The sequence below is a fragment of the Nicotiana tomentosiformis genome, chromosome 5 (genome assembly GCF_000390325.3).
Source record: "Nicotiana tomentosiformis chromosome 5, ASM39032v3, whole genome shotgun sequence".
Taxonomy (NCBI): domain Eukaryota; kingdom Viridiplantae; phylum Streptophyta; class Magnoliopsida; order Solanales; family Solanaceae; genus Nicotiana; species Nicotiana tomentosiformis.
In genome coordinates, this window is record NC_090816.1 from 12,350,205 (window position 1) to 12,411,152 (window position 60,948).

General features: G+C 36.6%; 4 protein-coding genes, 1 long non-coding RNA gene and 1 other non-coding gene across 10 annotated transcripts; 4 read left to right on the forward strand and 2 right to left on the reverse strand.

The window, feature by feature from the left end:
• Positions 1-22,253: 22,253 nt before the first annotated feature.
• On the reverse strand, positions 22,254-24,814 carry LOC104117823 (chalcone isomerase-like protein 2). Its single transcript, XM_009628946.4, has 5 exons — positions 24,609-24,814; positions 24,405-24,491; positions 23,647-23,802; positions 23,139-23,365; positions 22,254-22,546 (listed from the first exon to the last, which is right to left on the reverse strand). Coding segments are annotated over exons 1-5 (633 nt in total). The 5' UTR covers positions 24,610-24,814; the 3' UTR covers positions 22,254-22,384.
• A 3,391-nt stretch (positions 24,815-28,205) lies between these two features.
• On the forward strand, positions 28,206-30,133 carry LOC138891757 (uncharacterized). Its single transcript, XR_011408079.1, has 3 exons — positions 28,206-28,341; positions 28,684-28,752; positions 29,906-30,133. It is a non-coding gene; the product is annotated as an uncharacterized lncRNA (long non-coding RNA).
• A 262-nt stretch (positions 30,134-30,395) lies between these two features.
• On the forward strand, positions 30,396-31,970 carry LOC104117821 (uncharacterized). The gene is made up of 2 exons (XM_033661692.2): positions 30,396-31,137; positions 31,172-31,970. The coding sequence occupies exons 1-2, from the start codon at positions 30,854-30,856 to the stop codon at positions 31,521-31,523; spliced, it is 636 nt and encodes a 211-aa protein (XP_033517583.1). The 5' UTR covers positions 30,396-30,853; the 3' UTR covers positions 31,524-31,970.
• LOC117281842 (U6 spliceosomal RNA) lies at positions 30,787-30,889 on the forward strand. The gene has a single exon (XR_004512471.1). It is a non-coding gene; the product is annotated as a U6 spliceosomal RNA (small nuclear RNA).
• On the reverse strand, positions 31,840-40,652 carry LOC104117822 (U-box domain-containing protein 62). 5 transcript variants are annotated; one of them, XM_070201998.1, is made up of 9 exons: positions 40,117-40,652; positions 39,665-39,899; positions 37,817-37,898; positions 36,901-36,958; positions 34,807-34,914; positions 33,803-33,891; positions 33,525-33,620; positions 33,370-33,440; positions 31,840-32,299 (listed from the first exon to the last, which is right to left on the reverse strand). In XM_070201998.1, the coding sequence occupies exons 1-9, from the start codon at positions 40,490-40,492 to the stop codon at positions 32,176-32,178; spliced, it is 1,239 nt and encodes a 412-aa protein (XP_070058099.1). In that variant the 5' UTR covers positions 40,493-40,652; the 3' UTR covers positions 31,840-32,175. The 5 variants fall into 5 exon arrangements, with proteins under 5 accessions (XP_070058099.1, XP_070058098.1, XP_070058097.1 ...); XM_070201997.1 differs by having other exon boundaries at positions 39,665-39,902; XM_070201996.1 differs by having other exon boundaries at positions 40,009-40,651.
• A 4,753-nt stretch (positions 40,653-45,405) lies between these two features.
• LOC104117820 (uncharacterized) lies at positions 45,406-49,314 on the forward strand. Its single transcript, XM_009628941.4, has 4 exons — positions 45,406-45,660; positions 46,211-46,382; positions 47,921-48,045; positions 48,672-49,314. The coding sequence occupies exons 1-4, from the start codon at positions 45,472-45,474 to the stop codon at positions 49,101-49,103; spliced, it is 918 nt and encodes a 305-aa protein (XP_009627236.1). The 5' UTR covers positions 45,406-45,471; the 3' UTR covers positions 49,104-49,314.
• The last annotated feature ends 11,634 nt before the right edge of the window (positions 49,315-60,948 follow it).

Sequence of the window (60,948 nt, forward strand, 5' to 3'; positions counted from 1 at the left end):
GAATATGAAGAAAGGTAGTTTCCTAACACCATATAGCCTCTAGTAGATAAGTACAGACGTCTCCATACCGATCCGCAAGACTCTATTAGGTCTGCTCATAACTTGTGAGACCTACGTGAACCTAGAGCTCTGATACCATGTTGTCACGACCCAATTTCACCTATAGGTCGTGATGGCGCCCAACACTATAGCTAGGCAAGCCAACTAATAAGTCATACGTATATTGGTTAAACTTTTATTCCAAGAAAATAATAAAATACCAACTTCTACTAATGTGTGTGTGCCAAGACCCGGTGTCACAAGTGCATGAACATCTAGTAGATTATACAAAACTCCAAATACTATCTGAAATGAAATAGACAGAATATAAATATAAGAAGAGACACTGGTAGCTGCAGAACGGCTCAGAAAGGCAGCTCACCACTATGGCTCGGGATGACGTGGGTATGTGATGATAGGTCCTCCACTAGTACCTGTCTCGGATCCTGCACAAAAAGTGCAGCAAGTGTAGTATGAGTACGTAAACAACGTGTACCCAGTAAGTATCAAGCCTAATCTCGGAGTGGTAGAGACGAGATGGCCGACTTTGACACTCACTATGGGTCAATAATAATAATTGAAAAAAATTAGGATATTTAAATCAGAATGATTTACAGAATTCACAATAATTTATTTAATCAGCAGAAATAATCAAATTCTTTCAAATGTAACAATTCTCAATATATTAATTAAATTCCTTCAATTCAAATAGTTTCCAATTTATCAATTAAATTAGCTTCACAAGCTGAAATAAATTATTAAAGTATCGTGTAATTATTATTATTAAGCACGATTTCTGCCGAGGACGTACGGCCCGATCCAGAGTGTCGTGTACACTGCCGAGGGACGTGCGGCGCGATCCATAGATGCATCTATCCTGCCGAGGCATTCGGCCCGCTCCACAAGAAAGGAAGACATTTTCTTATGTGCCTCTGGAAGGAGAGTATATTTATTATAAGATGAATTTGGGAGGAGAACAATTTCTTTTAACAATTAATTAATTTAAAAAGACAATCAAGCCTATGAGATTTCCATCCTTTAATATCTTTATCTAACAATTCACAATATATTCATATAGATATCAATTAATATAAATAAATCAAAGAATACAATTTACACAAGTAAGGCATGCTTTGAGTTCTAAACTACCCGGACTTTAGCATTAATAGTAGCTACGCACGGACTCTCGTCACCACGTGCGTACGTAGCCCCCCACAATTAGCAATAATTATTTAATTTTAATCACCTATGAGGTAATTTCCCTCTCACAAGATTAGACAAGAGACTTACCTCGTCTTGCTCCAATTTAATCCACAATTTTGCCTTTTCCACGATTGTCCAACTCTGTCTGGCTCGAATCTAGCCAAAATAATTCGATACAATCACTAAAAATTATAGGAAATAAATTCTATAAGGAAATACTACATTTTTAATAAAAATTCCAAAATTAATTAAAAATTTGCCCGCGGGCCCACATCTCGGAATCCGGCCAAAGTTATAAAATCCGATAACCCATTCAATTATGAGTCCAACCATACCAGTTTCACTCGATTCCGACTCCGAATCGATACCGAAATCTCAAAATTACGTTTCTATGAGATTTCTAAACTTTTCCAAATCTCAAATCTCAAAACACTAATTAAATTGTGAAAACCAATGATACACTTGTATATGTAGACCAAATCCGAGTTAGAATCACTTACCCCAATGTTTTCCCTTGAAAATCTGCCAAAAGTCGTCTCTGCTCAAGCTCAAGTTCGTCAAAAATAGCAAATGGGACGAATGCCCTCTTTTTATAAAACTGCCCAGCAGCCTTCGGAAATGGTCCTCGAACTGGGCCTCGATCGCGGCATCGAACATGTGCCTTCGATCAGGGTATCGAGGTTGGGCCTTCGATCAGGGCATCGAGCTTGGGTCTCGATCCTAACCCTCGAGCCATACCTTCGATCATGCCCTCGAGCCTTGCCTTCGATCGCGGCTTCGATCACAGGCTCGAGCCTGGACCTCGGTCATGGACTTGATCAGAGTATCGAGGTTGGGCCTTCGATCATAGCCTCAATCATGGCATCGAGCTTGAGCCTTCGATTGTGACCCCTCGATCTTGGGTCTCGATCCTAGCCCTCGAGCTGGACCTTCAATCATGGCCCTCGATATACTAGCTCGAGCATGTACCTCGTCAACCCTGGGCTCGATATCTGGGCTCGATCACAGCCCAGAATGTCCAACAGAAGAGGAAAAATTGCAGCAGCCTTTTAACTCCAATTATTTTTGATCCGTTAACCATCCGAAACTCACCTGAGGCCCTCGGTACCTCAACCAAATATACCAACAAGTCCTAAAACATCATACAAACTTAGTCGAACCTCTAAATCACATCAAACAACACTAAAACCATGAATCATACCCCAATTCAAGCTTAATGAAACTAAGAGTTTTCAACTTCTATATTCAATGCCGGAACCTATCAAATCAACTCCGATTGACCTCAAATTTTACACACAAGTCATAAATTACATAACAGAGCTATAAAAATTTTCGGAACTGGATTCCGACTCCGGTATCAAAAAGTCAACTCCCCGGTCAAACTTTCAAACTTTAAATTCCTATTTTAACCATTTCAAGCCTAATTTCACTACAGACTTTCAAATAAAATTTTGATCACGCTCCTAAGTCCAAAATCACCATACGGAGCTGTTGGAATCATCAAAATGCTATTCCGGGATTGTTTTCTCAAAATGTTGACCGAAGTCAAACTTAACACTTTAAGGCCAACTTAAGGAACCAAGTGTTCTGGTTTCACCTCAAACACTTCCAAATCCCGAACCAACCATCCCCGCAAGTCATAAATCATTACAAGCACCTACGAAAAGTTTTATTTTAGGGAACGGGGTTCTAAAAGTTAAAATGACCGGTTGGGTCATTACAACCTAAACCCTAGATTTTAATAAAATTCAAAGTTAAACAATCAATTTAGACAATAGTTAACTAATTCATAACTAATTAATAAAAAATTAAAATTATACAAATAATGTAAGTTTAAATTGAAACCTGCAATTTTTAGGAGGTGGAGGAGGAGGGACAGTGGCGGCAGTGGCAACGGCGGCAGGAATAGTGGTGACGTGGGGTGGGGAATGAGATTTGTGTAAGGAAAATAGAGAAGGAGCGGGGGAAGGGTGTTGTGTGTATGAGGGAGAAGAGAGTGGGGAGTTAGAAAATTTTGAGAAAAGAAATGATGGAGAAACTCCGTATTTCAGATATGGAATTAAAGGTACCAACCTACGTCGGTCGGTACACTTAAGTGACCATTGACTGTGTTTGACCACAGTTAAATGACCGATTTCAGTCGGTTATTATTTTTAAAAAAGCTAAATTAATTATTTTGTGTTATTATTTCTTAAAATATTATAAACTTTTAAAAACATTATAAACTATAAGCATATATTTTATTCACATATATATTTATAAATAAATAATTATAAACTATAAGCATAATCTTTATAAATAATTATATTAACTAATTACTTTTAATAAATTATAAGCATATATTTTATTCAAACACATATATAATTAATCAATCATAATAAAAATAAATAAAGGTATATATATGAGACGTTTATTTTATTCGAATTTCACATTTCGTCTTTTATATTCATTCGTTTTATAACTAATTACAAATCATATAGATTAATAAATATCGATCAAGACGTTTTACCTTTTGTATTCATCTATCTACGTTAATTTTTTAAGTTATAATTAAGTATATGGGTCATTTCACACACACATACACACACATACACACACACACATATACATTATATTGTAATTAATGATCAATCACATACATTACAACGTACGAAAACTTGATCAATTGATGAATTGATTAACCAATATTATTCTATTTTAAATATGTTTAATCGATGGTTATATTAACTCGTTTATTTAATGCTAATAGCTTCTTTCGTTTATTTAATTTGTTATACATATATACATGTCAAAAAAGTTTAGTATTCTTCTGTATTTCTTTCATTCATTACTAATAATGCATTACATAGATAAATCGATATAGGTCGAGACGTCTTATTCTTAATATTTATCGATATAGGTCGAGACGTCTTATTCTTAATATTTATCGATATAGGTCGAGACGTTTTGTTTTTAATATTCATCGATACATCTAAGTAAGTTATAAGTCGATGAATCAATTTACAAATAGATATATTTGATGATGATTAATTATATATACTAATTAGATTATTGCTTTTTCACAAGTTTATCCCCAAAAGAACCCAACCCTGTGGCCCTAGCGTTTCACGTTCTTAGATGCGGCTATACCTATATATATATATATATATAGAGAGAGAGAGTTTGTTATAGTATATGTTAATGCATTCATTATTACAAAATAAAGTATTAATGGATTAAATTTATATTATTTAGATAGTAAATTTTAATGTAATTCAAAAGTTTGACCATGTTTGACCTATGAACCGATCAAAGTTGGTCGGTTATATTCCAGAAATTACAGCTACCGACCAAAGTTGGTCGGTAAAATCTTCTCCTGTAATAGCCGACCGACTTTGGTCGGTTAATTCAACTATAAATTTTATAAAATATTTTAAATAATAATATAATTATTAAATTTAAAAATATGGGTCCACATTATCGACAAATGTTGGTCGGTAATCAAAAAAGTGATTTGACTAAGCAACTCTGACCATTTCGGTCAAATGTTTGACCAATATACCGACCGATTTCGGTCGGTATGTAATTTTAAAAAAATATAAAATATTTTTTTGATAATTTCCGTCTGCTTTGGACGGTTTTTTGGTCGCTTTTGTTGAGCGACCAACGTTGGTCGGTATGCCTCGATCGGATTCTCCCGGATTTCTAGTAATGATTGTTTCTCGTTTGTCCTTTAAATAATGTCCTTGTGTTCTGAAATCATTAGTATTACTATATTAATCAAACTGGTTTAGGTGCAGCTAGGGAAGAAGGTTTAGGAGTTAAGGACTTAAGGGCATAAAATGTTATTAAATGGCACGTTCAAGAAGCAGATTTAATTTGCAGCATCCGCCATGTGCTCAACTTTGTCATTTTTTATATATCTCAAGAAATAACTGAGATTTAATTATGTGCACAACTTCTAAGGTTTTTTTATTTGATTTATTTTATAAGTTAGCATGTTATATGTTATCTCTCAAATTAAATGTTCTGTACACATGCAAGATCTTGATTTTGAGATCATATTATTTAATTTAGTTGGCATATGATATACATATATCTGAAAGTATCCCTTACACATGATATTGATTTGTAAGATCACATAACCTCTAAATCTCAATATTCATGTGTATGCTCATACCTAATATGTGATTTGTTTGGCTTCACAAATCTTTTGTCAAGATTTATGATTGTGAAATTACGCCACATGTACTGTCAAACAATTCCTTTTCTTCTTCTTCTTGAAAGAATAGATACTGTGAAAATGAAAAGATTGATAAATCTAATATATTTGTTTTCATTCTATTACATGCTCCTACTAGGACAGAAGGTACAGGATTAGGATAGAACGCTAGTAGGTCGTTGGGCATGGGATATCGTATCCATCATATCATTCTCGTATTATCTTACTTTTGATTTTTATTACTACCTGTTGTTACCCTTACTTCGGTTGTCTTATATATTGCTTTGTTATTTTGATGTTGTTACTGTTCTTGTTTTTATTAATCTCAACATGGCTTCTTTACTACTGCTCAAAACTATTAAGAAATGTTTTTCTCAAGTCGAGGGTCTTCCGGAAACAACCTCTCTACCTTGACAAGATAAGGGTAAGGTATGCCTACACATTACACTCCTCAGACGTCACACTGTATGTATATGCTAGATTTTTTGTTGTTGTTACTGTAGCAAGTACATGCTATATATGCAATCCTTTTTCTTTTTCATATTCAACATGTAATTTTGGCGTATCATTACGTACCAACAAGTGTTTTTCGACAATTTAAACAATATACATATACAAAAAGTGAATCAAAACAAAATTGTGTTATTGGCTGTTCCTATGGACCAGTGGCAGAGCCACATTTAATTTTATGTATATTTATTATGCATTGACTCCTCTTGACTTTTTGATATATCTAATTATTTATATTTTGTCATCCCACCTGGAAAAAAATTCTGAATCCGCCACTGCTATGGACATCATTCAATTCTTTCATAGAAACAGGAAATGAATCATAAGTTATGACCCTAGAGTCTTGATCAATCTCTCCTTGTATAGAACAAGCTTAAATAACGGACGATGGTTCAAATTTGCATTATGATAATTTCATAACCACACAAAGGACATGTGGATTCAAACTTACGTTTGATTCTCTCCTCCTAATATGTTGGAAATAATTGAGCGATGAGATCAAGAGAAGAGAACATATTATTCATAATTTAGACGTTCTGAGTTTGGAAAAGTGAGTTTTAAAAAAAATATAGAGAGAGAGATGTACTTCTATTTATACTTTCTTTTGCACATATAAGTACGGTTCAACTCAACTCTGAAGCACTGGGTCAGCCGAACTACCAACCTATAATTGAATTATCCACTATTGGTAAATGCTAGCTAGTATCTAATACATCTGTACATGGACACATAGACCTGCAGCCACAAGGGAGGAGCTCATTTCAAATCACTAGCTTCTCCTATAGGCCATGTTGTGCATTTCTGTAGTCTGCTTAGGAATTTGGCTATGTTGGAGTTGAGTTAGTCTTTCAAAGTTTCTTTTTTTTTTCTCTAAAATATGTAGTGCTGCTCTCACTTGCCAAAATAGAAAGGGCTTCACCTTTGTGTCACGATCCGAAATGCCCTCACTCGTACCGTGATAATGCCTAATATTTCACTTGTTAGGTAAGTCAACGTTAGAATAATATTAACCAATTTTTAAATAATTTTTAAATTATTAATAAACAAGAAAACAAAAGCCGAAGCAAAGTTTGAAATATAGTGAATAATCCGTAAAAACAAAGGTGTCTAAATACCATCCCATAGCTAAAGTAAAATAGACGGGGACTTCAGAACTGCGGACGCCATGCAGTTATACCTCAAGTCTCCTTTGGTAGCTGAAATCCAAGCAAGTCTATGGTACGCCGCTGGGACCAACTCCAAAATCTGCACAAGAAGTGCAGAGTATGGTATCAGTACAACCGACCCCATATACTGGTAAGTGCTGAGCCTAACCTTGACGAAGTAGTGACGAGGCTAAAGCGATTCACTTACATTAACCTGTACGCAATATTAGTAACAACAACAATAATAGAAATAAATCAGGTAATTCATTTATAATAATTGAAAGCAACTCAGCAGTCATAACCACTTATCATTTCCATTAATTCTGTTGCAGCGTGCAACCCGCTCTCACAATATATTCACATTCAATTCTGTTGCAGCGTGCAACCCACTCTCACAATATATTCATATTCAGTTCTGTTGCGGCGTGCAACCCGCTCCTCAAATATATTCATATTCAGTTCTGTTGCGGCGTGCAACCCGCTCCTCCAATATATTCATTTTAATCAAGTCGGTTGCGGTGTGCAACCCGATCCCCTAATATATATATATATATATATATATATATATATATAGTATATCGACTTTTAAATAAGTTTATTGCGGCGTACAACCCGATCCTCCAATATGGACTTTTCATAAGTCTGTTGCGGCATGCAACCCGATCCTCCAATATATTTATTATAATTAATTCTGTTGCGGCATGCAACCCGCTCCTCCAGTATATTCATTTACTAATTCTTATAGAAGAAATTTTCTCAATAAATGCAACAATTAATATGAAATTATAAGACAACAAGCATACAATAATTATGATTTAATCATGAAACAGACAAGATCATATAGCAAATTATTATAGAAATCAGGGAGAAAATAGGCAGTTTAATATTTAATATGCTAAATGTCAAATAATAATTAAGACACATAATTCAAGTAGCATGTAACAATTAATGCAGAAATTCAAGAATTAATATTTGGCAAAGTATAGGAAAGAAATAATTATTATAATAATTAATTCATGATTTAAAACAATTTATAATTTTTCAAGTAAGCAGGCAAACAATTAATTTTGACGACGTATAGACACTCGTCACCTCGCCTATACGTCGTTTACATGCAATTCACATAACAATTAAATTAAGGGTTCTATTCCCTCAAATCAAGGTTAACCACGACACTTACCTCGCTTTGCAAATTCCAATCAATTATTCAACCACAACTTTTACTTTTAAATTTGACTCTGAAAGGTTCAAATCTATTCACAAACAATTTGATATATTCAATACGAATAATATGAACTAATTCCACATGAATTTACTAATTTTTCGGATAAAAATCCAAAATTCATTAAAATATTCGGCAGTGAAACCCACGTCTCAAATCTCGGGAAAACTCACGAAATTCGAACACCCATTCCGAGACAAGTCCAACCATATAAAAATTATCCAATTCCGATGTCAAATGAACCTTCAAATCTTAAATTTTTATTTTTGGAATATTTTATAAAAATCTGATATTTCTTTCATATATTTACGGATTCATGATATAAATGAGTATGAAATCGTGAAATATAATCAATATAGGATAAGGAACACTTACCCCAATATTTTTTTCGTAAAAATCGCCCAAAAATCGCTTTACCCGAGCTAAAAAATGGGAAAGAATTAAAAATGGGTCGAAACCCCATTTTCAGAACATAAGTTCTGTTTCTGGGATTTTTACCCTTCGCGTTCGCGAAGGTACTCTCGCGAACGCGAAGCACAATTTGTGCTGTCCAATTTTTACTCTTCGCGAACGCGAGGGCTACCTCGCGAACGCGATGCTTGTCTGGCTTCGCGAAGGCTAATTTTTCCTGGCCAGTCTCTTTCCCATCGCGAACGCGAGGCTTATATCGCGAAGGCGAAGCTTTGAACCTCAAGCCTTCGCGAACATGAAGCACAAAACGTACCAGCCCCAATTTGCTCTTCGCGTTCGCGAGAGTACCTTCGCGAACACGAAGAAGAACACACCAGAAGCCTGAAGTCTGTTGAAAACCAGATTTCCTAAGTCCGAAATTATTCCGTAGCCTATCTGAAACTTATCCGAACCCTCGGGACGCCAAACCAAACATGCACACAAATTCTAAAATATCATACGAATTTGCTCGCGCGATCAAATCACCAAAATAATACCTATAACTACGAATCGAACGTCAAATCAAAGAAAACTTTAAAAAAAAATTAAAACTTATATTTTTACAACCGGGCGTCCGAATCACGTCAAATCAACTCTGATTCTCACTAAATTTGGCTGACAAGTCATAAATATTATAGTGCACCTATACCGGGCTCCAGAACCAAAATACGAATACGAGGTCAATAAATCCAACATTAGTAATATCTTAGAAATCATTAAGCATTCAAGCTTTTAATTTTTCATCAAAATTCCATATCTCGAGCTAGGGACCTCGGAATTCGATTACGGGCATACGCCCAAGTCCCAAATCACGATACGGACCTACCGAAATTGTCAAAATATTGATCTGGGCCTGTTTACTCAAAATGTTGACTAAAGTCAACTTAATTGAGTTTTTAAGCTCTATTTCACATTTTAATCCATTTTTCACATAAAAACTTTTCGAAAAATTGTACGGGCTATGCACGCAAGTCGAGAATGATAAATAGTGCTTTTTGAGGTCTTAGAACATAGAATTAATTATTAAATTTAGAGATGACATTTTGGGTCATCACATTCTCCACCTTTAAAACAAACGTTCGTCCTCGAACGGAGTTAGAAAAAAGTACCTGAGCTGGTGAATAAGTGCGGATATTTACTCCGCATGTCCGACTCAGACTCCCAGGTAGATGCCTCTACCGGCTGCCCTCTCCATTGCACTCAAACTGAAGGATAACTCTTGGACCTCAACTGTCGTACCTGCCGGGCAAGAATAGCCACCGGCTCCTCCTCGTAAGTCAAATCTTTGTCCAATTGGACTGAGCTGAAATCTAACACATGAGAAGGATCACCATGATATTTTCGGAGCATAAACACGTGGAACACCGGATGAACCGCTGATAAACTAGGTGGTAATACAAGCGTCTAGGCTACTTCACCCACCCTTTCAAGAATTTCAAAGAGTTCGATATACCTAGGGCTCAACTTGCCCTTCTTTCCGAACCTCATTATACCTTTCATAGGTGAAACTCAGAGCAATATTCTTTCTCCAACCATGAATGCAATATCACGAACTTTACGGTCGGCATAACTCTTTTACCTAGACTGAGTTGTGTGAAGTCGATCCTGAATAATCTTGACCTTATCCAAGGCATCCTGTACCAAATCGGTACCCAACAACCGAGCCTCTCCCGGTTCAAACCAACCAATTGGCGATCGACATCGCCTTCCACACAATGACTCATATGGAGCCATCTGAATGCTCGACTGGTAGCTATTATTATAAGCAAACTCTGTAAGTGGCAAGAAATGATCCCAAGAACCTCCAAATTCTATAACACAAGCGCGAAGCATATCTTCCAATATCTGAATAGTGCGCTCTGACTGTCCGTCTGTCTGTGGATGAAATTTTGTACTCAACTCCACCCGCGTGCCTAAATCACGTTGTACAACCCTCCAAAAATGTGAGGTAAATTGCGTACCTCGATCTGAAATAATAGATACGGGCATACCGTGAAGGCGGACAATCTCACGAATCTAAATTTCAGCTAACCTCTCTAAAGAATAGGTAACTACCACTGGAATGAAATGTGCTGACTTGGTCAACCTGTCCACAATGACCCAAACTGCATCAAATTTTCTCTGAGTCCGTGGGAGCCCAACAACAAAATCCATAGTGATACACTCCCACTTCCACTCAGGAATTTCTAACTTCTGAAGTAAACCACCAGGTCTCTGATGCTCATACTTAACTTGCTGACAATTCAGACACCGAGCTAAATATGCAACTATATCCTTTTTCATTCTCCTCCACCAATAATGTTGCCGCAAATCTTGATACATTTTAGCGGTACCTGGATGAATAGAATACCTGGAACTGTGTGCCTCTTAAAGAATTAATTCACGAAGCCCATCCACATTAGGCACACAAATACGGCCCTGCATTCGCAGAACACCATATTCCCCTACAGTAACCTATTTGGCATCACCTTGCCGCACCGTGTCCTTAAGGACAAGTAAATGAGGATCATCATACTGCCTCTCTCTGATGCGCTCATATAAAGAAGACCGAGCAGCTGTGCAAGCTAGAACCCGACTGGGTTCTGAAACATCTAACCTCACGAACTGATTAGCCAAAGTATGAACATCTGCAGCTATTGGCCTCTCACCAACCGGATATACGCAAGACTGCCCATACTCACAGCCTTTCTACTCAAAGCATCGGCCACCACATTGGCCTTTCCGGGGTGATACAAAATGGTAATATCATAGTCTTTCAACAATTCCAACCATCTTCTCTGCCTCAAATTAAGATCTTTTTGTTTGAACAGATACTGAAGGCTACGATGATCAGTAAATACCTCACACGAGACACCGTAGAGGTAATGCCTCCAAATCTTCAGCGCATGAACAATGGCTGCCAATTCTAAGTCATGAACAGGATAATTCTTCTCGTGAACTTTCAACTGCCGCGACACATATGCAATTACCTTGCCATCTTGCATTAATACTGCACCAAGACCAATGTGATATGCGTCACAATATACCGTATACGATCCTGAACATGTGGGTAATATCAATACTGGCGTCGTAGTCAAAGAGGCCTTGAGCTTCTGAAAGCTCAACTCACACTCATCTGACCATCTGAATGGGACACCTTTCTGGGTCAATCTGGTCAATGGGCTTGCTATAGATGAAAATCCTTCCACGAACCCGATAATAACCTGCTAAACCCAGAAAACTCTGGATCTCTGTAATTGAAGTAGGTCTAGGGCCAATTCTGAACAGCCTCAATCTTCTTAGAATCCACCTTTATACCTTCTGCCGATACAACATGCCCCAAAAAGGCAACTGAGTCTAACCAAAACTCACATTTTGAAAACTTGGCATATAACTGATTATTCTTCAAGGTGTGAAGTGCACTTCGAAGATGTTGCTCATGGTACTCTCGACTGCTGGAATAAATCAAGATATCATCAATGAATACAACCACAAAAGAATCCAAATAAGGCTTGGACACCCGATTCATCAAATCCATAAATGATGCTGGGGTATTTGTCAACCCAAATGACATCACTAGGAATTCGTAATGCCCATACCGAGTTCGAAAAGTTGTTTATGGACATCAGATGCCCTAATCTTCAACTGATGGTAGCCAGACCTTAAATCGATCTTCGAAAATACCTTGGCACCCTGAAGCTGATCAAATAAGTCATCAATTCTTGGCAGCGGATATTTGTTTTTGATAGTGTCCTTGTTCAACTACCGATAATTTATACACATCCGCATAGAACCATCTTTCTTCTTCACAAATAATACTGGTGCACCCCAGGGCGAGACACTGGGTCTAATGAATCCTTGATCAAGCAAGTTTTGTAACTGCTCTTTTAATTCTTTCAACTCTGGTGGGGCCATACGGTATGGTGGAATAGAAATGGGCTGAGTGCCCGGAGCCAAATCAATACAGAAGTCAGTATCTCTGTTGGGTGGCATCCCCGACAGATCTGCAGGAAATACTTCTGGAAATTCACGAACAACTAGTACTGAGTCCATAGAAGGAACATCCGCACTGGGATCGCGAATATAAGCCAAATAGGCTAGACACCATTTCTCTACCATACGCCGAGCTTTCGTATAAGAAATAACCCTGCTGGCAGAATGACCAGGAGTTCCTTTCCACTCTAACCGAGGTAACCCCGGCATAGCTAGGGTCACTGTCTTGGCATGAAAATCCAATATAGCATGATAAGGGGACAGCCAATCCATACCCAAGATGAGATCAAAATCTACCATATCAAGAAGTAGAAGATCCACACTAGTCTCAAGATTACCAATAGTAACCACACACGAACGATAGACATGATCTACTACAACAGAGTCTCCCACCGGTGTAGATACACACACAGAAGCACTTAGAGAATCACAAGGCACAACCAAATATGAAGCAACATAGGAGGAAACATAGGAATAAGTAGATCCTGGATCAAATAGAACTGAAGCATCTCTATGGCAAACTGGAATAATACCTGTGATCACAACATCAGATGACTCGGCCTCAGGCATAGCTGGAAAAGCATAAAATCGGGGCTGGGCCCCACCACTCTAAACTGCATCCCTGGGACAGCCTCTGACTGGCTGGCCTCCACCTCTAACGGTCTGACCTCCACCTCTAATGGCCTGACCTCCACCTCTAATAGCCTGACCTCCACCTCTAGCTGCCTGACCTCTACCTCTAGCTGGATGAGCAGGCGATGAAGCAACTGGTGTCGGTATGATGGCACGAGAATCTTGCCAAGATTTATTACTCGTCAATCTAGGGAAATACCTCTTGATATGACCAATGTTCCCATACTCATAACACCCATCCTGATGCCGTGGCTGCTGAAGCTGAAGCTGACCCAGATGGGCCGGATAACCATTATAGTAACTCTGGAGTGGTGGTGCACTGATAGGAGCTGAATGTGCACCGAATACTGGCTGCCCAGAGTAAGGCATAATAGGACCGTGACTCCCTGAAGCACCGGGAGATACATGAAGTGCTGAATGAAATGGTCTGGGAGGATGACCCCTACCAAAATTACCCCTGCCTCCAGACGAGGCACCACTGAAACCACCGAACTGACGAGGCCTCTTATCGGACCTCTGCCCTCTTTCCTGTGCAAGAACCATCTCGATCCTCCTTGCGACATTAGCAGCCGCCTAAAAAGAAATCTCACTTCTGGTCTCCTTGGCCATTTGCAGTCTGATAGGGTGAGTGAGTCCCTCAATAAACCTCCTCACTCACTCTCCCTCCGTAGGTAGTAAAAGGAGAGCATGACGGGCCAAATCCACAAAACGGGACTCATACTGAGTAACAGTCATACTGCCCTGTTGTAGACGCTCAAATTACTTGCGGAATTCCTCCCTCAGTGTGATAGGAAGGAACTTCTCCAGAAATAGCTAAGAGAACTGCTCCCAGGTAAGTGCAGGCGATCCGACTGGTCGGGTCAATGTATAATCTCTCCACCACCTCTTGGCGGAACCTGTCATCTGAAATACAGCAAAATCAACCCCATTGGTCTCAACAATACCCATGTTCCACAATACCTCATGGCAGCGTTCAAGATAATCTTGTGGGTCCTCAGAAGGTGTACCACTGAAGTGAACTGGAAAGAGCTTAGTAAACTTATCTAGTCTCAATAAAGACTCAAAAGACATGGCGGGCCTATCACCGGTTTGTGCCGTAACAACTGGCTGAACTATCCCAACTGGCGGAGCTGTTGGAGCCTGATTCTGGGGAGCCATCTGCTCCGGAGCAGGAGTAGTGGGAGTTTGTGCTCCTCCCCCAGCCTGTGAAATGGCTGGTGCCACTGGAAATGTACCATTCTGGGCCACGCCTTCCATAAGACTCACCAATCGGACTAGAGCGTCTTGAATCACTGGAGTGGCTATGAATTCTTTCGGGACCTGAACTGGTCCAACTGGTACATTCTGAACTGGGACCTCCTCCTGAAGGTCTACCTGAGGTTCTACAACAGGTGCAGCTGCTCGAGCTCTAGACTGAGCTCTACCTAGGCCTCGACCTCTACCCCTGGCCATAGTTGCCACCGGGGGTTCTGGTCCATGTCCATCGGTAGAGATGTTATGTGTTCTCACCATCTGCAAGAGAATAAGAGTAGAATGCTTCAATCATCGATGATAGAATAAAATCGCATGACAGAATAAGAAAGAAGTGACATTGTTCCTAAACTTCATAGCCTCTGAAAGATAAGTATACACGTCTCTGTACCGATCCTTCAGACTCTACTAAGCTTGCTCATGACTCGGGAGACCTATGTATTCTAGTGCTTTGATACCCTTTGTGTCACGAACCAAAATTCCCTCCTTCGGACCGTGATGGCGCCTAACGTTTTACTTGCTAGGCAAGCCAACGTTAGAATAATATTAACCAATTTTTTAAATAATTTTTAAAATATTAATAATCAAGGAAACAAAAGCGGAAGCAAAGCTTGAAATATAGTGAATAATCCATAAAAACAATGGTGTCTAAATACCATCCCAGAATTGGTGTCACAAGTGCACGAGCTTCTAGAATAAATACAAATAAGGTCTGAATAAAATAAAGCTGTCTGGGAATAAACACACAGCTAAAGTAAAATAGACGGGGACTTCAGAACTGCGGATGCCACGCAGTTACACCTCAAGTCTCCTCTGGTAGCTAAAATCCGAGCAAGTCTATGGTACGCCGCTGGGACCAACTCTAAAATCTGCACAAGAAGTGCAGAGTGTAGTATCAGTACAACCGACCCAATGTACTGGTAAATGCTGAGCCTAACCTCGGCGAAGTAGTGACAAGGCTAAGGCAGTTCACTTACATTAACATGTACGCAATATTAGTAACAACAACAATAATAGAAATAAATCAGGTAATTCATTTATAATAATTGAAGGCAACTCAGCAGTCATAACCAATTATCATTTTCATTAATTCTGTTGCAGCGTGCAACCCGCTCTCACAATATATTCACATTCAATTCTGTTGCAGCGTGCAACCCGCTCTCACAATATATTCACATTAAGTTCTGTTGCGATGTGCAACCCGCTCCTCCAATATATTCATTTTAATCAAGTCTGTTGCGGTGTGCAACCCGATCCTCCAATATGGACTTTTCGTAAGTCTGTTGCGGCGTGCAACCCGATCCTTCAATATGGACTTTTCATAAGTCTGTTGCGGCATGTAACCCGATCCTCCAATATATTTATTATAATTAATTCTGTTGCGGCATGCAACCCGCTCCTCCAGTATATTCATTTATCAATTCTTATAGAAGGAATTTTCCCAATAAATGCAACAATTAATATGAAATTATAAGACAACAAGCATACAATAATTATGATTTAATCATAAAACAGACAAGATCAAATAGCAAATTATTATAGAATCAGGGAGAAAATAGGCAGTTTAATATTTAATATGCTAAATATCAAATAATAATTAAGACACATAATTCAAGTAGCATGTAACAATTAATGCAGGAATTCAAGTATTAATATTTGGCAAAGAATAGGAAAGAAACAATTATTATAATAATTAATTCATGATTTAAAATAATTTATAATTTTTCAAGTAAGTAGGCAAACAATTAATTTGACGACGTATAGACACTCGTCACCTCGCCTATACGTCGTTCACATGAAATTCACATAACAATTAAATGAAGAGTTCTATTCCCTCAAATTAAGGTTAACCACGATACTAGGGGTGGCTAGTGGGTCGGTTAGGACCGGGACCGGCCCAGGACTGCAAGCCCACATGGGCGGTGGGCCTAAATGGTCCTAACCGGATAGGACCGGGACCGTGGGGTGGTGGGCCGGGTAGTGGGCCGGTCTCATAGGGGAGGCCCGCGAGACCGGGACCGGCTCAGAAGTGGGCCGGTTCAAGCGGTCCTAAACGGGCCCAACGGATAATTATTTTTTTAAAAAAAAAATTGACCGTTTGTCCATTTAAAAACTAGCTGTTTGGTCTGCCAAAATAGTCGTTGGCTATTTGCAAAATAGCCATTTAACCTCCCAAATTTTGTTTTAACCCCAAACTTTTTATAATTACACTTTTCCCCTATTTTCAACTATAAATACCCCCTTATTCTTTCATTTTTCTCACAAAATCATCAATCTCTCTCAAATATTCTTCTATAATTGCTTACTTAATTGTTACAATTTGTGCAAAATTGTGAAGTTGGTGAATTGAAGTCTTCAACGATAATTATTTTTCAACAAGTAATTCGTCAATTCGGTAAACTCGTTCCAACTCTTAAGTTTTAATATTATAGTTTTGTTTGTTTTATTTACTTTGCTTGATTAATCAAGATGGCTTATTCCCTAAAAAAAATATTTAGTAAAAATAAGGGAAAATTCAAGAGTGGTGAATCTAGTGGCCAATCTGTTCCTCCTCCACTTCCCCCGGCTCCCCGGCCGAAACCTGTTACCCGTCCTACACCTGCTATTATTGATAGCGATAATAGTTTATTATAATTTACCGAGAGTCAATTTTGCAATAATATTGCACCCGGTGAATAATTAAACCATGAATATATGAATGCTCTTTATGGTAATCCAACTATTGATGAAAATGATGATGAAGAAATAGATTTTGATGAAACGCACCCGGATGACGATACACCCACTAGTCCTGCTCCTGAAGTTAACCCAACTAATAATAATCCAAATGATCCCCCGTCTGACCCTCCTATTACTGCCCCTACTTTTTCTAGACAACCTTCTAAACGGGCAGAAACATCTCTTGTTTGGCCATTTTTTACTCAACTAAGAGAAAAAAATAGGGTTAAGTGTAAAACTTGTGGCAAAAGTTAGTTTTTAAATATGTTGGAAGTCGGGAGGGGGACGGGGGTTGACGAAAAGTTTGACTAGACACATATTGCTACACCCTCTAGATAAAGCTAGATATTTTCGTATGAAAGCTTTGGCCAAGGGGACAAGTGTACCTAGTCAGGCTGACCTTAGTACCGGGTCAAATTAATTTCAACCGGGAATTAACACTATTACCGGTGGTATTTTATATTATGATCCAAATAAAGATCGGGAAGAATTGGCAAAAATGGTTATTGTTATGTGCTTACCCTATAGTTTTCCTTCTAACCCTCACTTTATGTATTATATTAGAAAAGTTTATAATCCTACTTATAAAGGTTTTCCTCGCACAATCGTAAAGAGTGATATTTATAAATATAAACATGAATATGAATAATATTTGCGCTATTTATTTACTCATATAAATTGTCGTGTTGCTATTACAACTGATATTGGTAGAAGTGGTAATGATTGTGATTACCTTACTGTTACCAGTCATTGGATTGATGAGGATCGGATAATGCAAAGGCGCATTATTGCTTATAGAATAATTAATTCACGTCACACAGGGCAGTTTATTTCTAGCACGATTACGGATATTTGTAGATATTTTTGCATTAGTGATAAAATAATGTTAGTTTTAATAGATAATGCTACTAGTAACACAAATGTTGTATCCTTGCTTACCACTACACTAAGTCCTGCATTTAGTAATATTTTTCATGTTAGATGTATTTGTCATATTTATCATTTAATTGTGGGTGATGGTATGCGAATTTTAAATGTTAAAATTGAAAAGGTTAAAATGGCTCTTAATTGGCTTTTTGATTCAAACCGTAGAAGTAGACTTAGAGAATATTTTAAAAGATGCGATGAATTTGGCCTAAGAGAAAGAAAGGTTCCTAAACCTTGTCCAACTAGATGGAATTACATGTATGAAAGTTTAGTTGTTGCATATGAATATAGAAACCCCATAAACTCAACGTTTAATGCTAATGTAAGTGATGATGACGAGCACCTTATAAATGCGGATTGGGCTAATGTTAAAATGTTTGTAGATTTTTTTAAAAATTTTTATATTGCTACAAATAAATTTTCTGGGCAATATTATCCTACTATTTCTAACTGTTTAGTTTATATTGCAGAACTTGCTAATTTGTTTGATCATTTTTCAGAGGGTGGGAAAATTTATCAACTTGCTATTGATTCCATGAGAAAAAAATTTAAAAAATATTTTTTCCCTATTTCCCCCTATTTATGGTGTTGCTGCATTGTTAAATCCTACTATGAAATTAGGAGGTCCTCAATTTTGGTATGAAACTGTTTATAATGGTTTAGCACTTGAAGATGAGGAGTTGTCTACACTTGCGGACGCAATAGCCTCAATTAAAATAAATATTCAAACTATTTATAATGCTTATAAAGTTGCATTAGATCATGCTAGCCTCAATTAAACTATTTTCTTCCTTAGTAGACCAGTTGCATTATATCTCTCTCTCTCTCTATATATATATATATAGAGAGAGAGAAAGTATAGTGTGTGTATATATATATAAATGTATCTTAAGATGTATATATAGTATATAAATCGAATATTAATGTATAAATCTTAAGATGTATATAAAGTAAATCGAATATAGCTTATATATATTAAGTTGTATATATAGTATAGTATAGTATATATATTATAACGCATTGCTTTGAATATCTCGTTAAAATATTTTTGTCTTTAAATCTTAAGATGTATATAAAGTTAATCGAATATAGCTTATATATATTAAGATGTATATATAGTATAGTATAGTATATATATTATAATGCATTGCTTTGAATATCTCTTTACAATATTTTTGTCTTTAAATTTGAATTAAAAAATTTAGGTGACAATTCTATAATATAATTTACTAGGAATTGCCTTAGATATTTTTATTACCATTTTTTTCTCTAACTTGTATAAAAATAATTTAAAAAATAGAAAGTTTTCGTTGGGCCCACTTGGGCCCGCTTAGGACCGTTTGGGCCCGCTTAGGACCGGGACCGCTTAGGCCCGGGACCGGTTCCAACGAGAAGCCCGCGAAGCCCGGGACCGCTTAGGACCGGCTCGTCTAGGATCGGGCCCCCGAAGCCCACTTAGGACCGGGCTCGGCCCACATGCCACCCCTACACGACACTTACCTCGCATTGCAAATTCCAATCAATTATTCAACCACAATTTTTCCTTTTAAATTTGACTCTGAAAGCTTCAAATCTATTCACAAACAATTCGATATATTCAATACGAATAATAGGAATTAATTCCATATGAATTTACTAATTTTTCGGATAAAAATCCAAAATTCATTAACATATTCGGCAGTGAAACCCACATCTCAAATCTCGGAAAAACTCACGAAATTCGAACACCCATTCCGAGACGAGTCCAACCATATAAAAATTATCCAATTCCGATGTCAAATGGATCTTCAAATCTTAAATTTTTATTTTTGAAATATTTTATAAAAATCTTATTTTTCTTCCATAAATTCACGGATTCATGATATAAATGAGTATGAAATCGTGAAATATAATCAATAAAGGATAAGGAACACTTACCCCAATGTTTTCCCGTAAAAATCGCCCAAAAATCGCCTTACCCGAGCTCAAAAATGGGAAAGAATTGAAAATGGGTCGAAACCCTATTTTCAGAACTTAAGTTCTGTTTTTAGGATTTTTACCCTTCGCGTTCGCGAAGGTACTCTCGCGAACGCGAAGCACAAATTTGTGATGTCCAATTTTTACTCTTCGCGAATGCGAGGGCTACCTCGCGAACGTGATGTTTGCCTGGCTTGGCCTTCGCGAACGCGAGATGCCCTTCGCGAACGCGAAGGCTAATTTTTTCTGGCCACTCTCTTTCCCTTCGCAAATGCGAGGCTTCTATCGCGAAGGCGAAGCTTTGAACCTCAAGCCTTCGCAAACGCGATCGCTATGTCGTGAACGCGAAGCACAAAACGTGCCAGCCCCAATTTGCTCTTCGCGTTCGCGAGAGTACCTTCGCGAATGCGAATAAGAACACACCAGAAGCCTGAAGTCTGTAGAAAACCAGATTTCCTAAGTCCGAAATCATCCCGTAGCCTATCCGAAACTCACTCGAGCCCTCGGGGCTCCAAACCAAACATGCACACAAGTTCTAAAACATCATACGAATTTGCTCACATGATCAAATCGCCAAAATAATACCTAGAACTACGAATCGGACGCCAAATCAAAGAAAACTTTCAAGAAAACTTTAAAACTTATATTTTTACATCCGGGCATCCGAATCACGTCAAATCAACTCCGATTCTCACCAAATTTGGCAGACAAGTCATAAATATTATAGTGGACCTATACCGGGCTCCGGAACCAAAATACGAACCCAAGGTCAATAAATCCAACATCAGTAATATCTTAGAAATCATTAAGCTTTCAAGCTTTTAATTTTTCATCAAAATTCCATATCTCGAGTTAGGGACCTCGGAATTCGATTCCGGGCATACGCCCAAGTCCCAAATCACGATACGGATCTACCGAAATTGTTAAAATACTGATTCGGATCCGTTTGCTTAAAATGTTGATTAAAGTCAACTTAGTTGAGTTTTAAAGCTCTATTTCACATTTTAATCCATTTTTCACATAAAAACTTTCCGGAAAATTGTACGGACTACACACGCAAGTCGAGGAATGATAAATGGTGCTTTTCGAGGTTTTAGAATACAAAGTTACTTATTAAATTTAAAGATGATATTATGGGTCATCACACTTTGACATGATGAGAAGCCATGCAGCTCATATCAAGACCGCGAAAACGGCTGAGGAGATCAGCCCTGTTTGCATTATGTCTCGGAAAGCAACATTTCTACTTCACACAAGGTAGGAGTAAGATCTGCGGTATACTCTATCCTTCCCAGACCCAACTTATGGGATCACACTGGTTCTGTTATTGTTGTTGTTATGGCATGTTTGCTTTGTGCTCGGGATTTAATTCATTAATCTTATCTACCTTTAGAAGTTGCAGTGCTTTAAGTATCATATCTGTAGGAAACAATATGTAAATGAATCTTTCAAATCTATCAAATTGAATTTTTTTAGCCTTCCCTGTTCAAACACCCTTATATAAAATTAGCACTACTTGGTGAAATAGGTTCTTTTGTAATTAATTTTAAATCATCTGCTAGAGAATCTCAAACCACATGAAGTGTGATGCTCCGCGCACTGGGAAAAAACTGATGTGATCCGAAAAAGGTGAAGTAATCCTTCAGATGCTCTCTCCGCCCATGCCGAATACCCCACTCTAGGGACTACGCCAGGAGCAACATGCACCGATCGTGGAGGCAATCTTCCTTGGTGCCCGACAAAACTATCCCCCTCCTTTCCGGTCCGGCCGCAGTACGACACCTGAACTCGAAGCTACGATCAGGTAACAACAAACCTAATGTAGTTTCACAAGTGAGGTCTGAGGAGGGTAGAGTATATCCAAACCTTACCCCCTACCTTGTGAAGATAGAAAGATTATTTCCGATAGACCGTCGGCTCAAGAAAAGCAAAGTCACAACAGTGTTGAAAGAAAATACAATAATTGAGAAGCCACTAAACACCCTTAAACAATTTCTTGAGACTAAAAAGGAAAACAGGACAATAATGCAAACAAGCAAAATGAACTTTTTTATTAATTTCAAACACAAATCATGAAAGACAAGTCTCCATTAGGTTATACAAAAGCCAACAAGACCAAATAACAAATGAGGACAGCATAAACATAACATCTTTTCTTTAGTTAGACAATTCAGCAGAGAGGTTATCGGCCAAGGAAGAAATAGTTGTAGGAGACACTCCTCTATTTCCACCTAAGTACCATTTCTTCATCATCTCTACAACATTTGCATTCTTCACTTCAATTTCTGAGTCTTCTTTACCTTCTGTTGCGAAAGAAATCTGTGAAAGTCATAAACAAACATCAATCAGCCAAATCAGAAACTGCCTTAAAGGGCAGCCTGGCGCACGACGTATTCCACGTTCACGCAGGGTTCGAGGAAGGGCCGCACTTGGGGTGTGATGTAGAAAGTCCACCCTAACGCAAGTATTAGTAGTTGTTTCTACGGCTCGAATCCCTGACCTATAAGTCATACGGAGACAACTTTACCGTTGCTCCAAGGGGTGTGATGTAGACATCCTACCTTAATGCAAGCATTAACACCTGTTTTCAAAGCTCGAACCTCTGACCTATAGGTCACAGTGAGACAACTTTACCATTGCTCCAAGGATGCAATGTAGACAGCATACCCTAATGCAAGCATTAGTAGCAATTTTGACGGCTCGAACCCCTGACTTGTAGGTCACACGGAGACAACTTTACGTTTGCTCCAAGGGGTGTAATGTAAACAGCTTACCCTAATGCAAGCATTAATAGCTGTTTTCACGGCTCGAACCCCTGACTTATACTTCACACGAAGACAACTTTACTGTTACTCCAAGGCTCGCCTTTCAGAATTAGAAAATGACTTGATGACATTAATTCATATCTTACCTTTGCAATGCCAGAAGTAGATGGGAAAGAATATGTTATAACTGAACTTTTCTTGAAATACTTAGACTGGAAAAATTCAACAATTTTCTCAAGTGCTTCTTCTTCCTCTTCTTCATATTTATCAACTTCTGCTAAACGGTCGCGTACAGCACTCTCTAGCTGCACTCCATATTGCGAGCCTTTGATTTCTTTAATCACAACTACTCTCAAGAATTTATCAACTGGAGCTGCAAATATATGACATTTGAATTATTTTATTTGTACTCATTTATCTCTTTTTAGATTTTTTATCTTAAAATCGATAACCAGGGCGGAGCTAGTAGCCCGGATACGGGTTCAGCCTAACTTTTGTTCTAGCAGTATAATTGAATTAAGAAATTCATTGAATATAAAAAATTAGTAAGTTTAGAACTCAGTTATTCAAAACTCATAAAATTAAAATTCTGGCTCCGCCTATTTCGACAACTTATGGAAAACAAGAATATAAAGTCATTAGTGAAGATTTTACCATTAACAATAGCCTCAAAGAAGTCATCATTTTCAGTTAATTCAGCTCCTGTCTTGCCCTTCCACTGCTGCAAATGAGTTACAATTTCTGGATCCAAGTAAACTCCAATTGCAGTGAATTTAATTTGGAGGAAGTGTATCTCAATGTCAGTTATTCCTGACAAAACATTTAGAATAAGCGAGATTAGTAACCCGAAAAATAAATGTACCTTACTACAACAGGTTAAAACTCACCCTAATAATGTCAAATATTCTTTACACTCAGTGTAAATAGGTTAAATCCAAACCAAAAAGATATATTCATCAACCATGTTAAACTACTGATGTAGCATTTTCATAGGCTTCTTTGTAACAGATGATCAAAATGTATAAAAGCTAATTAGTTCTAAAGAATTATCTTTAACTAATCATCACAAAGGGAAAATATATGTTTACTAAATATAAAAACAAAAACTTTACAATTTACCTTACAAACAAAAAATTTACAACATGGATATTCACATGCAACTCCAAAATAAAATAAAAAAGCAGTTCGGTGCACAAAGCATCTGACGTTCACGCAGGGTCCGGGGAAGGACCGCACCCAAAGAGTGTGACGTAAGCAGTCTACCCTAACGCAAGCATTAATGGTTGATTCCACTGCTCGAACCCGACTTACACGTCACACGAAAACAACTTTAATGTTGCTCTAGGGCTCCCCTTCGCAGTTCTAAAATAATGCAATAAAAATTAAAGAAGTTGTGGTAAAAGCTTTTTTACCATGACCCATCAAAGATAAAGGCTTAGTGTTGATCATAAACTGAGAAGGAAAAGGGAATTCATCAACCATCACTTCATTCTTTCCCACTACATAGAAATTAAACATTTATTAGAACAAATAAATCAACACTCTTTTACTCAACAAATACAAAAAGTAATAAAATAAAATTAGAAAAAATGAGAGAAACTTTTAAAATGGCTTACTCTTTATGTTGACTGAGAAAACTTAGAAGAAGACTAGGTTGAGTTTGAGATTAAAAATATGAAAGTAAGTTTGTTCTTGTTTTTGTGGAATATTTAAAAAGGGAATAATTTTTGGAGAACTTTTAGCTACCACTCAATCTACCTTCCAGCAATGAACGTGTTAGGTACGTAGACATTTTTATGGTTAAAAAAAAGGCAAGGTTGGCAAGGGTAATTAGAAAGGAAGGTGTGAATTTGTAAAATTTAGAACCTTTAGTTTTAGTTCTTAGTCACATCAATCATTAAATTTAGGATAATTAGTATGTGTTTGTTTCTCTTAACCAAATTGGCTTGATATCAACTTTTTATAAAATAACAAAAAAGTTTCACTACGACAGGAGCTATAGAGCAACGATAAAGTTGATTTTCGTGTGACCTATAGGTCAGAGGTTCGAGTCGTAGAATCAGTCAGTAATACTTGCATCACCCTTCTTCGATCCCTACGTAAACGCGGGATGTTTCGTAAGAGATGAGCAGTTCATTAATATTTTTTCTATTTAATACTTGCAAAAGAATAAGCTTAATCTTACACGTAAATTATCGTACCCTATATAAACGCGAGATATTTCGTAAGAAATGAACAATTCATTAATATTTTTTCTATTTAATACTTGCAAAAGAATAAGCTCAATCTTACACGTAAATTATCAAGATTATGTCCTTATTTATATCCCATTTGCGTCATGAACTTACTACTAATTTTTTCGTATTAATTTAGCTCAAAGAAAAAAAGGACAAAATTTGCCTTCGTCTCTTGTTGCATAACCACCACTCCTTTCACCAACCACGTTTAAGCCATGTTGTCTTGTTGAACACCTGACATTATTTATTAAACTTCTGTAGAAATATTTACTGATTGATCAAAATAGTCAACATTTCATCACATTTTCTCAAGAATTTTGGTGACTCGCTAAATATGTCCAAATTCCATGCTAGCCAAATTCCATACTTTTAATGAATAAGCTCCGGAGGTGAGCACCCTCCACTTCCAACCAAGAGGTTGTGAGTTCGAGTCACCCCAAGAGCAAGGTGGGGAGTTCTTGGAGGGAGGGAGCCGAGAGTCTATCGGAAACAGCCTCTCTACCCCAGAGTAGAGGGTAAGATCTGCGTACACACTACCTTCTCCATACCCCACTAGTGGAATTATACTGGATTGTTATTATTGTATTGTTGTTTGCATATGTGTATATTATATATATTAAATATACATATTTTAAATATTTTTTGACTAGCAAATGAAATTAGTTTCGGGTGACCGACCAATTTGATATTTTGCCACCTTTTTTGTACTAGGGATAACTTTTTCTTCTATAAGGTAACAATTACACTTTTGTTCCCGTAGTTATTGGTAAGTTTAATTTTGATTCTTGTGAAATCGATAACATATCAAACATTTTTAAATAATAGAAATATCATACTTGGTACTTCCACGGACAAATTTTCATAAATTTAATTTGTGTTAAGCAATTAAACCATGAGTATAATACTTCTTTTATGTGTAAGAGAGTTATTTTGGTATTTTCGCTTCTTATTTAAATCTTAAATTTATTAAAATCTATTAGTCTAGGGAACACACTACCAGAAAAAACTATAACTCAGAAACAACAATATGGTTAGGGATCATTAAGGTACGGCCCTTAACCTATTATTTCTGCATTTTCAGTTCAAATTCAATAAGGAGCTTTATAAAACTCCAATCTAGTATTCATATATTTAATTCATATTTGAGGGGAGAATTGTATTTTTATTTGTAATAAAAAAAATAGTTAACTGAATAATACATTATCATTATGCTTAATTATAAAATTAAATATTTGTTTAGTCAAATTTTATTATTATAAATTATGAATAATGAAAAGTCGCTTTTTGAAACACCAAATATTCCTATACTCTATTAGTTAGTTGAAATAATGAACCCTACACCAAATATTCCTATACTCTACTTCTTGAAACACCTTTATTTTTGTCAAAACCATAGGTTGGGTCACTTGGATAGTTGGATTGGTGGCTTGACACTACCATCTATAGCTGCGGGTCGGATCCAGTGGTTCGCATCAGGTTTATTTGAACCCAATATTTTCGACGTGTTACGTGTGAAAACTTATTAAAATTTTAACAAATATTATATTTGAACTTATAATTTTAAGGTACATAGAATTGAGTACTAAAAACCTTAACGATCGACCCATCAAATTAAAATTCTCGATTTGCCATTGAAAATGAATAATCACACAATCATTTATTTTTTATGGGAAAGGTTGTTTATTCATATAAAAAGAAATGGAGAATGAAATGCACGTTGAGAGGGCTTTTTATTCTTGCCATGTGGCATTCATACAAATACAAGTACTGTGTTTCATTCCTATTCGAAATTGAGCAGTGCTGCCCTCTGTTAGTACTTTTAATCTAATATCACCTCAGTTGTTTGACAAATTACGCTTCATCCCTAACAGAGCTCCTACCTTCGGGTAATTCTTAAAACAGTCAAAAGTTGAGGGGTAAATTTGGATATATCATTCTTGAATAATTTGGACACATACGGTCCACTCATTTCACGTTGGAGCTCCATCAATGATAAGCAAATATTAGATGATTTGCTAACGCCAATAGTACGAAGGAACCAACATTGTAACGGATGGCAAATGTAACGATTTGGCCGGTCGTTTTGAGAGTATTAGTCCCGAACCCCTATCTACTGCTCTCTTTATTTCATTTTGTGGTTACGTAACTTGCAGGGAGGATTTGTTTTTGATTTCGGAGTGAAATGGAACACATAGTCCCTAAAATGGAAGTTTTAAGTTCTAAGTATTAGCCGTAGTTTGAAGTATATGAAAACGACCTCGGAATGGAGTTTTGACGATTCCAATAGCTCCGTAGGGTGATTTTGGTCACAAGAGCGTGTTCGGATGTTGAATTGGAGGTCCGTAGGTCATTTTAGCGTCAATTGACGAAAGTTGGAAATTTGATGAATTTTTGAAAAGTTTGACCGGGAGTGGACTTTTTGATATTGGGGTCGGATTCCGATTCCGGAGATTGGAGTAGGTCTGTAATGTCAATTATAACTTGTGTGCAAAATTTGAGGTCAATCGAACTTGATTTGATAGGTTTCGGCATCGGATGTAAAAGTTTGAAGTTTAAGGTTCATTAGGCTCGAATCGATGCACAATTTGTGTTTTTAGCGTTGTTTGATGTGATTTAAGGGCTCGACTAAGTTAGTATGATGTTTTAGGACTTGTTGGTGTATTTGGTTGAGGTCCTGGGGGCCTCGGGTATGTTTCGGGTGAGTTTTGAACGAGTTTGGGCATTTCGGCACTTTGATAATGTCCTGGAGCAGTTGAAGTGCGGAGGGCACATTTTTGGAGTACGGATGTGTGGCCACAAACTCTCAAAGTGCGAAGGCAGTGGAAAATGTGTGGGGACTACATTTGAAGATGTGCGGACCACAGTTGAAAATGTATGGACCGCGAAAATCCTCCTACATTTTTGGATTGCAGATGTTGCTGAACTGTGACCACACAATTTGGATTGCGGCCGCAGAAACCTTAAATGTGCGGACCACACAAAAAAAATGTGCGGTCAGCACATTGGGAGATCAGATTGGTACCATATAAACGAGGCTTTCATCTCATTTTTTTGGACTTTGGGAGCTCGGTTTGTGGCAATTTTTCGTGGGATTTTCAAGAAATTCATCGGGGTAAGTGATTCTAACTCGGATTTGGTCAATATACACGAATATATCATTATTTTCATCATTTACTTAGTATTTTGAGATGAAAATTTAGGAAAAATTATAGAAATTTCATAAAATGATTTTTTGAGATTTGGATGTCGATTCGGGGTCGGATTTGAGTGAAATTAATATGGTTGGACTCGTGGTCGAATAGGTGTTCGTAATTTGTGACTTTTACCCGATTTTGAGATGTGGGCTCGGATTGACTTTTTGGGCCGAATTTTCGATTCTTTGCTAAAGTCGTAATTTCATTATTTAAATTAGTTCTTTATAGTTATATTTATAGTATGAAATTATTTTGGCTAGATTCAAGCTGATCGGAGTTGAAAAATCGAGGAAAAGGCAAACTACTTGACTGATTGAGCGAGATTTGAGGTAAGTGACTTGTCTAACCTTGTGTGGGGGAAATTTTCCTTAGGATTGGTATTGATATAATAATTGTGATATGTTGAAAGTCGTGTACGCGAGGTGACGAGTGTGTACACGGGCTAAATGTGAAAAAGTTTGGTTTTAAATTGTACAGATATCTATTACATATTAATTAAATTATTTTATTCGGTTATATTTATCATCATTGGTCTAAATTTACATTTTATATTTGCCTTACCTTTTCTTGCTAATTTCTTTACATGTTTAATTGAAACTTTGTTTCTTTTATTCTGTGCTCAATATTTGAAGGTTGAATTTCTTAATTGAATTATTATTAAAATGAAGTATTTGACATTAAAATTTTGATATTGAGGCAAAGTGTTAAATTTGTGAAATATTATTTTTTATTGAGTTATTCACTCCCGAATATTTTATGAGATTTTGTGTTCATTGTGATTGAGTCGTGAGCTCCTTATTGTAGAAAGTAATGTTGTTGATTTATTTTGGCAAGTTGAAATATTTGGGCGTTTGAGGTGCAAATTGTGATATATTGTGATATTGATATGCATGCGGTGGTATAAGGTCTGGGTGTTGAAACGCATGCGGTGAGATAAGGGTGGCTTGATATGCGTGGCTAGTAGGGGAACTACTAGAAGTCATGCGGTGTGATAAGGGTGGCTAAAATGCGGAATGCTATTTCGGGAAAAATGATTTCTTTAAAATTAAATGTGAAGGCTCCCGCGGTGATATAAAGAAAAGAGATATTGTACATTTATTTATGATTTGGGACTACGAGGCGGTACCTCGGGAGTGCCCTTGTTGATATTTTTCTATTGGTGTACTTGCCTTGATTGTTTTGTTTTTCCCTGAATATGTAAATTTTTTCTGTTTTTCTTCTGTGATGTATTATTTTCCCTTATTTTGTGCAGTTAAATTGTGACATACTCCTACCTTGATTCACTTCCATTATTTTTTATTATTATTGTTATTGTTATTGTTATTGTTATTGTTATATTGTTAAACTTTTTCGCCCTGTCTTTTATTATTTCCAGTAGGGCCTGACCTAACCTCGTCACTACTCTACCGAGGTTAGGCGTGGCACTTATTGGGTACCGCTGTGGTGTACTCATACTGCACTTCTGCACATCTTTTTGTGCAGATCCAGGTACTTCCTATCATACTAGATATCAGTGAGCTAGCCGTACGCGGAGATTTCAAGGTATATTTGCCAGCGTCCGCAGACCTCGGAGTCCCCCTCTATCCTTATTATGTTGTTTGATGCATAAAGACACTTAGTATTTCTCTTCGAAACTTATGACTTATTTCTACCGGGTTTTGGGAGTTATAACTATTTTAAATTGCAATTTTTATTTATTTCATATGTTGAGATTTGAGTTTCAATTTTAGATTCCGTTATTTCGCATAATTGATAGGCTTACCTAGTCTTAAAGTGTCATCACGACGTCCTACGGAGAGAATTTGGGGGCGTGACCGCAAAGTTGACAAATTTCGAATAATACAACTTTGGACCGTTACATTTTTTTATGAAAGTTTAAATCTTACATAATTAAGTCTACTAAATTTGAATATCATAAAAAAACAAAAATGCCAACATTTTGAGAGATGGAAGTAGATATTACAAATAGCCAAAGAACCAAACTCTCACCTCAGAGAATTGTAATATGTGGTGTTTCATCTTTTCATAAACGTGGAAAAATATCATTGGTTCCACCTCAGCACTAAACAAATGAATTTGATTGGTCTCAAGCAATGCATGTCAAAGGCAAGGCGTGTGCCTTTTTCACCCAACCTATTCCTTGCTTGTGCCTTTGCTATAACTGCGCATTCTATGCTCGTGTCACCTTTTCAATGGCACCCATAAGGCCATAACATAATAATATTTTTGTTCATATACACCAGTCTTCAAAATCCTTAAACAAAAACCATTCCGGGGAAATAAAACCCCGGTAAGAGAGACAATTTTAGCAGTAATTTGATATATATACTCTCAAAATGACGTCGTTACGGATTCATCCTATTGTTCCCGTAGGAACATTGGATAAAATTGGAACGATACAGAGAAGATTAACATGGCCTGTGCACAAGAATGATACGCACAAAATGTGTTAGTACTCATTCATTTGCCTCAAAGTCATCTCTCCCAATCTCTAATCAAATGATGCAAAGGAGGCCTCTTAGTGTTTCTGCTTCTCTTTCTCTATCAAATCCACAGCCCCGGGACAGAGTTGTGAAAGAAGATGATCAAAGAAAGGAAGCCATAGTATTTGAAAATCTGGACGAGTGGATGAAGGAATCGATGGTGGACGTTGTAAAGAACTTGAAGCAAGCGCCACTACTGGTCCACATTTACGCGCAAGAAGATGATAGAGGGCAAGAGAGAAGACCCCCAGATCAAAACTGAGAGAGCCTTAGTGGAGAAATGGCAGATAATGAAAAATGAATGGGAAAATGGAGAAAAAAGAACCCCTGATGGACTAATATTTGTTGAAGAACTTAGAGATGAAGAAGATAGAGAATTAAATGAAAATGGAAAAGGGGGTTCATTAGAAGAAGATTTAGAGGAAGGATTGACAAAATTTTGGGGGTTAATTGTACAAGGGAAAGGAGTTGAATTTGGACCTGCTTGTTATCTGTTGAAGACAAGCAGAGTTGGAGCTGGTAGAGGAATGGGATTGTTTTGCACTCATTTTTGTATAGTAAGAGTTAAGAATTTTAGGGAGAATGCTTTGACACAGTTTAAAAGTTGTTGGTTGTAAAGAGACAGAAAAAATTGAGCAGTGAAAAATCATTCTTGTGACCTCGATATCTACAATAGCTGAACAGTTCCGTGGTCAAGAGATTACAATTTGAATTGCAATATGGTTATGAGAGAAAAACAAAGTGGAAACATTGATGTTCGCACTAGTAAGATTATTTAATGTATTGCTACCTGGCTAGCTTGCCCCAGCATCACTTAAGATTGTTGATAAGAACCATGTTCCAAATTCAACCAAATCATGTTTGGCTTCTATTATCATATGCACAGAACCGATATTATGAGCTTCAGAAGGTAATGCAGATAGGAGAATATGATTTACTTCAGAGCATATGGCTTACTTTTAATCTTCATATTTCTGAAATGTCCAGTCAGTACAAAGTCCTGTGGAAATGACTCCGTATAATTCATTTATTTTATACAAGTGTCGCTCTATAATTCATATCTCTGATTACATCTCAAGGTTGTAGTGCTACGAGACAACCTTTATAATATACAACACCTATGCCTGAGAATCGCGTGGAACAGATACAAGATCAAGATTACAGCTGAAAGAACTCATGCTTGTCGCTAGTTAGACTATATGTATCAAAAGTGGCATATGTGCAGTAGGTTAGAACGAGAGAGTTATGGTCATTCTACTGAATATAACTCTACAGCCAATTGGCTGCCGTCTTACTTGATATTGGCTGGATTGATAAGTTACCTGAAACCTTCGCTAGGGAGCGATATTGCAACTTTACACTCTCAGCATTGTCTAGTGTCTTTACCACATACCTGCACAAGTTGTACATTCAAATAAGGAGTCAGTCCTCATAGGTAAAGTGAGGCATTAGAAGTTGGAATCTTTAAGAACATCTTGAGCAGTGCTTATTAAGCGTGGCATAAGGAATACGACACATTCACAATAAGAGGTAATAATTTCTCGGTGTTAAGAAAGGTTGAACCTAGGACTCCGTCTTCCTCATAATACAGAACACCATTAGACATGTACTTGAAGAATTTTATCAGATACTGCAAGATGACGAGAAGTCAAATCGCGATGTCAATTATATAGATGTAAAATCCAGATATACTCCACAAAGAAAAAAAAAGGAAAAACGAAAAAGTTGAATAAGTTGGATTCAGCAGTGCACTTAAAATGAATACCATATCATTAGGTCGAAAGGCAAAACTCAGAAGCCTCTCTGACAAAGTTCAATGAAGACCATTTGAGACAAAAAGTTCGAAGGGATTAGCAAAGTGCAACAAACTTAAGATTAACATTTCTTCTTTTTCTTTATATAATAAGGCCGAAAAACCTAAGTGACTGAGGAATTCTTTTAATAAACTACTTACACAAAGTAAGCATTTCAAAGGTCAGAGATCTGGATGCAATATAATGAAATATGTTAACCCTCGCATGTCTGACTGGCACTAAAGCATTTTAAAATTCAAAGGGCATACCACTTACTGAGCTATGTGCTAGAAAAGTGTAGAGTTTTTTTTAATAACTGAGAATTTCTCGAGGATCAGGTGGCGCAAGATCCGAACTCGATGAATAATGGGCCCAATCGTCCACCTTCTCCGCTTAAATACTAGAGTTTTTTCTGTGGCAAAGTTCGAACTCGACCCACACATTATGCTACGTCTTACCAGTGAACTAAAGCCCCAAGGGCGAGAGAAGTCCAGATTTATGAAGATTATAACCTTTTAGGCTTAACAGATATATAGAACTCAAATGTTGAGAGCCTAAGCACAAAGGATATTTTAGTGGACTTTTTACAAATTATGGTGAATCGCTTTGAGAGGTAAAAAAGGATGTAATGAAATTTGAAAAACTAAATGATGCAAAGAATGAGATGTACCATCCATTCAAGCACTGAGTGGTAACAACAGCCTCACGACCCACAAAACGCTGAGGCGTCCTTTTGTTACCCTATTTGATCAACAATTTCAATTAGATACTCCATTCACAACCAATCTGGAAATGTAATTGAAATTCAGATATTACTGGAAGAACCTTTATAATAACCCTGTCTGTGACAGCAAATGGAAACTGAACGCCTCTTCCTCTTAGATGATCCGAGAGCGGTGAATCACCAAAGGTCCCTCTATCCTGCATCAGGATATGATATTAAGGCCTTAAGGTAAAGTCAGGCTTCTGAGCACAAGGACAATCAAATGTAACTCTCCCTGATTTTTCTTTTTATCTTAAGTCCAAATTAAACAACTTCTAACATTATTTCCACCTAATTTCAGGTCGTGGTATAGGTTAAAAAAAAATTGAAAGTGGCAAACCTGGTCATATCTCTCCTTTCTTCTTTTGAAAGAACGATTAAGCTGTGATTCCTCTTCTCGGCGGAACGCTTGAACTGCAGCTCGAAGAGCTATAGAAATATGGAAATGCAAATAGAAATCATCAGAAAGAACAGAGAAAAATAGGACTATATGACCTAACTCTTAGCCTCATTTCACACCTTTAAAATGCATAAAGGACCAGTGAAGCACATAAAGACCCTTCAATCTATGTTCTTCCAAGTGCGGACAGGTTTGACTAGAAGTTCAAATATAGTGTAAAACTGGGGTCACACATTTATGAATATGATAGAGCCAATACTTTCTGATGTTAGAGAAGATTTCTTTTATAATCAAGAGATCCTCGAGGGCCAGTGGCATGTGGTACGAGACTCGATGGATAATGGGGTTGTTCCTCTACCTTTTCAGTTTAAATATCAAGCTTTTGCTTGCAAGGTTCAAACTAGTGACATGCGCCTAACTCACACGTCATGAGTTGTGCTCTTACCGCCAGACCAAAGCCCCAGGGCATTAGCAAAGAAATTTATCCAGTTGATTTAATGCAGACTTACTTTTTGACAAGTTAATGCAACAAGTTTCGAAGCCCTTCTAACTCTAAATAAGGACTCTTCACTTTCGGTGCCACACCCATGTCGATACGACGTAGGTGTGGGATCCGTACCGAATCTGGTCAACCGATTTTGGGTATTTTGACCAAAATCGATGGAGAAAATCGGACAGATACAATAGTGCTAGGATGAAATTGAAGAAAATGGAATACCTTGTATATAGAAATTTCTATGTCAGTCCTTTTCCTTTTATCTCCTTCTCGAATTCTCCTCTTATCAATATTTTGTCCTTCTCGGAATACCTTGTAAGTTCTCCACATAATGTCTCATAATTTAGACATATTTTTTTTTTAGCTGAATAATTTAGATATATTTTTATAACTCTATTTTTAGATATTTGAATTATTTTTAGCCAAATCCCCACACCCGTATTCGTACCTGGATCCGTACTACCAAATCTCAAAATATAGATCATGAAGAATCTGACTTCTAGATCCGCACCCGTATCGACACCCGCACCCAAGTCCGAGCAACTTAGATTTGAAGCTACAGCCAAAACATGTGGGTTGTTAATTAGATATCCTCAGTCTGCTATGAGAAATTAAGTTAGCTGCCTCTAGTTTGGAAATCAACTGCAAGAATAGAGTTGCCTTTGCCAAAAGAAGTGAAAATGATAGAGATGACATAGAATGGACACTGGAGCAATGGTGGTTCAGAAATAGACTAAGCAGTTTAATATGCGAAAGTAGTGAGATAGAAAGCATGACGAAGGAATGATTTTCTTTTCTATACTGTGATCGAGAAAGAAGACTTAGTTTTTGTCTTTTTTATAAAGGTAGAAGTGCGCATTCCAAATGTGGAAACATTAGGTGTGCACACTAAGAAGCATGTGAGGTGATTCACTGATTCTAAAGGATGTCTGAGGACAAGTCAATTTATCGGAAGCTAGGGTGAGATGTCTACAGATGAACGGTCAAAGTGGTTATTGAAGGTCAGTGGAATTAACTTAAAATAATAGGCTAAAATAGGAAATGAGTATTCTAAATTAGAGGAAAAAGCAATGTCTTAAAGAGGGTCACAAAATGTGTCATCGCTCTGAACCTTCAAGCCATGTACTCATAGGGTCATGCAGTGGTGGATAGTTCCACAAACTTGCTCTCAAGAAACTTGCATGAAGGCTTGTGAGGATGCTTTGGGTTTCAAGGTACATAATAGCGAAAAGTTCAATCACATGGGTTTTTAACGATCCATCTATCCACCAAAACCCATTGGTTGTATTTTGAAAATGGTCCATACATGTGCTTGAAGATCCTCAATGATCCTGGCGACAAAGCTATAAGAATATATGAGTACTTTTCAGCACAAGAAATGCTTATAACTCATTGTAACTGGTAGGTCTAGTAAATGGTTTCCTGCAATGCTTGCAGCCTATGTTATGTTCCAATCCTTGCAACCTATGTTATGAAAAATGAACTTAAAAGAATGGCAATATCTAGGAGTGGTTCATTGGTCAGTTCAGTTCAGTTTTTTGGACTTTGCGTCTATTAAAATTGAAAACGGAAATAAATTCGGTTTTGTTCAAAAAAAATCATTTTGGATTGGTTTTGGCTTTTGATTGAGCCTCTAAAATAACATAACTTTGAAATAAATAATTATATAAATCAATATATATATATATATATATAAATTCAAAATAATTTTTTTTTGATAAGGTAAAAAAGAACAGTAAAGGGGCGTTCCGAGAATCGAACTCGGGACCTCTCGCACCCAAAGCGAGAATCTATAAATTCAAAATAATTATAAAACTTCAATGATAAATTCAAATAATTATAAAATTTTAAAATAATAAATTATATCATTAAAGCAATTCATATATACATTTAAAACTTAAATACATAAAAGTTTGGTATTTCAGTATATTCAATAATTTATGGAGAAAACTGAAAACCAAACTGAATTGCTGAACTTTTAGAGACCAAACCAAACACCGAACCGAATTACCAAAACCAAAAGACCGAGATTTTTGGTTCGGTAAGGTATTTTGGTTAAACATAACAACAACTACGCCTCAGTCTCAAATAAGTTGGGCCGGCTATATGAATCCTCACCGACAATGTTTCTTCATCATATCAAATAAATAAAAGCGAAAAATAAGAAAAATACACATAAAGATGGTAATAATAATAAAAATATTAAAAGTTTCTATATTTTCATTTGCATATCAATCTATGATAAGGTCAAACTACTCCTAGAAAAGCGTACTAATAGGACTAAAACCTATATTCCAACTAGTAGGTATCACCTACATGGATCTTTTTCTTCCATTATGCACTATCTTTAGTTAAGTCTGCGCTGATTCAAATATCCCCTAGCAATATCCCTAACCGAATTATGAACACCTCTAGCAATATCCCTTATACGGCAGCAGACATTTGAATATGTATTGGCATTCACCAGACAGATCATCAAATATTAGAGAAACCAGAGGAAATGGTATACTAAATCTACCATAAGTACAGAACATATACTTACATAAATTTGGCGCCACTGAATCTTCAGACACCACGTGTGAACAGATATAGCAAGCTTTCTGCAATTACACCATAAAGGCTAATTAGAAACTTATTTTAGCACTAGTCCAGTGGCACACGTGAATTTTTAGTCCCACATATTCATATTCTCTTTCTAGGACCTTGTAGCCAACTTAAATGCGAGAAGACAACTTCCTACTGCAAATGTGAAAGGAAAAACTAACTTTTAACGAAAGGAGAAAAAACCAATAAAAATTTCGTCTCTTGCATTTATGTGAATACATACATTCATTAGATATCAACAAATGTCATAACTAGACCTGCTACGGTAAAAAGATAAACACTTAGATTCATAAATATTTTGTGCAGCAACATCAGATGATAGTGCAAACAGAGGATTACTGTAACTATTTTTGTTTGACAGGAGGGACGAGAGATTTAATTGAATAAGCATGCAATGTCCATATACAGCTTTTGGAGGTGATATGGTTTCAGAACAGTTGGTCCTATAAATTTCAAATCTTAAATTAAAGGCATTTGCATCTGATTTTGCCATTTGCATCTCTCTCCAACCAATAAGAATATTAGTATTTTCTTGGTTATCACACTATGTAATCAAATGCAGTGCAGTTCCCCTAAACTGAAAGCGGAGAGAAGTTTTTCAAAAGATGCTTACTTAAATCAAAAAAGCATAAAAACCACAGCCAAACCCCAAATTCAGGAACATACTTTCTCCTATTATGCCAATAAGGCTGTCAGTCTCTCTATCTAATGCATCTTGAAACAGAATTTGTTGATTAAGCAGCATTGAATATCAAAATCCTCAAAGGAAAGAGATATAAAGAAGTTTAGATGCAAATGCAATTAATATCGAGTATAAATGAAAGTTGGTAATAAATTGTTCCCAGAGGACATACCATTCTAATCACATGCTGCACTCCACCACTACCAAAGGAATGCCCACAAGGCAATATCATTGCATCATCCATGAGCGCTCCCCTGAAATTGACAGCGCGATGTCAAGTGTGGATGCAAGTAACCAGATGGATAAAATAATATCTGGAACAGCAAATAACATATAGAAAGAGACTACAAGAGCATGTGTTGTTAAGTTAGGACAAATAAAATAATGCATGAACCAACAACGGTAAATACAAATATGGAAAGAAACCACCTAACTACATAAGCAAATAATCATAATATTATTTCAACCTCTACTACAAGCATCATCATTGGATAACTCAGAACAGATAAGATCCCTTAAATATTAGAAGAATGAAAAAGTAAAAGCACGCCTCAGCCATTTTCCAAAAAGAGCACATTTTGTTGACCAATGGGGATTCGGAAGACTTTTTAAATGAAAATCAGGGGGGAACTTGCATAAGCTAACAACATACTCCTTTTTTTTCCATTTTATGTGACACTTTTTTCTTTTTGCTTTTTAGTTTGTTTAAAAAACATCCTTTTATATTTAGAAACAATTTAACTAGAAGTTTTCATTTTACCCTTAATGTCATGATTATATAGCCACAGAAACGTCATGGCTACAAGTTCCAAAAGTCTTTCTTTCTTAAACTCTGTGCTCAATCAAACAGGTTCACAAAAAAATGAAATGGAGGGAGTAACATTCAATCTACCGTTAAATTTCCGCACCTGGACTATTTCACTGGGTACCTACTACTTCCCACCAACATAGGTATCGGATAACTCTATTCACTAGTACTTAGGCAAAATCACCTAGTGTTTTTTGTCCCTACTAGAATTTGACCCTGGTCTCCAAGGTTTGCATCCGATTCATTGACCACTAGGCCACACCCTTGGGTGCAATTTATGTTTCTTTTTTGTTGGTTTGGCAAAATGACAACCATCCCAGATTCGGAAAAAAAACTTACAAGAGTCATCTAGGTAAAATTCAAGAAGTCATTTCATCCCACCAAATGCCCTTTTCTTTTCTTCCTATAACTAGAAAGGAAGTAGCAGAGCACACCTACAGTATAACTGAGAAACTAGAGCTAGCATTAGAGATAGCATTTATACTCTTTTATTCTCAAGCAAGATCACGCTTGATTAAAGCTAAAACAATATGCTCTCCTACAGGATTTACTTTTACTTGCATTCACATAGCTGCAGCTTAATGCATTCGCCTAAATGCAACCTCTAGCATATAACTGCTAGTTGCTCGTTTACACCAGTTGTCACTTGACCTTGCAAATATATTAACATGTCAGATCATCCTAATTGTCTTTGTCCGATGTCTAAACTAAGAGCTCCAAGAAAGCAAACAACATTTAATGATATTATTAACATCAAATTTATCAATATCAATCATCTGCATCACAATCCAAAATTGATTGAGGCCATCTATAAGGATCCTCTATATTCAATTCCTCCATTTGGCCCATTTCATTCCAATACTAACTAACTTGCCTTTTCAAGAAAAACTAGGGTCAAAACACAATTTATGCTTTACTTAAGATATAGAAAGCCAAGCAGCTAAACCAGAAAAACAAGCGAACAGGCAAAGCAGATTACTCTCTCTGACCCAATTTATGTGGTACTCGTTCCTTTTTAGGTTGTCCCAAAAGAGTGATACATTCTATATTTAGAAACAATTTAACTTTAAACTTTTCATTTTATACTCACACCAATGTCTATAACTTATTTTTGCCACAAGTTTCAAAACTCTTTCTTTCTTTCTTAAACTCCGTGCCAGTCAAACATTATCATATAAATTGGATGAAGGGGGTACAGGACAAGAAACTTACATAATTGGATCGGAGAGAATAGCTCTCAAAGACTCTCCTGATTCACTTGAATAACAGCCTTCCTTTCTCCCACTAAACCCACACCCATTCTCAAACCCCATTTCCTTCGGCCCTGCATTTGACCCTTCCCCTCCCTGCAAATACTGACTATTATAATACACCTCCCCATCAACACTAGCAATTGTCACTGCATTTCTCGCGTGTATGTTGCCCTCATTTCCTGATTCCTTAGCGCCTTCTTCAACATATCAATAAATCAATAGTCAACTACGCATCAAACCGAAACAAGTCCGAGTCTAGAAAAACAAACTAGGAAATATAAGAAATTGTCAAAAAACACTTACCAAATGCAGAAAGGGTTTTTGGTTTTTCACTGCCAATTTTACTACTACAGTTATTATTAACTTTATCACTGTTATTATTATTAGTAGTAGTAGTAGTAGTAGTATTACTATTTTCAACTATAACGATGCCTTCAGCTTCATTTTCATCATCATTATCGCCATCATCCTCGTCATCATCCAGGTCATCATCCTCTGATCCATCGCCACCGCGGTCGTCGGCGAACATTTGACGGCGAAAATCAGCAGCTTGCTGTTGATGAGTGAAGTAATGGTGGTGGTGGTGGTTATTATCGTACTTGTCGATGAATCCGGTAAGTTCTCGGGTCGTTTTGGGGCCCGGATCACCGCTAACGGCGGCGGCGCAGCGACGAGGAGGTGGTGGTGGGCCGCAGCTGAAGGTTTCATGGAAAACGAGCTGTGAGTTTGAATTGAGTCCATTTTCCACTCGTCGGGTCGAAACCAGGCCCATTTCTTCAGAAGCCATAGGCACTGTCAATTAAAAAACCCTAATTCAAGTTAATTTCTGGAACGTAAGTAGAATTGCAGGTTTGGATTGAAGAGAAACTCCATTTTTGGTGACGAAGGAAGTGGAATTTTTTCGTTTTAGCGAAAAAGATGGCAAGAGTTGGGGGTTTAGGAATTTGGGGGTGGGGAAGATAAAACGACGCCGTAGTAAGTGTTTAAATGTATCTGCCGGGGGTGTACATGGACCGGTTGGTTCGGATTTTATCAAAACCAAACCAAACTAATTATATCGATTTAGATTGGTTCGAATTTGTCTCGGGTTTTTCAGGTTTTTTGTTACATGAATATAATTTCAATCTTGCATTATTAAAGTTATAGATAAAATTTTGATATGTGAATATATGTTTACTAAAAACTTTTAAAAAAATAACAAATATATGACTATTAAAGTGATCTTATGGGAGAATTTTTTTTAGTAACACATAATAGTTTATTTTCTTAGTCGTCTACCAATAATTTTTTATTGATGTACACTTTCAAAGTTAACCAAATTTAATAATTAAACATAAAAATCAATATGATACCTAAATAATGATATGAGTAATTTTAAATTATCGAAACAACACTTCAAATTCGAAAAACACATAATAAATCTTGACATATGAATATAAAAGAACAATGAGATAATTGACGTATTTCAATAACACATAATAAGAAATTGATACAATCTATTATTTAAAGTAAATAAAAATAAATAAACTTTATAGTTCAATTAAATATTATATCACATGAGAGGATCTCAAATATTTCTAGACATCTTTTAAATAAAATTCTATATAAAGTCTTAAAATTAAATATAAAAAATTATATATTTATATGTCCGTTTGCTTCAAATTTTTTTACTCAATACCAAATCAAATCAAACCAAATCTAGTTAAGTTTTTTAATCGGTTCGGTTTAACTTTTCGATTTGATGCGATTTCGATTAGGTTTGTATTAAGGATAGTGAAAATTAAGAACATTGGTCAATTTGATGGTCGTTGAAAACACAAGGTGGGTATCATTGTCTGAGTCAATGATTAGACAAATGAAAAAAAGCTCATATAATGTTTTGTTTGTCTATACTGAAATTTAAATTTATATTACTATAATACTCAAATTATTCATTTTGTTCTGCCAACTTGCTTTAGGTATCAAATTTTCTTATTATCCCTTTCCCTGCGTCATCTCACTACCTTACTAATTATACCAATTCTAATCAAGTGACTTTCCAAACAAACCCTTAAGTTATAAATTTTACCTTTATAAACCCCTATATGTAGTTATCTTTTCAAATAATGTAAAAGAAGTATTCTTTCGATTCCATTTTGTTTGTCACTATTTACTTGTTAGTTCGTTCCAAAACAAGTCTCTCACGTTTCCGTGTTGAAAGCTTTTATAGTCACACAAATAGTATAACTTATTTAAAATCACAAGTTTTAAAAGTTTTATAGTCAAATATTTTGAAATATTTAAGATCACAAGTTCTAAAAAAAACTTTCTCATTTTATTAAACTTAGTATCAACCGTGGCTGAGCCAGAATTTCATTAAGGGGCATCAAAGTATATAAAAGTAAATATACGAAAAAATCAAGCGGAGTCAACATATATTATATATGTCTATAAAAATAGTTTTCACCTATCTACATAGTGCATTTTTCCGCAAGGGGGTATCAGTTGGCTCCGCCACTGTGTATCAAGTCAAATAAGGGGCGGCTCAACAGATATCGGGACCTAAGGCGAAACCATATTCGGAGGCCCTTAATCCCAGTATAATTCCGAAAAAATGACGTGGGATAACCACTTTTTAACATGGTATTTAGTTTTTATCTAGTATTTTTAATGCTGAGCACAAATAGCCACTACTCTATTAAAATTAATACGAAAAGATGTTGTTACCCTTTCTTCATGAGTGCTGTGTAAATATTAAGGACATAGTGTCTTTAACATCTACACTGCACACATGAAGTTAAGGACGCCGTGTCCTTGATATTTACACTACACATATGAAGTTAAGGACATCATGCCCTTAATATTTACACAACACTCATAAAGTTAAGGACACTATATCCTTAACATTTATACTATATATATGAAGTTAAGGACATGGGATCCTAAAGTTTAATAACAGAAGGTGCAAATATAAGTTAAGGACATTATGTCCTTAACATTTACACTGCACACATGAAGTTAAGGACGTCGTGTCCTTAATATTTACACTGAACATATAAAGTTAAGGACATGATGTCCTAAAATTTAACAACGGAATGTGCAAATACAAGACACTTTGTCCTTAATATTTACACAGTATTTATGAAGTTAAAGACATCATGTCCTTAATATTTACGCAATACTCATAAAGTTAAGGACACTATGTCCTTAACATTTACACTGCACACATGAAGTTAAGGACACCATGTCCTTAACATTTACACTACACATATGAAATTAAGGACATGAGGTCCTAAAGTTTAACAACGGAAGGTGCAAATACAAGTTAAGGACATTATATCTTTAACATTTACAGTGCACACATGAAGTTAAGGACGTCGTATCCTTAACATTTATACTGAACATTTGAAGTTAAGGACATGATGTCCTAAAGTTTAATAACAGAATGTGCAAATACAAGACACTTTGTCCTTAATATTTACACAGTATTTATGAAGTTAAGGACATTATATCCTTAATATTTACACGGCACTCATAAAGTTAAGGACATTATGTCCTTAACATTTACACTGCACACATGAAGTTAAGGACACCATGTCCTTAACATTTACACTACACATATGAAGTTAAGGACATGAGGTCCTAAAGTTTTACAATAGAAGGTGCAAATACAAGTTAAGGACACTATGTCCTTAACATTTACGCTACACACATAAAGTTAAGGACGTCGTGTCCTTAACATTTACACTGAACATATGAAGTTAAGGACACGATGTCCTAAAGTTTAACAATGGAAGGTGCAAATACAAGACACTTTGTCTTTAATATTTACACAGTATTTATGAAGTTAAGGACATTATGTCCTTAACATTTACACTGCACACATGAAGTTAAGGACACCATGTCCTTAACATTTACACTACACATATGAAGTTAAGGACATGAGATCCTAAAGTTTAACAACAGAAGGTGCAAATACAAGTTAAGGACATTATGTCCTTAACATTTACACTGCACACATGAAGTTAAGGACGTCGTGTCCTTAACATTTACACTGAACATATGAAATTAAGGACATGATATCCTAAAGTTTAACAACGGAATGTGCAAATACAAGACACTTTGTCCTTAATATTTACACAGTATTTATGAAGTTAAGGACATCATGTCCTTAATATTTACACAACACTCATAAAGTTAAGGACACTATGTCCTTAACATTTACACTGCACACATGAAGTTAAGGATACCATGTCATTAATATTTACACTACACATATGAAGTTAAGAACATGAGGTCCTAAAGTTTAACAATATAAGGTGCAAATACAAGTTAAGGACATTATGTCCTTAACATTTACACTACACACATGAAGTTAAGGACGTCGTGTCCTTAACATTTACACTGAACATATGAAATTAAGGACATGATGTCCTTAATATTAGCACAGGGGTATATTTGTCCGGGCGGGTAAAAAATTATTAAGCACTGGCTAAAAAGTAAATACATTTTAAACGGTGGCTAAAAAGTAAAGACATCTCTAATTAGTGGCTAACCGTGCACTTCCCCCTATAATTCCACTAGTGGGATCTGGGAAGAGTAGTTTGTACGCAAACTTTACCCCTATCCTGGAGTAGAGAGACTGTTTTCGATAGACCCTCGACTCCCTCCCTCCAAGAACTCCCCAACTTGCTCTTGGGGTGACTCTAACTCATAACCTTTTAGTTGGAAGTGAAGGGTGCTCACCACTAGAGTAACACACTTTTGTCAAATATACTAATTAATGAGGGAAAAAAATTATCATAATTTATAAATTTATTGTATAAAATAACCTCAATCAAGTAACAAAAAATATACTGTAACACTTTTTTTATTCTAATTATTTATATAAATTATATAATATATAATAGTAACAATAATAATAAGAATTTAAAATAAATTTGGGGCCTTCAAAATTTAGGGGCCTAAGGCAATTGCCTTACTACCCAAAGCCTTGGAGCCGCCGTGAGTCAAACCATAACAAAAAAGCAGCCCGCTACACAAATTATTCCGCATTCACGCAGGGTTCGGGAAAGAATCACATAAGATACATTAGTAGCTGCATTCATGACTCGAACCCGTGATAAAGTTCTGTTGCAAGGCTCCCCTCCCAAGTCAAACTACAATAACAAATTGAAATAGAGGGAGTATTTTTACAGAGCTAAGTCAGAGCTAACTTGAAAAGAATGGCGGAGACTTGAAAGGAGAAGAAGCCGAAAGGAAGGTCATGGCGTAGGGGAAGGGGCAAGGCGGGTATAGGTGTAGCCAATATTTAAAGCTTATAGGTTCGGGATTTTAATTATTTTTAAGTAATTGAGTTCTAAATTAATAATTTATACTTTTTTAATGAATTTCATCAAATAAATACATGGTTTAGCCACCGGGTTCGACAAACCGGTAGCTCGCTATCTAGCTCCGCCGCTGAAGGCGTGGGCTTTTAGACTGGTGACTTTCCACGGAATGAATGTGACGTTGAAGCACGCCATATTGACTACGTAACGCTAAGAAAAAGTAAACGAATGAAATGTGAGAGACGAAGACGAAGAAATTAATAGAGACTGAAGAATTTTCATAAGAATTTATTATAACTCATTGACGCGGTCATTAATTAATTGTCTTCCTCTTTTAGTCCGTCAACTCTTTTGCTTGTCTTTGTCTCCTTCCTCTTTGAAACTCTTTAATACTTGATCATCTTTTCCCCTTTTGATTTCTCTAAATTTATGAGCCTTTTCTGCTCTTTTCCATATCATGAACTCTGGAGTTCTTGAATACAATACAATTGTGCTACAGTGTGGAGTAAAAATGGTGTTTTGGAGATTGGTTATGTTACTGATTACGCTTACTTCAATTTCCTTTCAGCCATCCAATGCACGTTATGTACACTCTTTCGAACATTTAGCTCAGACTCCAGAATCCCGATCAAAATTAGATAATCAGGTGGCTTACTTTTCTTTTTAGTCTGTTTCCAAAAGAATAACGTGCTTCCTTATTTAGAAATATTTTAACTTTAACTTTCTCATTTTATGATGATTTATAGCCGCATAAATGAAGGGGAGCCGCTAACTGGTAAAGTTGATGTCATGTGACCAGGAGGTCACGTGTTCGAGCCGTGGAAACAGCCTCTTGCAGAAATGTAGGGTAAGGCTGCGTACAATAGACCCTTGTGGTCCGGCCCTTCCCCGGATTCCGTGCATAACGGGAGCTTAGTGCACCAGGCTGCCATTATTTTTATAGCCACGTTAATGCCTGTTGTTTGTTTTAGATCGCAAATTTTAAAAGCTTTTTTTTTTTTTATTAAACATCGTAGCTAGTCAAACGTCGTCACATAAATTGTGGCAAATGGACTTTATTTTTTTTCTTAAAAAAATTGTTTAGTTCAAGCTGAGGCCAGCTGCGATTATAGGCTTATACTGACATTGTCCATATTTATGTTTCTATATACTTTATTTGTTCACCGTGGAATTTTAAAGAACATATTTTTATTCAGGTAGCCCCATCACCAAGCTTTATTGCTGCAGCTAACGCGAATTCAGGTACTAATCAAGCCCCTGTAGGCCAACCAACGGCGGCTTTTGTTAGTGGTAGCTGCGCCGGAGCGTCTAATAAGTGTCAGGATGATCATATCAGTATGACTGCCTGCTTTTTTCCTGCCAAGAAAGGTAATTCTCCATTTCTTTTTTTTTTACTAGATACAGTAATTCCTTGTGGTTGTGTAATTTTTAGATTGCTAAACTGATTACAAATATAGTATATTTGGTGCTTGAATTAGAACGTAGCACTTCATTATTGCATTTATTCTCACTTTTCTTTCATCTGTTATGAATGAATTATTATGATCTGTAGTGATATGAACAACATGCTGTAAATTTTCTGGCAAGTTCATGTCGATATGGCTCAAAAAGCATATTAAAACTGAAGAGCAGGGTTGGATTCTACGGAGCAGCTTGGATATTTGACAGGGTTGCAATGCGCTTTTAGTAACAGCTTATTTTAGATGAATGTGACAACGTGGATTTTTCGAATATTATGCTATTATGTCATCTTGGATGCCTTGTTTGTAGTACAAGCTAATTGTGGACGCCTTTGAAAAGCAAGTTGTTTGACATTGCAAGTGTCAAACAAGCGAAGAATTACGTCCAACATAATCAGCATATCACATTGTGTATTTAGGTTGCATATGAGGAACTTGCAAAGTGACTTAGCTCACATCACCTTCTGAAACATTGAAGAAAACAAAAGAGAAGTACATAAGAGTTTCCAGACACACATGCACCTTGACTTTTGTAGCCCTCAAAAGAAAATGTGCACTTCAGTTTGTCCTTACAATTAGCATATGGTCTGGAGGATAAGTATTAACATAGCTAAAAATGAGCAGATGAGGTGGTGAACATATTCTTTTGAACTACTATAGTTTAGAGTAAGTGAACTACAATACCGAGACTCAAATCTGGTGAAAAAATTGAAGTGGTATATCTGAAAGATAACCTGGATTTTTGTCAAAAGTTGCTTTGCTATGGACAAGGTTTAGCCGTCCACATATCCGTGCAAGATTTGATTAGTTTTCTCATGAATTCAAGTTTCTGCAGTTCGTTTCTCCTTCATTATCGAAGTTAGTGTCTCTTTGTCATTGAGCAGTATTTTTTTGTTGTAATCTTCCAGACGCGCTCTAAAACTGTGGGGGGAAGGGGGGGTTCCTTCTTTCTACTTTCTAGTCCTTGATAGTAGCTGAAAATGAGTCCTTGCTAAGAAAAGATATATGATTTTGATATCACCATCTATTAAGTGTAGTTGTTTAGGAAATAACTTCAAATGGATTTGGTTCTTCTTTCAGCAACATCAACTGAAGCTATTTTGGCTTTTTGAACCATCTTTTTGGTGGTTTCTTTTGTTTTCCTCTTCTTCTCGTAATATTTTTCTGTCGATTGAAATGCTGTTTATCTTTTATTACTTGCTTGCTTTTTAAATTTGCCACAAGGAGCGCATTGGATTATAGCGACATTTCTAATTCTTAGTACTGCCTTCTTACCTGTGATACCCTGGAATCAGCTGGGAAACATCTTTCTATATTGCATGCATATGATTTGGTTTACATTTCAATTATATTATATTATATTATGCTATATTTGAATGATCATTTTCTTGTGTTATATTTGAATGATCAACTTTCTTGTCATAACACAACTTTGCTTTATTGTAGGACATGAGGAATCATTTTTGTTCGTCCACAACAACGGTGAGAACCCTTTGATGGTGAAGGTCAATGTTTCACCTGCAAACAAAACTTATGATAATATTCAGATACAAAGACATGATGTCAAGCAGGTAAAGAACTCTTCCTTTCTGAATTACTGGCTTTTGTCCTGACAATTTCCAAGACTACGAAATAACATCAATAAACTTTATTTCTTCATTTTTTGTATCAATCGACGAATTCTGGATTATCAAAGGCTGAAATGAAGAAATAAAGCTTATTATTGTTCAGTTCTGATCAAAAATGAACTTGACATGAGTTTAATCATTCCTAGATCTTTGTTATTCCATGTTGTGTCTTTCTTACCAGTATTATTAGTACTATTCTTCTGTTTTTTTTTTTTTCTAGATCTTTGTTATTACACGTTATGTCTTTATCTTTTCTTATTGTTATTGTTAGTTGCTTCCTGTTTACTGTTTCTTAAGCCGAGGGTCTATCGCAAACAACCTCTCTACCTTCACAAGGTAGAGGTAAGGTCTGCGTACACACTACCCTTCCCAGACCCTACTTGTGGGATTACTTAGGGTTTGTTGTTGTACATTAGTTTACTCATGTTTCTTTTTCGTTTAGTGATATGGTGAGAATGTATTAATGTGTTGTTTCTATGACCGTGTTTTTCAATCTTCCAAATCATGAAAGTGAACTTAATGTGCTGCTCCTGATTCCATGTTTTTCAATTTCTCATTTTGTGAATCAGATCAATATCTCGTCTAGTATTATTGGAGCGAATTCATCAATTATACTAGACACTGGAACTGGAAAATGTACGATTGATATGGGACGTTCAGTATGGCAAGGCTACTTTAACTTGCCATATTCTTATACTAAGTATGTTACCCCCACAAATGGGGCATATTTGCTAGGTGTAACAGCTCTTCTAATCGGAGGAATATTATTCATCTGCTGCAAGTTAAGAAAACAAGATCGACATCTTGATGGTGTTGCATATCAAGAACTTGAAATGGGAAAACCAGAACTTCAATCTTCGATCAAGTTGGAAACTAACGCTGAAGGGTGGAATGAGAGTTGGGACGACGATTGGGATGAAGAGGAAGCAGTGAATCCACCTGGTGGAAAAAACATAAGCAGAAAACTAGCAAATGGTTTTGATGATTTGGATAAGAGTTAACATAAAGACACAGATTTTGTTCCATTTTCTTGAAGATAGTTCATAGGAAAAAATAGAAGGGTGAGAAGTGGATGCAGTAGATGTTAAAGAGGAATAGGAAACTGCTAAAGAATTACAATTTTAAACATTTTGAGTTGTGGTGTGACCACTTAAGTTCTAACGTCCCAGTTTTCGTTGGAACCAATTTTATATGTTATGTTATGTTATGTTATGATTCTCTATAACAATACTTTACTGCAGCAACCAAAAAATATCGGAACAAACGAAACTGTTATAAAGAGATTTAAATGTATTTTACTTTTTCTTTTTTCATTCTGAATATGCCTATAGTTTTCTAACTTTCCTATGTTTTGTTTTATGCTTAAATTTTCATAAATACTGCTTTTGTACATTTGATGTTTAATGCAAAATGATTCGGTGATTTGTGATTTCTTCTATGATAAACTTGCCTTCTTCCTATGATTTCTTCTCTGCTTTTGGACTTTTTATTTAGCTACCTCTTTCTTTTTTAACTTTGTTCTCGTTGGTTTTTGGTTCCCTTGGATTAGTTTAATTTAATGGGTGCATGTGATTCCTACACTTCACCTGTGTGTACTTTTTGTGAGAAATTCAAAAATATGCAAAATGCAAAATATGATTTATGTGTTGTAAGTTAATTAAAGTAACAGAGATGACATTAACTTAAAATGCGACTTATAAATCATGTTAGGAAAGACACTTGTTATTACTATATAATGCAATAAATTTATATATCGCATTTCAACAATACTACTTATAAATCGCATTTCAGGAATGCGAGTTATAAGTCGCATTTACTTGCCGATGGTATTTCTGAAATTCCGACACTTATTTAGCCTTTGAAACACTCGGATGTCAACGGACTAAGTTGTCAATTAATGCAATGCCGAGGATATATAGACTGATTCTTCTTATCTAAAGAGAATATTTATGCCTACAAGAAATTATGGGAATGTATAGAGACTGATAATTTGAAAAATACGTACATAGCAAAATCTATTGCTAGACATTTCGAAATGCAATTTCACAAACAAATCTTTTTTTGAGTTTTTTTAAATTAATCTTCTCGTATCCGAAATACACTAATTCAACTATTTAGCCATATGTTCAATCTATAATTATTTAAATGTCTGCCCAAATAAAGCAGAAATCTTATTCATTCATCTCAACAACCTCAACCAAATCATGAATAAACAGCTTAAAATATGGACCCTTCTTAATTCAAAATCTGTCACCACAATTGGTTGAAAAGATTCAAGAGAAATTTACACAGAATACAACTTAGTTAAAACTTATTTAAATAAGTTACAGCTACTTTTAGAAAATTCCATAAAATATAATTTATTTTAAAATCTACAACTTTTTGTATCCCTAATATCTCTCTCTTGAGATTCTCTCACTAAAGTGTATCCTAATATACCTCTCTTAAGATTCTCTATCATCTAAACATATCTATCCATATTAATTTTTTCCTGATTTATTCTTTCTGACATTCTTCTCCCACTAGTCATCTCCTCCATCTATCTATATATATATTAAAGGAATAAAGTTACCATATATAATTGGCATTATGGTTAAGCCAAGTGACAAGCTAATAAATGTCAAGAGTATATGGTAATTTTATTCTATATTAGACTATGTTAGTCAAATACAAATATTTTATAGATATATATTCGAATTAAAAGATAATTTTGAATTTATAGATTAAGTTTTAAAATTTGAATTTAAATTAAAAATAAAAATTTATCTTTTTTTAATTATGTTATCATACTTAATCCGGTTAATGATCATATGCAATTATGTTAGGAACTTTTGTTATCTTTTCTAATTATTTAAATACTACTTCGCCTCTGGCAAAAAAAAAATACTCCTTATAATTATAAAACTCTTTCACATTTAAAACCCTATAATTATAGTTCTTTAAAATATTGTAGCTAGATTTGAATAAAGCGAATTTCTTTTAAAATAAATGTAATATATAGGGTACACGTCTATGTTTATCTAAATAACAAAAAAGAGTTTAAAAATAGAATAAAAGTTTACTTACATATATAATGAAGTAAACATACATGCTAGAGAAAGAAACATCACAAAAATCAGTCAATATTAAAAAAAAAAAAGTTGTTTTTTCTTTTCTTTTTGAAGAATATTTGTTTGAAGAGTCAATTTGTATAAATGGACATCAAACAAATAACAAAACTTTGGCTATACAATTGCTATCATTAATTTCAATTTAGCACATTCTAGGAATTGAAGGGTATAAACTGAAACCCCTTCATTTAGCTGCAGTCAAGTCAATATTGCAAGGGTATAATATTTTTTTCGTTGAAGAATATTAGTTTTGAATCATTAGATTATGTGACAGATTTTTTTTTTCAAACTCAACAAGAGAGATATTGGTTTCTAATTGATAGTTTCTATAGCGATTTTCAAGTGTAATAAAGAGTATATTTTTTTTAAAAAAAAATGGTATGACATGAATTCTTTTTTTAAATGTAAACAAATTATTTCGAAAGTACTCTTTAATTTTTTCTACTTCAAACATAATAAAAAGATAAGATATTTTGAACATTAGTAGAGAGTTTTTAAAATTATTATAATAGAAGTCATATCATGGATAAACTCAAAAAACCGAAATCTTATGAAATATTTACATAAATATCCGGCCAGATTTATTGTTTACTTTTTATAGCTAATATAAATAGATGATATACCGACAACACACGATTATACATATATTATATATGGATTATATATAAATTACACATCCTTCAATTTTTTAATTTAAGTGGTCGGGTGAGCACCTATTTAGGCTAATTAGATAAAGCCAAAAGAAAAATATGAAAGAATTTCAACCAAAGACTAAAAATATAAATAAAGTTCTTACATAGACAATTTTTATTAAAACTCATCCTTTTATAGTGAAATAAATTAATTTTTTGTAACAAAAGAAAGAATGACATAAAAAATAAGATAAAAGAAAATAAATATTGAAAAAAAATGTATGAAAGATCCAAAAACCATAAATAAGAGATGACAACGAATTTCTTCTTATATTTCATCTTTGTTGAATATAAAAAATTTGGAAGCTAATCTCATCGATTTCAAATATTATTTTCAACTCAAATACATAAATTATAAGATAAGGATATGTTAGTTTTTTTTTTTTTTTTTTACATTGTGTATCATTTTTAAAAAATCACTATTACTAACAAACTGATATGATATTCAAATTTGAATTTAAATGCAATTTGAGTAGTTTGCATTGAGGTTAAGCCAAGTATGATGTCGAAAAATAAACTACTTGACAATTTTAAGACAATATATGCAATGTTATATAATAACAATCAACTAATTTAGCATTTAATAATTCAAAGAACAAATTTTTTGTATATATGGGGTATTAAAAATTCAGAGTCTGTGGCTAGATATATCGATAAACTTAAAATAGAGTCATACTGAAATAAAAATTTTCCGACTAAAGAATCATTTAAATTTTTAGATAGCCGATTAAAGTGAATTTTAAATTAAGGATAATATCTTCACTTGCATCATTATAAAGACAATCATTATTGAAATATATATAAAGTTTTAGAAATTGAAATTTCAAAATAGAAATATTTTTTGAAAGATAATATCATACCAAATAAGAGTTCAAGTCATAGTAAAAGAGTCATGTCGTAACCAAAGAATCGTTTATATTGTGTTAACCTTTGTGCTTTGCCATAAATATGAGTTATTATTTCGCTTTGTGGCTATTTTTAGGTTCCAATGACACTTATGAGAATAGTGCAAAAATAAAATTATCACTAATAGATTTAAAAAAATATTAGTCTTTTTTTATGTAGTATTTCTTAATTAATATCTAACGATTATCTATAATTATAATTATTTAAGGTTATTTACATATAATTCAAATAACTCATAAATTTAACATGGTTAATGTCAAATATCAAAATAGAATCATACTAGAAAAATAATTCACCGGCTAAAGAATTTTTTAAATTTGTAGATAGCCAACTAAAATGAGTTTTGAATTAAGGATAATATTTTCACTTATATTATTATAAAAAAATTATTATTGAAAAATAAAGTTTTAGAAACTGAAATTTAAAAATAAAAAAAATTTAAAAAATATCAACACACAAAATATAACGACCCGACCGGTCGTTTTGAATATTATAACCCCATTCCCCCGTTTACTTCTCAATTTATGTCTTGCAATTGATTTATGACTTATCGGATTAGTTGGTTAGGGTCCGAAAGGAATTCGGAATGAAATGAGACACTTAGTCTCATAATTGAAAATTTAAGTTAGAAAAGTGGATCGGATATGGACCTATGTGGAAACGACCTCGGATTTGAATTTTGATAATTCCAATAGCTCCGTATGGTGATTTTGGACTTAGGAGCATGTCTGAAAATTTTTTTGGAGGTCCGTAGATGAATTAGACTTAAAATGCCAAAAGTTGAATTTTTGGGAAGTTTGGCCGAGGGGTTGATTTTTTGATATCGGGGTCGAAATTCGATTATGAAAATTTAATAGGTATGTTATGTCATTTATGACTTGTGTGCAAAATTTGAGGTCAATCGCACGTGATTTGATAGGTTTCGGCGTTATTTGTAGAAATTAAAATTTTCAAAGTTCAATAGGCTTGAATTGGGGCGTAATTCATGGTTTTAGCGTTGTTTGAGGTGATTTGAGGATTCGACTAAGTTCGTATGATGTTTTAGGACTTGTTGGTATATTTGGTTGAGGTCCCGATAGTCTCGGATGAGTTTCGGATGGTTAACGGATCAAAAATCGAACTACAACAGCTGCTGCAATTTCCTTGTGTTGGAAATTTCTTCTGCCAGATTCGAGCCCAGAAATCTCTCAGAATCGAGCCCAGAAATCGAGCCCAGGGTCGAGGGCCATGATCGAAGCCACGATCGAGCCCAGGGTCGAGGGCCACGATCGAAGCCATGATCGAGTCCAGGGTTGAGGGCCATGATCGAGCCCAGGGTCGAGGGCCACGGTCGAAGGCATGATCGAAGGCCATGGTCGAGGGCCATGATCGAGGATCAGGATTGAAGCCACGATCGAGGATCAGGATTAAAGCCACGATCGAGGCCCAGGATCGAGGGCCAAGATCGAGGCCCAGGATCGAGGCCTAGGATCAAGGACCTCGATCGAAGGCCAAGATCGAAGCAAGATCGAGGTAGAATCGAGGTTGTCTGGGCAGAATTATAAAAATCGGGACTTCGTCCCATTCGCCATTTTTGACAAATTGGAGCTTGAGGAGAGGCGATTTTTGATATATTTTCAAGGAAAACTTGAGGTAAGTCCCTTGTGATCATTTCTACTCCATAATATTGAATTATCATCGAATAATCCGACTAGATTACATGATTTTGAGGTGTAAATCGGAGATTGGAAATTAGAAATTTAGAAATAAGATTTGTAGACTTGAGGGTCGAGTTGAAGTCAGAATTTGGTAAAATTGGTATGATAGACTCGTGGTTGAATGGGCTTTCGAATTTTATAACTTTTGTCGAGTTCCGAGACGTAGGCCCCACGGGCATTTTTGAGCTAAAATTCGATTTTTTATGAAAAATTAGCATTTTCTTATGGAATTAATTCCAATAAATTTTATTGATTGAAACGAATTATTTGTGACTAGATTCGAGGCATTCGGAGGCCGATTTGCGAAGCAAAGGCATATCAGAGTAAAGAATTTCACGCTTTCAGGTAAGTAACAATTTTAAATCTGGTCCTGAGGGTATTAAACCCCGAATTTTGGTATCATGTGATTATTTTGGAGGTGACGCACATGCTAGGTGACTGGCGTGTGGGCGTGCACCGAGGGGATTGTGACTTGGTCCATCCCGGAAAATTGTAAAGTTGAATAATTTGTTGTTAGCTATATGCTCTCTACGTGTTGATAAAATTTGACTGTAAATCATGTTAGAAATCATGCGTAGGCTATGTGATAGTACTGTTGGGACCCACAGAGGTCGTGTACTTGTTGAATTGCCTGCTAAATGCTATATGTACTCAGTCTCAATTTTTAGTTGCACATTTCATCTCAGTCTCTGTTATTATTATTGATTATACTATATCATTGTTGTTGGGCTGATTTCATGATTAATGAGAGCCGGAGAGACTGGAGAGATTTATGACTGAGAGAGGCCGAGGGCCTGATTGTGAGATATTTATATCATAGCACGTGAGTTATCCGTGCAGCACGTGAATTGGCCGTGCAGATCCTTATATTATACTATAGCACGTGAGTTGGCCGTGCAGCACGTGAGTTGGTCATGCAGATCCAGATATTTATACAATAGCACGTGAGTTGGTCGTGCAACACGTGAGTTGGACGTGCGGATCTAGATATTTATAATATAGCACGTGAGTTGTCCGTGAAGATTATAGCGCTTGGGCTGTAGGAGCCCCTCCGGAGTCTGTACACTCCTAGTTAGCGCGGGTACCCATTGAGAGTGAGTGATGAGGGATGGGAGCCCAGGGAGTGATGAGGGTTGGGAGCCCAGTGAGTGATTGTTGTCCTAAGAGGTTGTACTTGATTTTCATTTGTTGTTGCACTTAGTTGCTATTTGTTATTGTTGTGAAATCTCTGAAAGATTTTGATATACGGATTACATGAACAGGAACTGTATAAGAACTGATTTGACAATAAAATGCCAGATTCGATAGCATGTCTATTCTTTGCTGGAATTACTGGAAATGAACTATAACTGTGTAGCTCATTACTATCTTCAGTTCCTTATTTATTTTTGTTACTTGCTGAGTTGGTTGTACTCATACTACACCCTGCATTTTGTGTGCAGATCCAGGTATTTTCGGACATAGCGGGTGTTGATTCTTTCACACAGTTAATTTTTCGGAGATTCTGAGGCAGCTGCCGTGTTTCGCAAACCTTGCCTCTCCTTCCCTATCTCCTTATTTACTATATTTGGTCTCAGGCTATTACAGACCGTATTTTTCAGACTTGTATTCATAATTAGATGCTCATGTACTCAGTGACACCAGGTTTTGGGAGTGGTTGTATCGGTAATTGTAAGATTTGTAGATGTTATTTAAATATTATATTTTCAGACTTGAAAGAAGTTGTGGTTCATTGAGATTTCGGCTTGCCTAATATTGAGATAGGCGCCATCACGACTGGTTAAAATTTTGGGTCGTGACAAATTGGTATCAGAGCTTAGGTTACGTAGGTCTCACGAGTCATGAGCAGGTTTAGTAGAGTCTTGCGGATCGGTACGGAGATGTCTGTACTTATCTTCGAGAGGCTGCGGAACCCTTAGGAAAATTTCACTTTCTTTTATTCTGTCGTGCGAATTTGTTGTTTCTGGAAACTAAATTTCTGCTATTCTATTCTCTCACAGATGGTGAGGACACATACTACCGGATCGGACGGTCAGCCACCAGTTAGGGCCGCGAGAGGCTGGGGCCGGGGCCGAGGTAGAGGTCGAGGTGTAGCTCGTACCACAAAATGAACAACACCTGTAGTACCACCAGTTATTCCAGCTTAGGAGCAGATTCCAGATATAGTTGAGCCGACAGGATCAGCTCAGGCACCAGGTGTTCCCATTGAGATTGCAGGCATTCAGGAGACTTTGGCCCAGATATTGGCAGCATCCACCGGTCTTGCTCATGTGGTTTCAGCTCAGGCCGCACCTGCCACTTCTCAGGCTGGGGGAGGTACTCATACCCCTGTTACTCGTACTCCAGACCAGGTAGTACAGGGACTTCAGATACCGGGAGCGCTACCAGCCCAGCCGGTTGCAGCTACTCAGACCCCAGTAGTTCCTGTTATAGCAAACGATGAGCAGAGGAGACTTGAGAGATTTGAGAGGTTTTGGCCTCCACAATTTAGCGGTACTGAGTCAGAGGATGCTCGGGATTTTTTGGATAAGTGCCAACGGATGCTTCGGACAGCAGGTATTCTGGAGACCAGTGGGGTCTCATTCACTACTTTTCAGTTTTCTGGGGCTGCACTCAGAAGGTGGGAGACTTACGAGAGGCGTAGGCCTGTTGGCGCAGCACCCCTTACTTTGCATCAGTTCTCCGTGGTCTTTTTGGAGAAGTTCGTATCTCAGTCCCGCAGAGAAGAGCTGCGCAGATAGTTTGAGCAGCTTCGCCAGGATGATATGTTCGTGACACGGTACGAGATGAGATTTTCTGAGTTGGCTCGTCATGCAGTATGGTTGGTTCCCACTGATAGGGAGAGGATTAGGATATTTATTGATGGCCTCACATATCAGCTGCGGTTACTTATGACTAGGAGAGAGTATCTGGTGCTACTTTTGATGAGGTAGTGGACATTGCTCGGCAGATAGAGATGGTTCGTAGCTAGGAACGTGGAGAGAGAGAGGCTAAGAGGCCTCGTGGTCCGGGTGATTACAGCGGTATTCCTTCAGAGGGTCAGTTTCACCGAGGTAGGGGTCGTTCTTACAGACACGCTCAGACGAGTCGTCCACCTCATTGTAGTGCATCAGCTAACCATAGTTCTTACAGTGCTCACTCAGGCCAGTCTTCATTCAGTGCACTACCAGCGCAGAGTTCTCATCATGCCCCGTCCGCACAGGCTTCTGCAGGTCATTCCTCAGGTTATCAGGAGCAGCAATTTCGTCAGAGGAGGGGTTGTTTCGAGTGCGGAGAATTTGGTCATTTCAAGAGAGAGTGTCCTAGGCTGTTAAGTGGGGCTTCACAGCAGAGTTCTCGACCGACGGCAACAGCACCAACAGTTACACCACCCGCCCTGCCATCTCGGGGTGGGGGTTAGGCAGCTAGGGGTTGCCCAAGAGGGGGAGGTCGATCAGGTGGCGGGCAGGCTCGATTCTATGCTTTTCCTGGCAGGCCAGATGCTTTTGCCTCTGACGCAGTGATCACAGGTATTGTTTCAGTGTGCCATAGGGAGGCTTCTATATTATTTGACCCTGGTTCCACTTATTCATATGTATCATCGTATTTTGCTCATTATCTGGATATGCCCTGTGAGTCCTTAGTTTCACCTATTTGTGTATCTACACCGGTGTGCGATATTATTACTGTGGATCGTGTGTATCGGTCGTGTGTAGTAACTATTGTGGAACTGGAGACTAGAGTTGATCTCTTATTACTCGGTATAGTTGATTTCGATGTAATCCTGGGTATGGATTGGTTATCTCCATGTCATGCTATTCTGGACTGTCATGCAAAACTCGTGACGTTGACAATACCGGGGTTGCCAAAGGTTGAATGGAAGGGTTCTCTAGATCTTGTTCCTAGCAGGGTAATTTCTTATTTGAAGGCCCAACGTATGGTTGGAAAAGGATGCTTGTCATATTTGGCTTTGTGAGAGATATTGATGCAGATACTCCTATTATTGATTCAGTACCGGTTGTGCGAGACTTTCCGGATGTATTTCCTGTAGACCTATCGGGTATGCCACCTGACAGGGATATTGATTTCGGTATTGACTTGGTACAAGGCATTCAACTCATTTCTATTCCTCTGTATCGTATGGCACCAGTTGAGTTAAAAGAATTGAAAGAGCAACTTCAGGAACTCCTTGAAAAAGGGTTTATTAGCCTAGTGTATCGCCTGGGGGTGCACCGGTTCTGTTTGTGAAAAAAAAAGATAGTACTATGTGGATGTGCATTGATTATAGGCAGTTAAACAAAGTTACAATCAAGAATAAATATCCATTGTCGCGTATTGATGATTTATTTGACCAGCTTCAGGGAGCGAGGGTGTTCTCCAAAATTGATTTGAGGTCTGGGTATCACCAATTAAAAATTCGAGATTCGGATATTCTAAAGACGGCATTCAGGACTCGTTATGGCCACTATGAATTTCTTGTGATGTCTTTTGGGCTAACCAATGCCCCAGCAACATTTATGCATTTGATGAATAGTGTATTTCAGCCATATCTTGATTTATTTGTCGTGGTATTCATTGATGATATTCTGGTGTACTCACGTAGCCAGGAGGAGCATGCACAACACTTGGGTATTATATTACAGAGGCTGAGAGAGGAGAAACTTTATGCCAAATTCTCTAAGTGTGAGTTCTGGCTTAGTTCGATAGCATTCTTGGGACATATAGTGTCCAGTGAAGGAATTAAGGTGGATCCGAAGAAAATAGAGGCAGTCCAGAATTGGCCCAGACCATCCTCAGTTATTGAGATTCGGAGTTTTCTCGGCTTGGCCGGTTATTATCATCGTTTCGTAGAGGTTTTCTCGTCTATTGCATCGCCTATGACTAAATTGACCCAGAAAGGTGCTCCGTTGAGGTGGTCGGATGAATGTGAATAGAGCTTTCAGAAGCTCAAGACAGCTTTGACTACAGCTCCAGTATTGGTGTTGCCTACAGGTTTAGAGTCTTATACTGTGTATTGTGACACATCGCGGATTGGTCTCGGCGCAGTACTTATGCAAGACGGTAGGGTAATTGCCTATGCGTCCAGACAGTTAAAGGTACATGAGAAGAATTATCCAGTCCACGATCTTGAGTTAGCAGCTATTATTCATGCCTTGAAAATTTGGCGGCATTACTTGTACGGTGTCCAGTGAGAGATATATACCGATCATCAGAGTCTACAACATTTGTTTAACCAGAAGGATCTTAACTTGCGGCAGCGAAGGTGGTTGGAGTTGCTTAAGGATTATGATATCACCATTCTCTATCATCCTGGAAAGGCCAATGTGGTGGTCGATGCCTTGAGTCGTAAGGCAGAGAGTTTGGGTAGCTTAACATACTTACCGGTAGTAGAGAGGCCTTTAGCCTTGGAGGTTCAGGCCTTGGCTAATCAGTTTGTTAGATTGGATATTTCCGAGCCGAATCGAGTTTTGGCCTATGTGGTTTCTCAGTCTTCTTTATATGATCGCATCAGAGAGCGCCAGTATGATGATCCACACATGCTTGTTCTTAAGGACACAGTTCAGCACAGTGATGCGAAGGAAGTCACTATTGGAGATGACGGTGTATTACGGATGCAGGGCAGGCTATGTGTGCCTAATGTAGGTGGTTTGCGTGAGCTGATTCTCCAGGAAGCTCACAGTTCGCGGTACTCTATTCATCCAAGCACTGCAAATATGTATTAGGATTTGAGGCAGCACTATTAGTGGAGGCAGATGAAGAAAGATATAGTTGGATTTGTATCTCGGTATTTAAATTGTCAAAAGTTAAAGTACGAGCATCAGAGACCGGGCGGATTGCTACAGAGACTTAAAATTCCGGAGTGGAAGTGGGAGCATATTACTACGGACTTCGTAGTTGGACTCCCACGGACTTTGAGAAAGTTTGATGCTATTTGGGTGATAGTAGATCGGTTGACCAAATCTGCGCATTTTATTCCAGTCGGTACTAATTATTCTTCGGAATGGTTGGCTGGGATTTATATTCGCGAGATTGTTTGCCTATACGGTATGCCGGTGTCCATTATTTCAGATCGAGGTACGCATTTTACCTCGCAGTTTTGGAGGGCAGTGTAGCGAGAATTGGGCACACAGGTTCAGTTGAGTACAACATTTCACCCTCAGACGGACGGACAGTCCGAGCGCACTATTCAGATATTGGAGGATATGCTACGCGCTTGTGTCATTGATTTTGGGGGTTATTGGGATCAATTTCTGCCACTCGCAGAGTTTGCTTACAATAATAGCTACCAGTCAAGCATTCAAATGGCTCCATATGAAGCTTTATATGGGAGACGGTGTCGGTCTCCGGTGGGTTAGTTTGAGCCTGGTGAGGTTAGACTATTGGGTACTGACTTGGTTCAGGATGCTTTAGAGAAGGTCAAAGTAATTCAGGAACGGCTTCGCACGGCACAGTCTAGACAGA

Coding starts and splice junctions, on each gene's coding strand:
- LOC104117823 (XM_009628946.4), bottom strand. Junction 23,366..23,646: donor CTTTGAGGCTATTGTTAATG/GTAAAATCTTCA, acceptor ATATATTTGCAG/CTCCAGTTGATAAATTCTTG. Junction 22,547..23,138: donor CTACTTCTGGCATTGCAAAG/GTAAGATATGAA, acceptor TGACTTTCACAG/ATTTCTTTCGCAACAGAAGG.
- LOC104117821 (XM_033661692.2), top strand. CDS start 30,854: ATGATACGCACAAAATGTGTTAGTACTCATTCATTTGCCTCAAAGTCA. Junction 31,138..31,171: donor GCGCAAGAAGATGATAGAGG/GCAAGAGAGAAG, acceptor CAAAACTGAGAG/AGCCTTAGTGGAGAAATGGC.
- LOC104117822 (XM_070201995.1), bottom strand. CDS start 40,492: ATGGCTTCTGAAGAAATGGGCCTGGTTTCGACCCGACGAGTGGAAAAT. Junction 36,959..37,816: donor TGCAGCATGTGATTAGAATG/GTATGTCCTCTG, acceptor GTGTAATTGCAG/AAAGCTTGCTATATCTGTTC. Junction 34,915..36,900: donor TTCAGTGGCGCCAAATTTAT/GTAAGTATATGT, acceptor TTTTGGCTGTAG/CTTCAAATCTAAGTTGCTCG.
- LOC104117820 (XM_009628941.4), top strand. CDS start 45,472: ATGAACTCTGGAGTTCTTGAATACAATACAATTGTGCTACAGTGTGGA. Junction 45,661..46,210: donor GATCAAAATTAGATAATCAG/GTGGCTTACTTT, acceptor ATTTTTATTCAG/GTAGCCCCATCACCAAGCTT. Junction 48,046..48,671: donor AAAGACATGATGTCAAGCAG/GTAAAGAACTCT, acceptor TTTGTGAATCAG/ATCAATATCTCGTCTAGTAT.